The 72,089-nt window shown below is 33.9% G+C and overlaps 1 protein-coding gene and 1 pseudogene across 1 annotated transcript; one reads left to right on the forward strand and one right to left on the reverse strand.

Annotated features, from left to right (window-relative positions):
- The first annotated feature begins 26,123 nt into the window (after positions 1 to 26,123).
- Positions 26,124 to 26,753, forward strand: LOC145288181 (uncharacterized). The gene has a single exon (XM_080136234.1). The coding sequence runs from the start codon at positions 26,124 to 26,126 to the stop codon at positions 26,751 to 26,753; it is 630 nt and encodes a 209-aa protein (XP_079992360.1).
- Positions 26,754 to 30,256: 3,503 nt separating this feature from the next.
- LOC145288476 (U2 spliceosomal RNA) lies at positions 30,257 to 30,395 on the reverse strand (annotated as a pseudogene).
- Positions 30,396 to 72,089: the final 41,694 nt, after the last annotated feature.

The following is a 72,089-nucleotide window of genomic DNA, read 5'->3' on the forward strand; positions in this document are numbered from 1 at the left end:
TTTTTCAATGTTTACCCAATTTTTCACCTTTTAAAAAATATTTCAACCCACTAAAGACCCATAAAAGAAGGGTCCGTAAAAATGCCAATCATTTGAGGTATTTAGTACCGCTCTCCAACTTTTAGTTTCGGGGGAGATAGAATTTGTAAAATATGGAGACAGACAAACATATAGTTTTTTATATATTAGATTAAAACATGTCTATTAAAGAAGAAGAGAAAGATTATAACGAAAAAGAGAGTCGGTAAACAAAAAGAAATATATGAAACAAAGTAACATATAGAAAGCTAAAATGAGAGAAAAATAAAAGTAATTAAATGCGGAAAAACAACAAAGAATGTAAAAAAGCTTATAACAAAAATAATGAAATGAAAGAAAGAACTAAAACAAAATATAAGAATTATTATGATTACAATGTGTTCGATAAAATATTTGTTGTTCTTGCAGAACTTGTCAAAGATGATCTTTCAAAGCGACGTATATTATGGACGTGTATTTTTCTACGTAATAGATACCGAAAAAAAACAGTTTTTTTTTTTTAGTTTTGTCGGAACTAAAAATAAATAATGTAAATATTTCTACATTGATTGCTTATCACTTGAAATATCAGCAATCGCAACAACAGGGTATTATTATTTAAATATATTTTAAACTGTTGTACGCTATGTAGATATTTGCGTCGGCGATGCTTCTAAAATGCACTTGTGATTTTAGGTTGTATAAAAGTGTTAACTTTGGTCGAAATCGGAATTCCTTCTTTAATCGAATGTTTCTAATTATTAATTTTCGATATATCAAACGTATTCCGATAAAAACAACTATGTAAGAACACTCCCAGACACATAAAAAACCTTTGTGTGATGTTTTTTTTTTTTTTAATCGGTCCAGCCATTTCCGAGTCCGTATAGAGAACGAATTACATCCACAGACACACTCACAAAGTTTCTTTCATATAATTTATAATTATATAAAAGGAACTTTGTCAGTGTGTGTGAGAGAGAGAGAGTTCCCTGCGAACTCAGAAACGGCTCGGTTGATTTTTTTTAAATTTTACACGAAAGTACTTAATATATTTTGTAGTGTTCTTACATATGTTTTGTATTTTAATCTTTTCGATAAGAATCGAGAATCTTTAAACGAATCAATCCGATTAATAAAAGAAAACAATATTTTTGACCGAATTTAACACTTTTATAGAAGGTAACATCACAAGTGCATTTTTGAAGTTGGTATCACGGCATAAGCAGAAAGGTCCAGCCTATAACATCGACTGTGGATTCTTTTATAAAGTAGGGCCGTTCGAAATGAATGTTTCTTTTTAGAGCACAACTGAACCATTATACGTGTCTTTTGTATGTTTAACATTAATGACAGTTGCTATGTAGAAATAATTTCAGAAAATCAACAATTGATTCTTCGATAAGACAGGGGTGCCTTTGAAATGAATGTTTCTGTTTAGAGCTCGATAGAACCATGACACTTAACTTATGCATTTTAAATTTTAATGAAAACAATTATTTACAGATAATTCTATAAAATTCAATACATTGCAATGTACACTGCAATGTATTGAAGACTAAATCACTGGGGGGAGGGACTCTAACTACTACAGTAGATTTGATTAAACAATTTGTGATTTCATCGATTTCGATGACAATATAATTATGGAAGTATAGAAAATGTTTGATCCTCATTCAATCTCGGACAATGACAGGTCTCTCTGATAATATATATATATATATATATATATATATATATATATATATATATATATATATATATATAATTAACGGTTTTTTTTTATTTAAATTTAATTCAGAAAAATATAATTAAAAAAAAATGTATTATTTGAACAAAGAATACAATATTCAAAGTAATTTCCTCAATTCATAAAAAAAAATGTATTATTTGAACAAAGAATACAATATTCAAAGTAATTTCCTCAATTCATAGATTTTCGATGTAGGTTCATCTCCTCAGAGGAAAGTCATTAGCAAAATATTAAATCTGGTTTGATATAATTTTACTATTCAGCACATACATAGAAACTATAGTAAAGATTAAATCTTTTTAAGGACTGAAACAAACAAAATATTTTGGTATCCGAATGGAATAGTAATCCTTGAAAAGAAGGAAATGATATCATTGGGTTCCAGATTGGTTGATGAATTCCCCTTTGAAATAAATTCTAATTCTGTTCGATATAACATCCAGCGTAGCAGGTAATAATCCTTTGGAAATAGAGAGTTTTATATTTATTCAATCCCATTTTCTGTTGTGCAAGATCCGTAACAAGGTCTTTTTTTTATAGAGTTTAATACAATCGTAAAAAATGAATATTCTATTTAGCTAAATATCCGTGATAAATCAATATAATTAGAGTTTAAAACAGGTAAAATCTGACATTTAAGAGTGGCCATAAAATAAAGATAAAAATAAAAAATAAACATAGAAAAACTAAAAATAAACGGTAAAAAAACACTTGAGGATATTTGTTCTAGTTTCTAATTAAATGAACAGAAAAACTGAAGAGAAAAAATAAAATCTTATAAATATTCTTAGTAAATATTTACATAACAACGAAGAGGCAAAGAAAGAAAAAATCCAAAACGAAAGGTATTTTTAACACAGCGTGCATGTAAGAGTGCCATAGAGTCGTGTGCGACAGACGGCTTGCAGCGAAAGATTTATCTGTCAAAGTTGAGAGGAGGAAAGAGGTTTATATGAGAGAGGGATGATAAGAAGCATAGGTGGATGTTGGGGATTGTCTTTAAATATTCTTGCGACTCTTTGAATCATAGACTTAAATTAGAATCATTCAAATTAATGGCTAGATTAAAGCCAATAAAATAAAAATATTTTTTAGTAGAGAAAAATATGAGGTGGTTTATAGGAGTTAATATTATTAGCAATACAACTATAGAATTAGATAATCTATGAAGTACTATAAATATTTGATAAAATCTTAAATGAATAAATTACAGCTGAAGTAATAAAGTAGGTTGAATAATGTCATATGTATAGTCTATAAATTATGAAGCTAAAATATAAAAACTCTTCAAAATCTATTAAAATTAATTAGACTGCCTGAAACAATCATACTAAAAGATGATTAGTACCACTATCAGTATAAATATAAATAAGAGATAATTTAGGATAGAAGTATTTAAAACGAATATTTATCTTTTTTATGCTACTGCTATTTGTCTTATTAAATTATAGCCAGTTAATATAAGTATTTAATTGAGAGACCTTAAATGAATTAAATGGGATCGCAGTTCTGCAGACGAAAGGAGATGGCGGAAGGATACATAAGAAGAGTTGCGGTTGAGTAAACCAAGTTTTTATTACCGTGTGGATTGTGTATAGTAGTTCAGAAGCGTATTGATAAAGTTATGATCGAATATGCAAATTATGAGTTAGAATGGTACAATGAGGAGGGGGGTCTAAAAAGTGCAACATGTAGAAGACTATAAGTTTAAGTAACATTAAATGGTATTTTCTAAAAGTACAACTAAAGAGCCAAGATTTGATATGTAATATGTAAACTCGTAATTGGGGTGGGTATTAAAGGTGAACGATTTATAAAGAAAAAAAATCGATAAAGCTGATTGAAAAGTCCTTAATGTTCATACTAGATTATATAAAAGAGAATATGGTAAGATTGAATATGTTGAGTAAATAATAATATGTTGTGAGTATTTTTTTTGCCTAATGATAAATTATCTATGTTATTTAAATGAGCTAAATTTAAATTTTCTCTTTTGTTTACATTTTGAGACCAATTCGTTTTAAGTATTCATTGTCTGTTTAGGGCAAGTAATTATTTTAACTGCTTCAGAGATGCGAGAATTACAAAGAAAGACCCTGGTGTGTATGATTTTGCTTCTTTTTGTATATCCCATTTGATTGAATACGGAATCTTCTAAAATGTTTAGATTTTAACTAAGGTAGTTAACGAAGTGCCTTTTTTATCTTGTGTATTTTTGTTTTTGAAGGAATGTAAGTGGTTTGAGATTCTCAGTTTTATTAAATTAGAAGTTGTGCCTATGTATATGTGTCTTTATATCGGATTTCAATTTTGTTTGGTTATTGAAGTTACTATTTTAATTATTATTGGGATTGCTATTTAAAAATCGTTGTTTTGAATTGAATAACATTTTAAATAATTGTGAAACAACCATTATAGACATTATTTTGCATATTGTTGTTATTTAAGATATTCGTATGGTTTACTAACTTATTTAGAGGACAGCTCTTCATTTTTGCAGTTACATTTATTTATACGCACCGTATTTAGATGAGCGTCCTACGCTTTTTTATTTTCATGTTGTTGTAAGATATTCGGCATAGTTGAGTATGATATTTTTATAGAGTTTAGTTGTTATAGACATTGTCTTATATAAAAAATATTACCTCCAAAAAGTATTTTGTAAGACTGGATACTACATTGTCTATAATCTGTGACTTAATTCATCTCATTATTCTGATATATATATATATATAGAGAGAGAGAGAGAGAGAGAGAAAGAAAGAGAGAGAGAAAGAGAGAGAAAACGAGAGAGAGATTAACATATATATATATATGTTAATCTCTCTCTCGTTTATATATATATATATATATATATATATTATTGGTAGTATTATTTAAACAAAACCAAAATGTGTCAACCAAAGAGTGCTCAATGTTTATACAGAGTAATACAAATATGTTGGATGTGATTACTAATGGCTACACATATGCAGACATGTTTCAGTGACCACCCTGCCAGGGAAAATCACCCCATCAGGTCAAGAATATCGACAGAATGAAAAGCTGGAGGTAACTAAATTTAAAAATCGTGACAAACAGGAAACAGCTATCTCTTGTAAACCTTTTCAAATTCATACACTAAAGAAATTATAAAAACAATATTACTAAAATAATAGTAAGTTGTTAATTTAAATAAATAAACTCATATATTTCTATACTGAGTAAAAGAGGACGCTTGATTGAAAGTTATTCAATACCTAGTTTAATTTTTAATTATTTATCGCGTATTAAATCTACCCATTTTAAACATGATCACATAGATATTTTATTTGCTACTTATTTTAATCGTTAATCTATCATGATTTTTTTGTTTAAACATGGGTAGGTTAATGAGATAGAAATAGATATATACTTTTAGCCAGATTGATTTAAATATAAACTATACATAGTATTTTTACTTCGAGTTGCCTTATTTTTTTCCTTTTTAGGTTGATATATATATATATATATATATATATATATATATATATATATATAGATAGATAGATAGATAGATAATTTTTAACATTTTATTGAAATTCTTAACTAATTAGTTCAATCATTAATTAATCATTTCATTTCATTTAAAACGTTAATCACTTGTTTTAAATGTAATTAGCCTTATGGGTTTAAACGAGTTTTATCTTTGTAGTCGAGTAATATAAATAAAATAATGCATAGTTCTGATATAAAACGTAACTTTCAAACTATGTAATTCATAATTAATCACTAAAGGTAAGCTAAGTGTTGAACGCCACCATAAGTATCATAAAAAAGAAAAAAAAAACGTATACATATTCTAAACCGAGTAAAATGAGTATGGTTAACTAAAAGTCACTTTTAATTTTTTTAAATATTTTTAATTTTTTAATTTTTAATCGTTTTTTTTTTTATAAATAACCATCTCATAGATATTTTATTTACTACTTATTCAATCGTTAATCTATCATCTCATAATTTTATTTAGTTTTAAACGTTTAATCACCTGTTTTAAATGTAATGATATGTTTTAAACGTATATTATCTATTTTAAAAATAACTAGTATAATGAATAAAGATTGGATTAATAATCTCAACTGATGAATGTATATAATGTACAGAATAGAAATGAATATGGTGAAAAAAAAAGAATAACTATAAAATTATATTGGGAGATCCCACATCAATTTGTATAATGTAATAACCTATCTTATCTGTTTACCCCTGTCTTAACCTTTGAAATGATATTATCCCATTTATTGGTTTTAATTATAAAAAGAGGTAATATTTTTAACGGATACTCTCGTGGATATTCTTGGCCTTATGAGGTGATTTTCCCTGGCAGGGTGGTCACTGAAACATGTTTGCATATGTGTAGCCATTAGTTATCACATCCAACATATTTATATATATATTTATATATATATATATATATATATATATATATATATATATATATATATATATATATATATATATAACGGCATATGTAAATGTAAATGTTATTATATTATATATATTATTTATATATCGGTGGAGTTTTTATTTTTCTTTCTTACATGTGGATTAACCATGCAGCCGTGACATTTAATTTTGCATGGAATCTAAAATTAAAAATGCAAATGTCATTTTCAGTTATACTTTAACTATTGATCTCCATATCATTTTTTAAACGATTATTTATTAACCTTTAACCCATGTTATTCTTATTTACTACATAATTAATGAATAGACGTTAATCTAATGTTTAAATACTTCACCTCTTTTTTCTACTTATGTCTAATGGAGAACCTATCTTCAACTTTTATTTTAAATTTTTTGTGAAGAGGTAAAATTTATTGTAGATACTGATTATCATAAGTACTAACTCAATTGATACAAACTACGCATGAAGATTGCAAACATATATGGTATAGAACCTATGCGTGAGCCCACCCTTTTTGAGTACTGATGGATCCATACATCATGTCCAGTTATCCATCTAGAAGAAGGAAAACTTTGATGTTGAATATGAGCTACTGAACCTCATGTCATCGAACAAACAGGGGAGGATAGGTTCCTTTGTCATGGTCGACAACCTTCCCAGGGTTGGTGAATCAAACAAATTACCTGTATGTAAACCCAAACTGCTTAAGGGGTAGGTAGGCTTTACCTATCGCCCGGCTTTCATACTTTTTCTTAGCGTATTAGTCAGACGCAGAGATGCGATCACAAGGACTAAGCATAGATATCCCTGTTTCAATACTAGGGAAATAACCTTCTTTCTGTAGCATTCCTTTCCTCCTCAACTATGTATCTTGGGGCTGGTTGATTGCCATATATATGTTCACGCGATTAAACTGGACCAATCTTATTTGACAAGTTTGGGAGTACCAGTTCGACAGTTTGTCTGGCTGCTGTATGCCGACTGACAATATAGGATCCCTTTGGTTGCGCTTAAAACGGATTCTCTATCATTAGTTGTATAATGTCGGGATAGTTATAGTATCATGTAGTAGATGAAAAAGGACCTATCTCCGGTGAGCTTTTATGAGGTCATAATCATGTGGATAAAGAATCAACTAATGGTTTTCATGTGCTGCGTATTTGGTATCATGCAAATCCACTATGTCTAAGACCCCTCACCATAAAACTGAAACTATTAAATGAAATGACCGTCCCAGCACAAAAATTACAATAAGACAAGGCCAACACTCAAACAAAATCAACTCGACTACCCTCTTAAGGTTCATATTCACAAATATCTATGGACTTAGAACTAACTTAGACGACGTAGAATCATTTCACGTGGAAAACTCATCTACATTACTTTATCTCCTCTAACCGGACACTAACGCCAAAGTACATGTATTTGGTGACGTTAATCTCCACCATGGTGGTTTCACTAGTTACGCAGATGCAGCTGGTAGGACTACACATAGCTTTTCAATATTTCATTCGCTGGCACGGACTGTCAAGTTCGCGACCCCTCTCCCAAATCGTCAGAATCAGTAAGCCTCACTTCTAGACCTATTTCTAACCACAATTAGTAACTAGCGATTTTTGGGAAATTCGAACAGTGTAGTAAATAATGGTCAATCAACAGTTCCCCTTCTATTTAAGAAGAATGAATTATTTGTACAACAAACGAAAGGGGTAACTTACTTGCTCGGCTGTTTAATATCAACTCCAATTTAGACCCCCCAAAAATATATTGCGGAGGATCTATACTTAAAAATCACTCCTTCTCATGTTCGTGATGTCATAAAAATCCTAGAATCGTCGAAGGTGTCCTGATCTCATCCCTGATATATACTTTTTAAAACTGCTCCTCTGATTTTGCCCCTGTTCTCTCTAAACTCTGCGACAAATGCTTTATCGAATCTTACTTGTCTCACTGCTGGATGATTGCTTTTGTGGTACCAGTATCCAGGAATATTTGTGAAATAACTTATCCATCTAATTATTGCACCATTAGTCTCCTTTTCTCCTTTCGTGAGAATCTTTGAGTCTTTAATCAATCATACACTAGTCTACCACTTCATATATATTAAACTTCTTTATGACTGAGAGTATGAATTTATACAAGCTCGTTCTTCTGCTGTTATCTTAATTGTAATCTTTGAACATATATATCACGCACTGGATAAAGCATGGGAGGCTACGGCAGTAGCTTAGATACATCTAAAGCCTTTGAAAGGATGGAGCAAAAGAGTCTTCTCATGAACATAAAATCAGTATTACTAGACGAATAGTTAATATAATCAAATCTTTCTTAGATCAAGGTTTATGATATCTGTACGTAAAAGCAACAGGATATAAATGTATGTGTGTCACAGGGGTCGATTATTCCTGGAATTAAGAAATGATCTTCATGGGAAAATTGTTTTCGAGATGGGTGTATTTGCTGATGGCACCTCGCCTTATAACAGATAGGATAAGGAAAACTAATAAACACATGACTGAAACCTAAGAGAGAAAAGTTCCAGCCTATAGCATAATGATGGCGTAAAAGTAGCATTTAATTTTGTCAAAACTTTTCCTTCAACAATTCCAAGGAATTTCCTTAATCACTAGTTTCCAGAGCGACTAATACGCTATCCTCAATTTGTATTTCAACCTTCTCGGCTTAATATTCACAGACAACATAGGTTCGGTCTAATATATTAAGGACATTGTCAGAGTTGCTGCGAAATAGATGGTTTCCCTCTACCGTGACAGAAAGTTGTTCACACCAGAAAGTATCTCATATCTTTATAAGGACACCATTCGCCTATGCCTGGCCTTGTGAACAAACAAACAAACAAACAAACACAAAAACAGATAATAATACGAATTTATTATATATATATATATATATATATATATATATATATATATATATATATTCTGATTAGTAATGCATACGTACAGTGCGTCGTGTAACACGGTTTTTGCTGATGTGAAAGGCAGGTTGTGCGTTCTGTATGTTGTTCTCAAAGATGTGTCAGTTCGACCTCTTGGTGTTATAACGCTCAATTTTTATACTGAGCGGATTTCCTGTTCTCAGCAGATCAAGTCTTTCATGTCTACGACCTGTCAGATAATTCTATCTTGAGACTGGAATCCACTTCTGTATTCCAATATACATCGCGGGAAACTTATCTTGTTATGCTAACATAAATACGCGATTTTGTCGAAAAAAATCTATTTGTCGATAACTTCCGGAAGGCAAAACAACGCGGCTGGCATATTATGAACTTTTACTGGGTGTTGCGGTTCCGATTCGATGCAACAGTCGATTTACACCGATAAAGAGAATAAATGTAGGGCATGCAGATTCTCGAAGATCTCCCTACATATTTTAATCGGATCGTACATAGTCATAAACCTAAAATAACTGGGCACTAATCTTCAATACATCATTGTTCGATGTGAAAGATTTGCAAGAACAGTTTTTACTAATTATAGCAGCGATAAATAATTGGTGCTATAATTGAGAGTAAGTGGTGAGCCCATCTTAAGAAAGTTATTTGGTCCTTAGTTGCTTAATATAGTCGACGATCTAAACTAAAACCTGGAGCAGCGATAATGGCATTAGAAATGATGAAGTATCCGTGGTGGGAATAAGAGTACCTTTACTATAGTTAGTTACTATAGATAAGGCTCCGCAAAACTCCTTTTATAATAATGGTCAGAGAATCTTAATTAGGCTTTAGTTTTAAAGAGTACATAACGTGATAACAATCACAGTCGCCTCATTGTGAGCAGAGAGTATTGATGTGCCACTGATCTACACGTCGGTACAACATTACTCAACGAACGTCTTCTGACAAGTGACGAGATTTGGTAGCGTTTCCCTCTTATTTTCAAAATCTTTTTATCAAGGAGTCCGTACAATAGCTCAATTCGATGCTTTTTAGTCGACGTTTTTCCTCTACTGGTTACTGAAGTCATTAAGTGCGTATGATGTCTAAAAGCGGGAGAAGTTTGACGTTTTCAACCAGATCGGGCGGTATAAGGCTTCATTGATCTACGGTTTTGTCTACGAACTGTACTTGAGGCTTTCGCCCGTTTTTACACCATCGCTGTGTTGTTTAATTCCTGGTTTAGGAACGGATCCATTCCCCAGTATTTTGTTAGGGATATCACAAAATTTCTCTGCGTGAACAAAAATTCTGAGGATGGTATAGACAATTATAGCAGTTCAGATCTTAATTAATCGCCTGTAAGTTATATTACATCGTTTAATAAGCGCTAAATAAACATATCTTGTTAAGTGCCAAACGATCCAATATATTTTACACGTGGAACACCTTTAATAGAAAAAGTAGATGTTGAAACCGCGCTGATAAGTTCATATCAATCTGAAGCATTCAGAAGGTTTATTATTGTTACTTGGAAATTGTCTTGTTTTCGTTCGGATTTGGTTCTCAGTTTCGCTTTTAGATTTGGCATTTGTATGCAAACTCTAATACACTCGTGGAGTTGAATTGCTTGAGATGGAAGCTTTTCAATTCGTCTTTATGTATTAGTAAGGCATGTTCAGTTTCACCAATGCTTTATGGGTTTGATTTGGGACCTTTTCACTGGAAGATATAAGTTCTTCACAGAATTACTTGCCGGGTACTTGCATCACGATTAAATCTATGCTGACAAGATGACACTGTTAGAATCAGAGTCGTCGGCGTTAAAATAAGACGGTATGAACAGGTGTCAACGACTAAAATTATCTGCGCCAAGTATCTCGAATTGCGCATTTGTTGCTGGAAGATATAACCCCATTCAGTGGCCCTTGGCCTCGATATAGGGACCTTGCAAAATGTTCGTCCACCTGTTTTGTCCTGATATCCAGTTGAAGAAGTAAATATCACCAATATTGTGTGTAAAGTTTCAGTGCATCTTTCGTGTTAAAAGAAATTACACTTCAGAGACTTGTTCGCACATTTATTCTCTCATTCTTTACCGTCTCTCAATTTTTCCACTTCCGACTTTAATTGTACTAGTAGGAATGGCGTTTTAGGTTTTCATAACGGGAAAAGTATCTGATGGTTTGTCGCAAGATCTTTGTCAACATACATCCGAACGCGATGTGAGAGTGCTAAGCGTTGACATTTGTCAACATATGCTTCGCCTTATATATCTCGACTGAATGTGTACACATTGTGAGAGAAACGAATAATTCTGGAAAAACGACACAAAAATACCTTTCTATCGTTCCACAAGCTGGCAGACACCGAAGCCAAAACGCTAAACCCTGCAAAAATTGAAGGAAAACACCGGGAGCGAAATAAGGGAATAAAATCGCAATTCAGAGAGTGTGCAATCTCTCATGAATAATGTTTTGGACAGAGTACAAATATGCAAAACTGAAATTAAGCAATATTTAAAAGATATTTTTAATAAAAAACAATATTGGAATTTTGTACTGTTTTTTTTTATTTACCAATATCTTAGTAAGATAGTGTAAAAATTAAAAAAAGATATCAACAATTAAAATATATATTTAAGATCATAACACTTAAAGTTTGGACAGCCTATATATATATTTTTTCTTTCATAAGTTTTGTTTTCGGTTTCAATTCAAGCTGATGCATCCAAGCCATATGAATATATACTTTTTTTGTAAGCACAACTGTATAATATATAAGAATTGATAGAGAACTGACTCTATCATATTTAAACGTATTTTCTGACCGGGCTGCACCAGACGTCCCTACTAGATTAGATAAATACTTTTGCAGTTTTAACAAAAGAGCTACAATAATATCAAGGCGTTTCCATTTACGCTGAATATCCACAGAATGCCAACATCAATAGATTACATGTGAAAAAGTTTGTAGTGCAATTTTCACGTGTCCTGCTTGTGATACATTAATAATATATTCCTATAAAACAGCGTTTGATAAAATAGTATACATATAAAATGTGTTTTACAAAAGCGGTATACACATAAATTATTTTGGAAAAAATGGTATTCCATAAAAAACATGTTTGGAAAAATGATATCATCTAAGGACAGTTACATATAGCAAATTTTTAGCAGGATGTAACATTTCTGCCTGTTATTATTTACAGAACGAATACACTATTGATATAATTGATTCATATCATAGCTATAGTTTTTCCCCGTTCCATTTATCTGGCGTTGCACTCTGCATTGATCGCTATTTGTATTTACCTGGTATGAGATTTATCTCGAATATGACACTTTGTGTATATTGTTATTGTTTTGTATATTGCGGATATTTAAAATCATAAGATTTTTCTGATCGTTTTAATCTTTCAATTTCTTTTTAACTGTATGTCTTTTATATTTTGGATATAAGTGTACTTGTTAAAGATTATCAATCTTTATTGTCCAATATTAACTGAATATTTTTACTGTTTATAAATATAGTAAATATCAGTTAATGTTTTAGTAAACTGTATCTTTAACTTTTAGTATTAATTGTTTAATAGTGCTACATATATTTATGTACCCCGTACATATTTAAATACTGTGTACTTAGTATGGGCAAAATAGTGTCTACACAGGTCGCTAATCTAATTTTATATACATATTGTAAGATATCACAATGTATCAATATAAACTAGCAACGTAACATTTTGTCAACTTTTCTATTCGTTGGTAATCAAAATCAAAATCATCATGACTTTCTGCAGAGTTAACCAAGAATGAGCTATTGAAAAACTAGCCTAATTCGACTATTAGATGTTTTAGAAATATGACAAATCCATTGAATAAACGTATGTCATGTTGATATATATAAAAGGCACAGTGCGGTTCTTCTGAAAAGAGACACTCGGCTTTCAAGTGAATAAGGACGAAGCTGTTTCCGCGAAAATATATAGAATCTGAATGCCTGCATCTTTTCCGTCGAACATACAGCAACTGAAGAGCATGTATAGTAAGCAGGACAAAAAATACATAGTCAGAATTATTTCCTCTGTTCCAGCAATCTCTATAGATATCATAAGTAAAACATAAAAATAAGAATTTGAATGCACAAGAAAAGACAACAGCGTAAACGATGTTCGGTCGGATTGAAACGAACTTCAGCCATTTTTATTTGATCTTTAACTGAAGACTACTATAAATGATAACACTTCGTAAACAAGCAAACACATGTAATAAATTCTTTATATGAAATTGTGTAGTATTTTTCTTGGGTATATAACGATATGAAAACTGTGATAAATACGAAAATATTCATGATAACGCATATTTTATTTATCCATTCTCTTAAGAGAAGATTATATTTGATCGTATACATAAATATATGAAGGTTTATATTCGATTAGAGCGAGCCTATATAATCTTTCGTTAATATTTGCCAATTACAAAAATGTAATGGTCATTAACTAATATGGCTCAACGACATTTTATATCTTTAAATATCAGACAAATGGCGTTTTAACTCGATTAGTTTTATAGCATATGATTGGAAATGAATTCACGAGGGTTAAACTCGAGATTTTATTGCAAGTGTCTCTGTCTAAAAAGTAGCGGGATTAGTTTCTTAAACATTTATTTTCAATTCACCGAGTCCAATGCCTTTTCTCATCTGCTATACTTCTATGCATTGATGTCTCTCAGCTCCGTAGTTACACCCTCTTGTTAAGTGCCGTGTTTTTGTTGTCATATTGCTCGCACTGTATTATTTCCGGTCGCCCAAAGATATAGCAGAGGTTTAACGGAGAACGCAATGAGTGCGTATTCCATTACATGGATTTGTAGCAAACACTTACTATTGTTGTTCTTGTTTCACTACTTAATAAAGTAGTGTTCTACATTTTCTTCATGTTATCGTATTTTTATATGTGTGTGTGTGTGTGTGTGTGTGTGTGTGTGTGTGTGTGTGTGTGCAAATTGATCCCATCGATAATCCTTTTTAGTTTGTAAAAAGAAAAATTCAGACGGGGCAATACCAAAATGAATAAGAAGGGTATCAAAGTACGATGTTAATTGACCGTTTCTTCAGTTCCACAGATTGAAAAAAAACAGATGTAAACAAACGCATGGCAAATATACAATGGCTGCATAAATTTAAGATAACACGTATATACACTCAAGATATCATGGTAAAGTATAACACAGATATATTTTTGTCAAAGTGTCTTGATACTTGTTTTATCACAATGCATACTTATGGTACCCTTTCTCTTAATCCGACTCCTGACAACGCCAGTTTCAGATTGCATTTTCAGCCCACTTGCTCCAGATCATTCCTTCTAATTTGATTTTTTTTTTCTTTTTGCAAAGGTTGCTCCAATCCTTTTCTAAAGCAGCTTCTTTTCTGCAGATCTTGTTCGAATTTGTACATGTAGCGGCGGTTACAGCTCCTAATAAAGACTACATTCACAACCTCTGTGCCTGATCATTCTCGTTCCTGCAGCGCCTACTCTACCAAATACATTCTAGTCCTTCTTACTTCCAGATATGTCATCAACCTTCTTCCTCTAATTATTCTTTATTATTTTGTCTTATATTTATGGTAGAATAAATATAACCACTATTTTATAATTGTTCATCTGTGTTCATCTGTGTTGTCATTGTTCTTGCCTTTTTTGCCCGTGTCTACTTTAATCGTTGTAAAACTGATCGCCCCGGTGACTGGAGAAACAGCGTTTACCATGTGTCGACTAAAACTCCCCAAGTGATTAGTCCCTGCGACAGAAGAATAGATATACCACAGAAAATTTATACTTGTATATTTAAGACATATTTTAAGTAGTCTAAACGTGTTAAATTTCAAGCTTCTCATTAAAACATAATGTTCAGTGATAGTTTAAACATGTACATTTACTGGAACATCTAAATATTTTCCATATTGTTTTTGGCGAGCGCTCGCTTTTTTTTATGCGGTAATACATTTTAAAGTAATAAATCGCTTTATATCCAGAACTAAAGCCTTTAGGTTGAAAGTAGCCTGTTCTTCTATAATGAATACAGTGAACAAGCATGAATCTTATTATTTTATTATCTAATATGGCGCCCTAAAAATACTTTACTATGAGGGAGAAAATATCCAAATATTTTCGAGGATGTTCGAGGGAAGTGCCTAATTATTTATTCATCTATCACTCTTCTATTCACTATATAATAGTCAGCAAACCGGGTTGCTGGCAAGCCCGGACTACTTAAAGTCAGTTGGTGGTCTGGAACTTTAATTAATTTCGGGGGAAAAATCTCTCCTGTTCAAAAAGAAAACAAGAGTATTATCCAAGGTGGTGAAAGAGACCAGGACCGCAGCAAAAGTAGAGGAGAGATGAATGAATACCTAGACACTTCTCTCGAACATACTCGCTATTTTATTGTGTGTGTGTGTTTTTTTCTTTTGCTTTCCTTTGCTGATCTGGTCTTTCCACATTGCTCTCGGCTCTTCAAACTTCCACATATTAATTTTTTAAAGTTTTAATTGCAAAGATTATTAATTTTATATGTTTCAATGGCAATGTTTGTTAATTTAATTTGTTTCAATTGCAATGTTTATTAATTTTATAACTTTTAATTGCAAAGTTTATTAATTTAAAAAAGCCCCTATATCTTATTTATATTATAAATGTTTTACTACTCTCGTGAATATATTTATCTATCTGCTACTATATAAAAGGAACTTATGTGTGTCTGTGAGCTCCCACCCTATGGACTCGAAAACGGCTCGGCTGATTTTTAGTAAATTATATACGAAAGTATTTTATGTGCCTGGCACTGTTTATAGATATGTTTTGTATCTAAATGTATTGGATAAGTATCAATAATCGATAATCGATAATCAGACTAACCTGATGAAAGAAAAAACAGGCGACTTTAATACTTTACACAACCTAATATCTAAAGTGTATTTTTTAAGTTTTATTACCACACAACTAAAAAAAAAGTAAGGCCCGGCAAATACAATCACCAGTAGATTTATCGATATCACAGGGGTGCGTTCGAAATGAATGTTTCTGGTTAATACACAATTGTACCATGATACTTGACTTTTTAATTTAAAGCTTAAATTCAAGCAATTATCACTGCACAACCAGGAAAACCAGACATACAAAATCAATAGTATGTGATTTGATGTGACAGAGGCGCGTTCAAAATAAACGTTTCTGTTTAGAGCACAGTTGAAGCATAATACCTGACTTTTTAACTTTAATACGAGCCATTATATATAAAATAGTTTTATAAAATCATCAGTAGGTTCTCTACAGTGCAATGTAGACTACAATATATTGTGCGTTAAGTCACTTCGAGGAGGCATGTGATTGGTTTCCAACAAGAGCAGTCAATCAATCGATTTGATTTAAAAACAGGTGATTTCATCGATTTCCATGACAATAAAAATAAGTAAGTGAGAAACATTCGATCTCCCTGCTGCTAAAATACAAAACAAATCAATATGTACGGCCAAGGATGGAATACTGTTGCCATATCTGGGCAGGAGCTGCCAAAAACAGCCTATCATGCCTTGACAGAGTACAAAATAGACTTCGTGGTTTAGTGGGGGATGCCCTTTTCTCTACCCTGCAACCCCTCTCCCACAGAAGAGACGTTGCGAGCCTATCCTTGTTTTATCGTTATTTTCATGGCAGATGCTCGTCTGAACTCCAATCCCTGGTCCCCCCTCGCCAATCTTTCACGAAAAACACCCGTCTAGCTGAATCCACTGTGAAAAATTTCCCCCACTCTATATCTGTGCCTAAATCAAAACGCGGATTTCATGAGCAAAGCTTCTTTCTTAGAACTGCACGCCTGTGGAACTCTGTTCCGTCTGCCTGCTTCCCTCCGGACTACAACTTGGATGTCTTCAAGTCTAATGTTAACAAATTCCTAATGAACCGCCCCCCCTAATTAAACACTTCATAAAATCTCCTCACTAACGTGATGTACTTACAATAACCCTTATCCCTGAGTGGGTTCCGGGCCTTGATAAGTGGTGATCACTGTGTAAAAAAAAAATAAATAAAAATAAAAATATAGTATTATTTGTATTTCCTTCACATGTGCAGATTTAGCTTAGTGTCATTCTAATTTTTATACATCGACACTAAGAAAGATTATTTACATTTAAAAACTAGGTAATTTCTTTTTCTTTTTTCCTTAAAAATAATTTGTCATGCCTCAAATTGGATTAACTTATTAAGAAAGATTTAGAAACATTTAATTGAACTTTTCATGATAACTTGAGGAATTTTAATTATGTTGGCCAGTTTTCAAATCTCTTATTCGATTGGAATGTTATTGTCCAGACACGTGTCAAAATTAAGATCTCTTAATTGTTTTATTTATAGAGTAATATATTTTTGATTAACTTGCCGGATCAGATTAAGAAAATTTATGCCGTAAAAATTAAGTATTTCGATTAATTGAAACTTACGAAAGTAAGAAATAGATTAAGGAAGCATTTACTAGAAATATCAGATTAAATGTTTAAACTTAATTTAATGCAAATACTAATGCTGTATAAATATTGTAAATGCCAGTACATGGGCACGGTATTATAGGTTAAAATGGTAAATTCTCGTAGAAGCATTTGAATGAATTCTGTAAATATGCAAACAAAGATATCAAGTATATATTGATTTCTAAAAAGAAAGTCCAAACAATAACAGCACAATAACTATATTATAAAACACACACGTTAATGAGCGTCAGCCGAACGCGTTATGACATTTTATGATTTTTTGCTTTCATCTTATGCGCCACTAAATGTTAGATACATAGGTTTTGTTATTTTACTAATTTTTATTAAGAAATCCGTGTTCATTGCGTTAAATCCCACGTAGCAAAGTTAACTGAAATACTGTAAAACAAATGCGAACAGGATTAAATAATAAATTTTTCTTCGATAAAATAAAATTGAAAAAGATCAGGGAGTTACACAGCCGACCGTACTTATATTTTACAAAGATAATAAATGCTGCTTAAAAAATTACAACGTACAAGTATTTGGGTTTGTGAAATGTTTATAGATTAATAATTTGTATTATTTAGATTATTCGAGCTGCTGTTAGCATCTTGAATGTTATTGTTACAACGTTTTCTTCTATGTAACCGCGGACATTTTTATGTGCCTTGGCGAACCCAGAATCTATATCGAGTTTTGAAAGAGACCCTTTATTTAATCCTCATGGATAGTTTGCGTTTGTTTCATCAGCCATATTTGATCTAAAATCTGAATTATTACAAGGTTTCTTATATCATACTAAATATTACATTATAATATACTAGCGGGGATACCCGGCGTTGCCGGGTAGTTTCGAGGTGTGTGTGTGAGGGGTTAAAGTAAAGATTAAGCGTAGTAATAACCCTGTTTAAATTTAAAAAAAAAAACGATGGTAAACTTCTCTATTTCTCAGCGAAAAAAAGCGAACAAACGTAAAACTTCTTTAAAAAAGAAATCTGAAAAACGTGTTAAAAAAAGTGAAAAAAAATGACATGAATAACCTTTCGATTCTGTTAAGTCCATTCCAGGTTTTTAAGCAACTACAAAGTAAAGGACACCGAGACCGGTTTTCTTTCGTAACTGTCCCTTGTGAACGATCTAGCAACGGTGTAAAATGGTGGCGGGGAGGGAGAAATTTATTAGAGAGGACATATTTTACTACATCCCTTGATTTTAACCGATTTGGGCAGTGAACTCTCAGCAGAAAAAATATAGGAATCTACGATTATCGAGGAAGTGGAGAGGTAATAGGCCTTTAACACACCTCAGATATTGTGCTGCAGTTTGTGCATATTACATTTGCATGAAATATCTTGATTTTTAATCCTATTAAGGTTAAAATCAGAGGGGGAAATGAGTTGATTTTATTTATATAGGGATTATCTCTTGTAGAATCAAAAATCGAATTCTTTAGTATTTTTACTTAATTGTAAAAACTGCTATTACGTGACATATATTAGAAAATGACCAGCATTCTTTCTGCTTATACAATTAGCGAATAAAACCTAAAAACCACTGTGTAGCTTAATTGTCATAAACATATGCCTATACTACACTAAGATCTATTCAAGTGTTGATGTAAATACTGAAAATCTATACCAAATATATATTACATCATCTTATAATAGTGTATTTGTACATACAGGAAATAATGATTATGAATATATTACAACTAAAATATAAATAAACCTCATTGCTAGCATATCAGTTCCAGAAATTCGGCATCAAAATTTCTGTATGCGATCGTTTCTGAGAAAATAGTTATTGATTTATAGTCTGGTCATCGGCACAAATTCAAAGTCCATTGAGATACTAAGCAAAATCATAATTCTATATATACTTTGTTGCTAATTTATTTTTTTTATACAAAAATAATAGACAAATACATATATTCCATATTAATATTTTCATGATGGACGTTGTGAATGAAAACGCCGTCTTAGTATTATTTCTACTTTCAAATGGTATTAGCGATATTTTTTTTACGAGAATCTTGGACACTGTTTTGTGAAACAGTTTGGGGTGTCATTGCTTCTTTGAAAATAAAAAAAGAAACTCGTTATAAACTATTCAAATTTTGAAATTCTTACTGTAAAATGTCTAATGAGATTTGTAAATCCCGATATTGCGACAGCAATTCCAGAAAAATATCTAGATGACTCTCTGATAATTTATATAATAACACGCTAAGTCACTTTCATGCTCGGACATACGTTAAAACTCTTCTCCAATTTAAAATAAGATCGCCAGATCGCAAGAACATCGGGAATGTAAAAAGGTATTTTGTTGCTATTTTACTGTAACACTGAAACAAAAATACACTTCATCATTTTCGGTCAACGATCAACGTGCAAAACCTGTCCTGTTCAAAGATAGCACTTTCATATAGCTAGTGTCTGCGTTGCGCTAAACGTGAAACGATGAAATGGAAACAAACTGGAAGGGTTATGTTAAATGCTATGCTCAGTTCACGTTGGCATTACAGGAGCGTGTACGCCACAGAAATTGTAATAATATTAAGAATAAGAATAAATATATAAATCTCTCTCTCCTTCTGTCTCCCTCTCTCTCTCTCTCTCTCTAGATATCTATCTATCTATCGATCTACCTATATATATATATATATATATATATATATATATATATATATATATATATATATATATATATATATAGTAGATAAGCTACACAGAATATTCCGCGTTTCATCCACGCTAGGATTCATCAGGTTTGTGCCTCAATTGCATTTCCCTACGCTATAACTCTGTCAATTTTTAGTCTACAGACTCGAAATTTGATATACAGGGTACTGAAACTTAGGGAAATCAATGTGATCGGTTTTTGGCCAGAAATTTGTCGATTAAGGGGTAAAAGTGCAATGATTTGACCTTTGAGAACCCTACCAAACTCCTCCGAGAATTTTGGGTCTACGCACTTGAAATTTTAGATATAGGTTCCTTGGACATGGATCTAACTTAATAACTTGATTTGATCCCAAAAAAATAAATTTTAAGGGGTAGTAATAGAGGTCAAAGTTTTTAATAAAATTGACCTCTGAGGTCTCTTCCAAATTACTCAGACAATTTCTGGTCCAAATATTGGAAATTTTACATCAAGGGTATTCAGAGATAGGGCAAGCTTTTTCATCAGTTTGGGTCGGAAATTTTTAGTTACCAATATATAAATGTATGTATGTCTGTTTGCATGTCTGCCTTAAACTTTTAATAGAGGCGACGGATTTTATCAAGATCAGTATCGTTTTAAAGTTCCACCTTTCATATGACAAATATCGAAAGATTGGCTAAAAACATTAATATCTTCCTCTTCAACTAGGCACTTTTCTACAGAGGGGGGTCACTTTTTTCGCCGATATTTTTTAAAGTTATCTTCTCTAGATTGTCTAGCCTTAATTTTAAAAAAATGTCGCTTCCGGTTTGGCGGTGGTCGTAACAGCATAAACGTTAGGTTTTACCCCGTTCTTTTCCTCCGTTCGAGGCTGACTTCCTACTACCACTTTTTGTTGCTCAACACACACCTCTCAACACCTGGGAAACGCCGGGCTGAAATGCTAGTATATATATAAAAGTGAACATATCTGTGTATGTGTCTGTGTGTATCTGTGTACATTTTCTACGCAATAACTCTGTCAATTTTCAGTCTACAGACTCGGACTTTTGTATACAGGGTACTGAGATTTGGAAACATCTTTGTAATACGTTTTCGGCCAGAAATGTGGCTGTTAAGGGGTCAAAGTTCAACGATTTGACCTTTTGAACTCTACCAAACTCCTCCGACAATTTTGGGTATAAACAATTGAAGTTTTAGATATACGTTCCTTGGACATGGATCTAACTCAATAACTTGATTTGAGCCAAAACAATAGATATTAAGGTGTAATAATTGGGGTCAAAGTTTTTAAAAATTGACGCTGCGGTCTCTACCAAATTACTCTGATCTAAACTGTTGAAATTTTGCATAAATACTATTCAGAAATAGGGCAAGCTTTTTAATCGGTTTGGGCAAAAAATTTGAGCTACAAATATATAAGTCTATGTATGTCTGCCTAAAACTTTCGACAGAAGCGACAGATTTTCACAAGATAAGTGTCGTTTTGAAGCTCGATCCTTCGGACAACAAATACCGAAAAATTAGCTAAAAACATTAATTTCTTCACCCTCAACTGGGCCCTTTTCTACACGGATGGATCGCTTTTTGCCGATATTTTCGAAAGTCATCCTCTTTTTTTGATTGTCTAGCCTTAATTAAAACCTACGTCACTTCTGGTTTGGCGGTGGTCATAACAGCAAAGATGTCATGTTTTTCCCGTCCTTTTCCTTATTCGCGGTATGGATTCGAGCCTACCTTCCCACTACCACTTTTTTTTTTTTTTTGCTTAAGACACACCTCCAAACACCCGGGTGGCGCCGGGCAATCATGCTAGTTTAAATATAAATATGTATTTATATTTAAAACTAAAAGCAACATGCAAAGTACAAAAACATAAAGATAAGAATTTATATGGAGATGATCTAGTTTTTATCATATTACGACAAGTTTATATAGCATTCAATCATTTCAAAACATGAAATGGAGTTTATCTTACTGGATATTTATGGATTGAACATTTACTAGTTAACAGCAAAGCACAAAAGGTCAATAAACAAAAAATTTATGTAAGAGGATTAATACGTATAAAAAATGGATCCGTCGAGTATCATCCACGGGACTGAGTTCCCGATTAGGATTGGAGATATAAAAGATTTTTGTTGAGAATCAAAGGTATAATATTTGAGGGATGAACAAAAGTGTCATTGACAGGTGCAGGCATCTACTGGTCAGACTGAGTTCGTGTTCACTGCTTAAAGCCAATCTTTTTCGTAATTCTCCAATAGAATTCTGATTCGTAACATGCAGGGATCGCATTTCACATCATTTTCCATTGCAACATACATACTTGCCCGAATAAATAAGATGGGCATTTGCATTTTTTTTTTCATTTTCTTTCTTTTTTCTTTTTTTTTTTCCTTTTTTGATTTTATCTTTTTTCTCGGCGACTGACACTTTCTTTAGCCTTCTCCTGGACTGTCCACCTATTCTTGATAGAAAGTGATCACTCAGGAAAGAAATCATTCAGTGGATTCTGGCAAGAGCTATATTTCTACATTTTCGTCGAGACCTTATCTGCTTGTTAATCACATGATCAGTTACATAGATGTTTTAAGCAAATGATGAAAATATCTGCGATAGGTGACAAGCACTTTTAAGCAAGACCACGACATATATAGTTTTGGGGTGAAGACATAGTAAGACAGATGTATCACACATAATGGCGCACGTTCTTTACGACTTCACATGAAGTTTTTCTTTTTCTGTTTTCACAGACTGTCTGGACAAAAAAGATCAAATATGAGAAAATGCTATCTAATCGTTCGGCATACAGTTAATAAAATATACACTTTCTTGCATTCTAATTCGTTTACACAGCATAGTTAACATGACAGACCACATCTAAACAGATATATTGTGAAACATTTCCCAGCGTACTTAAATAATTAAGCGCAAGTATAAGCAAAAGTGAAAATAATATCGCAGGTTTGCGTTTTAATGAAATGAAAATGTGTTTAACTCGTCTGGTATATACAAAAGATAAATACTGCAGATGTGAAATTTTCACACGTCCAACGTGTATGTAATAATTTATGGCGACACCTTCATGGACAGCAATTAATTTAAGGAACAGCGTGTTGGATCATATCGAGAATGTAAAGTGTTTTTAAATAATATTCACTAATTTGTGATTGCATGGGAAAATTTGTGACTTTTTACTTGAGATATTGTATAGTACTTGGATTTATAGATATATCTATAAAAAAGTTGTCCGCTATCCTGCTCCTTACCTAGTAGGGGGGACGAGTGTCACTGGTCCCCACTCATCCTTAAATCTCTTACATGTTGACTCCAAGCGTCATGTTCCGGTAAATCGCTTCAGCTGGCGGGCTAAACCATGTGAGGGAGTGGTGTCGAACATTGCACCACTGGGCGTACGAACTTCATCTGAGGTCACCGGCCAGAGGAAATGGGCTTCGTGATGAGCTCATTATCCAATATGTTCTACCGTGCCTCCAGGGAAGGTTTTTGGATCCAGAAGCTAGGACAAGGACAGTCTGACGTAAAACCTACGACATGTGGACCTCGCTGTGGCTGCCCCAGCTTGCTGGGCCATGACAGATGAGACACTGGTGTAAAGGGTGGGACCAGTACCGTGCATACTGCACTTCACCATAAAAATCCACTGCACAGGCCTGAAGGACACGTCCACGTCCACTTGCCACCTTTACCAAGTCCTGTAGCGATAGGAATAGGGCGAAAACGGCAGGTGAAAGACTTTCACTGGACGCCGTAGTTCCAAATTCTGCATGCAGGCGGTTCAGGATATTGGTCGCCTGATGCTGACCCTGGAGACGACAACATCACTCAGCCGCGCCCTGAATGATCAAATAGCCTTATCTAGAGAATGGGGAAATCACTGCTTGCTCCACAAGGAGAGGGGCCTAGAAATGTGGCCTAACAAAAGCGCGTCCGTCACCAACAGTTGGCTTGTCGCGGTCAATGGGCATTTCTCAATGCCGTCGAAATAGTACAAAGAAAGGAAGGTATGCACACACCTGAAAGGGTGCAAAAGCACTGAAGCTGGCATGGTCTGAGAAACTAGCAACGGAGGGGCATTTCTCGGGCGTCTGCCTCCTGGTCAGAACCTTCATCGCTTCCACACTGGAAAGCCTTCCAACTGGTCATTCTGACCGCATCATGTCAATGTGCCTACCTCTGAGGAATAAGGAATTGGCTACGCTTCAAGCTAAACCTGCAGAAAAAGACATATTTTACTCATCACTCCGCTATGTACTGCGGCGCACCCCTGCAGCCGATAAGGTGATAATCCTTGGCGAATTTAACGCTAGTGTGGGCCGGGATGCAGTTGGCTGGAGAGGGGTGATTGGTAGACATGGCATTGGTAACTTTAACGAAAAGGAGGTTCTGCTGCTGGAGTTTTGCATGGAGCTGCAACTCATCATCACAAAAACCATCTTCCAGCAAAAAAAACAGACTAAAGACAACCTAGAGGCATCCTCGGTCCAGACATTGACACCTCATAGATTACATTCTAGTACGTCAAAGAGACTGAAGAGATGTCTTACACACCCGAGTGATGCCCAGAGCAGAATGCCATACTGACCACCGCCTTGCGAAATCCGGCTGCACTTCAAACCCAAACCAAGGAAGGTAGGGCCACCCAGGAAAACATACAAGCTTAGCAAACTACAATCAGCTGAAGTGAGATCTGTCTTCCACGCAGGCTTGCAGTTCAAGCTCAAAAACGTCAGCGGCCCAGAGGAAGTTCCCTCACCTGAACGACTCTGGGATCAACTGAAAACAGCCATCTGGAAAACATTTGAGGAGGTCCTGGGGTTTTCCACTAAAAAGAACCGGGATTGGTTTGATGAAAACAATGAAGAAATACAAGAATTGTTGGAGAGGAAGAGATCAGCTCATCGGGGCTGCTTAGCTCGCCCGTCCTGTCCGCTTAGGGGATCAGCCTTCCGTCACATCTGCTGCAGCTTCCAGCGCAAGCTTAGAATTTTAAAGACCGAGTGGTGGTCCAACCTCGCAGTAAGAACACAGCAGTATGCAGACGCTGCTAACTACATAGGCTTTTATGAACCCCTCAAGATATTGTATGGCCCCACGCACCGTGCCCAGAATCCACTGTGTAGTGCGGACAGCCAGACGCTCCTCACAGATGGAGCATCTATCCTGAACCTTGGTCTGAGCATTTACAAACTCTCTTCAGAACTGACCGGGTCATTCAGGACTCAGCAATCCTTCGCATCCCTTAACTGCCAGCCAAAGTGGAACTGGACGAACCTCCCTCTATGAAAGAACTCAATGTGGTCATAAAACAGTTGAAGAGTGGTAAGGCTGCAGAAATCGACGGGATCCCAGCAGAGATCTGGAAATATGGAGGCCCAGCACTGCATAGCAGACTCCACGAGCTCAGTGTCTGTTATTGGGAGCAATGAGAACTCCCACAGGACCTCCGTGATTCTGTCATTGTTACCTTGTTAAAAATCAAGGTCGAAATGACAGTTTGCTCTAACTACCGGCGGATCACACTGCTCTCAATCGCAGGAAAAATCCTTGTCCGTTTGCTCTTAAACAGACTGAGAGCTTCCGTCGCAGAAGACCACCTCCCAGAAATGCAATGCGGTTTTAGAGAAAACGGGAGTACCACGGATATGGTCTTCGTCCTCGGACAACTGTAAGAGAAGTGTCGTGAACAAAACAGGAGACTCTACATAATATTTGTGGACTTGACCAAGGCATTTGATACAGTCAGCCGGAAGGGGTTTTGACTGATTTTGGAGCGCCTTGGCTGCCCTCCAAAGCTCCTCAACATGATAGTTCATTTGCATGAGAACCAAAGCGGTCAGCTCAGAGTAAATAACAACCTCTCAGAACCCTTTCTCATTGCCAGTGGCGTAAAACAGGGATGCGTTCTGGCACCGACTCTGTTCAGCATCTTCTTCAGCATGATGCTCAAGCAGGCGACCGAAGATCTTGACGATGATGATACTGTCTACATTCGCTGTCGCCTCAACGGTAGTCTGTTCAACCTCAAAAAGCTGCAAGCCCACACAAAGACCTTCGAGCAACTGCTCCGACACCTCCCCTTTGCCGACGACGCTGCCCTTGTTGCCCACACCGAAACAGCATTGCCGGGCCTCACATCCTGCTTCGCAGAGGCTGCCCAGCTCTTCGGACTCGAGGTCAACTGGAAAAAGACGGAAGTTCTCCACCAACCAACTTCCCAGGTAGATTACCGCCTTCCCCATATTACCATTGGTGAGACTAAGCTGAAAACCGTTCATCAGTTTACCTACCTGGGGTCTACCATCACATCAGATGCAAAACTCGACAGAGAAATTGACAGCAGACTGGCTAAAGGAAACAGCGCTTTTAGCAGATTGTACAACAGAGTCTGGAAAACAGACACTTCAAAATTGCACAAAAATCAGTGTATGTAGAGCCGTCGTTCTCTCCACACTCCTGTACGGCTCTGAGTCCTGAACAATTTACTGCCACCAATTACGACTCCTCGAGCGTTTTCATCAGCGCTGTCTCCGTATCATTCTCAATGTCCACTGGAGTTGCTATGTCATCAATGTTGAGGTCATCGAGCGGGCGGAAATCACCCGCATCGAGGCCATGCTGCTCAGGTCACAGCTACGCTGGGTCGGGCACATCTCCAGAATGGAGGATCATCACCTGCCCAAGATAGTCCTATATGGCTAACTCTCTAATGGCCGTCGTGACAGACGGGCACCGAAGAAAAGATATAAATATTCTCTGAAGAAGTCCTTTGGTGACCGCCACATTGACTACCTCCTGTGGTCTACTCTCGCTGCTGACCGTGTTACCTGGCGACGTACTATCCAAGAGGCTGTCGCCTCCTTTGAGATCTCCCGCACAGAGTATCTGAGGGAGAAGCGCTGCAGGAGAAAGATTCGGGAAGCCTCAGCAGCCATACCTGACGTGACTTTTGACTGCAGCTGCTGTGACCAAACCTGCTTGTCCTGCATCGGGTGCGTCAGCCACAAGCGTGCTTGTAGTCGACGTGGAAAACCCCCTTCATAGAATCTGCGTTTGCGAAGTACTGCCAAGATGAAAAAAGAGCGTAACGAAAAATTAGGAAAAAATCTGGTTTGCTACTACTGACTCGCCAGTTATCAAGGTTTGAAGCCATTCGAATAAAATAATGAGATTGTTACTATCATGATTGACAATATTAGTAGAAGCTTAAAAGACAATTTGATAAGTATTTGTTAATGTTTGACTCGAGTATAACTCTGTTGTAGATTACAAGAAGTCTTTTCTACATTACTTATTTAACACATCATACTTCCTTACAGTTTCACACCTTCGTCAAATAGTTAAAAAAAGAAAATTATTCAGTACTGCCAATATTATTTTAAAGAGAACAGATTGCCAGAAAACACCATCTTGCATTTGAGCCATATATCCCATATTAATAGTTAGTGTAAGGGTTTAAGTTACTAATACTGCTACCCGTTTTAAAAAATACTTATTTAAGTAGATGATTTTCTTTAAAAATTACTTAACCCTACCAGACTGTGTTACCGATAAGCCGGCAATTCACAAAAATGCTATATATCGAGTTACCGGTAAACCTGTATTTCTCCGACCACATATTTTTGTGTTGTTAGGGAGCTAAAAATAGCTACCCAATCGCGGCACCTCATCCGACTACATCTGTGCTGCGTGCATATAGAAACACATAGGATACAACAGACAGCACTCTGGAGTATCTTACAAAAACAACGCCCAAAAGAAGGTGAAGACAAGGTTCTGGTGCACGTATTGTAGAAAGTACATGTACAACAAGGAGGCACAACCTGTTATGCGAACTGGCACACGAAGTTCGAATACTGGCGGTAGATGAAAGGCAAAAAATTACTAACAAATTAACTTTTCTCCAATATGAGCAGATTGGTGAAACCCAAGTATCCACAACGGACAAAGTAATGTATCATATATATATATATATATATATATATATATATATATATATATATATATATATATATATATGTGTGTGTGTGTGTGTGTGTGTGTCTGTGTGTGTGTATATATATATATATATATATATATATATATATATATATATGAATTCAAAAGTGGAAATGTTTGTCTGTGTGTATGTGTGCGTATGTGTACATTTCCCTACCCAACTACAACAATTTTCAGTCTAGAACTCGGGATTTGATGTAAGGGTCATTGAGATTTGGGAAAATATCTTTTAATCAGTTTTCGGCCAGAAATTTGTCTGTCAAGGGGTCATGGTTTAACAATTATACCTCTGAAAACTCTACCACATTCCTCCGCCAATTTTGGATCTAAACACTTGAAATTTTGGATGTAAGTTACTCGGACATTGATTAAACTTTTTAATATGATTTAAGTTCAAAACAATAAATGTTAAGAGGTCAAAATTGGTGTCAAATTTAAAAAAAAATGACCTCTTCGGTCTCTCCTAAATTACTCAGCCATTTGGGGGGGGGTCTAAACATTTGAAATTCTACATAAAGGGTATTCAGAGACGAGGCAAGCTTTTTAATCTGTTTGGATCGAAAATCTGAGCTGTCAAACATCAAAAGATTTTACCTTTGCGGTGTCTAGCAAACTACTCAGCTAATTTTGTGTCCAAACATTTGAAATTTATACATGATAGGTATTCAGACATGCGGCAAGCATTTTAATCAGTTTGGGGGCGAACATTTGGCTGCCAAAAGGTCAAAGTTGAAGGAGTTGACCTTTGCAGATTCTACCAAATTCCTCCGCCAATTTTGGGTCTAAAGACTTGAAATTTTAAATATAGGTAACTTGGGCATAGGTAAAACTTTGCATTTGTATTTGAGACAAAAATAATAAATGTTAAGGGGTCAAAATTAGGGTCCAAGTTCAAAATAATTGACCCCTGCGGTCTCTACGAAATTACTCAGACAATATTTGGTCTAAAAATTTAAAATCTTACATAAATTGTATTCTTATTCCTTTGTCAACTAATTTCATCTTACTATTTGTATAAAAGAAGGAAAACAACATAAAAATTGTATTCTTAATAGTACATTGTTACCTAGGGAGTTAACAATAATAGCGATTATATTCTGAAAGAAATACATTAGTTAATTCAGCCAAATGAAGTACATGGTCTCGTATGTAAGGGTATATTTTAATCATGAAAAGTTAAGAGAAAGGCGATTGAAGCGATCTCTCTTTTGAGCAGCACTGAAAGAATCCGTAGCTGAATTGATGTAATCGCAAACGCTTTGTGAGATTTCTTTTAATTGGATTTCAGAATTTGATTTGCCTGTGTAATCATGTCGACGCGTTTGTGTTGACACGTCGATAATTAATTGTAAGGTGTGATACAACCTCATCTGTCAAGATTACGCTAGACTCGTACGAGATGAAATTCACAGGGATATCCTTAGGGAATTATTTATAAGGAAAAAATCAAATAGTTTTCTTTATATTATGAATGCGTTTTGCATTGAAGCATTAATTAACTAGCATGGATAAGGCAATACGTATTGCGTACCTTTCTTAAAATAAAAGATGTCTTTTGTCCGTAAGATTAAAAATATCACATGTGAAATAGAGAGCAAATGCGGCTCATTAAGGTATTTATTAGCAACGGTTTTTATTCGATCAATCACGCACCATCTTATAAACAAAGCAGATAGCCATTAGTCGCGTGCTCTTGTGTAATGAATGAATGTAGGATTGACATGAAATTCTTAAAGATAAACTAAAACGACCAAAAAATTGGCTGAAATGACGTAAATAAATTATAAGTAAATTACTTAGAATGACTTTAATGAACTTAAGGATGAATTGAATGACCTTAAGAATGGCTTGAATGCTTAAAAAATAACTGGAATCCTTCAAAAACAACTTAAATGATCTGGAGAATGACTTGAATGGATTTGAGACTGACTGGTTGTAAAGTAGGTGATCATTTTACATTAAATTAATACATAAAAGTGATCCCCCACTTTATATCACAAAGTTACAAACAGAAGTACATCATGTATTAAGAAAAGATACTACACTTTGATCTTGGCCAATAGGCCAAGAAAAGCGGTATTTATTTGCTCCCCCACAGAGCAAATCAGGCACAAGGCCGATTTTTAATGTGAGGAGTGAAGGGGAAATGGGGACCAACTCCCCGGGGAGTAGGGGAGCTGAATAGTGACAATTGGTATGAAGGATTGCCCCTACATTGAACAAGGTCTTATATGTGGGGTCGTCCTCACATATGGTCTTTGCTTACAGTATCTGTCGGAACAGATACTATACTGTGATCTTGGCCAAAAAGCAAAGAAATGCTTAAAAAGTTAAGAACAGCATCTATTAGCAACAGACCTTTGATCTTAACCAAAAAGGTCAAGCAAAAAAGTGTTACGGACACATCGACCGACCGACCGACCGACCGACTGACCGACTGACCGAGGGAGTGACATATAGAGTTGTGGCACGCGACGAAAAATAATATGTTGTGCCCTGTATTGCATATGTCGAAAATATGCTGGCACTGTATTAATTTATAACGTACTTAGTGGTTGTGAGAGGTTGAAACTAGTCAGAGTTTGGAGTAGGCGATTTAAAAGTTATGGTTAAGAGTGCTTTTATATAGCAGAGAAAACTATCGATTTCAATTAGAACAAAAAGTTAAAATTAAAATTTAAGTTTAGGCTGATTATTAATCCCGTTTTATTTGTTTGGGTTAAGTCATACTAAAGGTGATAGCATTTATGTAGTATGGGAGTTGAGTCAAGGACATCAACACAACACATACCGATAATCTTAACTTTGTCGAATATTTCTATTATGAGTAAACATCATTAAAAACTTGATATGGGATATAACATACATGTATATGCCAAGTGCTAAAATTTCAGTGGATGAAATGAGGGAAATAGATAAATATTGTGAGTATGTAGAGTAATTTTTGGAAGTAATGGGTATAGTCATATGGAATTTTTTTTTCCGGAGAAGTGCTGAAAAAGTTGGTGTAGTAATGAAATTAGCTAATTTTGTGGAGATTTAAGTAAAAGGTGCATTTTTGTGGGATCTTAGTATGTAGTAGTATAAAAGGTGTACTTCAGGGGGGGTGAGCTCCGTTATAGAGGCGTTCATTTAATTTGAATAAAATAAAATACGCATCTAATGTTCTTAAAAGCCAAATCATAACGGAATATTACGAAAATAAACAAATATTTTACATGTTTAAATTTATAATTTATATATTTCGGAGTCAAACTCCATCTTCCAGAAGGATAGTGATGCGGCGGGAATATACGCGAAAAAGAATTGTCCATGCTGTCGAAAAGCCTGCAAAAAAATTAACGAAAATGTTGACAACGGTAACGAATAACACGATTCGATATAGAAAAACACGCTTCAAAATAATATATTACATGGCTATATATATCAATGAATGAATTCAGAAACTATATATAAAAGTAATATAATGTGAGAAAACGATATTGTTCTTGCACCAACCTAATCTATCTATTTATCTATCTATATTATATATATATATATATATATATATATATATATATATATATATATATATATATAGCGTAGCAGCGTTCGTGTGTGTGGGTGTTTATCTGTGTGTACAATTCCCTATGATACAAAGACATATGAAGTGTATAAATTGTGTGTACACTTCTCCTGGTCAAGAAATAGTACTGCCCATGATAGGATACGTCTGTCAAAGGGGACATTTATTTCTATGCGTTATTTCTAGATATAGCATCGTTCACACCACATCTACATCGACTGAGTTACGATCACGGTCACATTAAATCAAATCATTGTAAATATTTTTTTACATGGAGGTCACCACTTATCAAGGCCCAGAAGCCACTCGGGGATAAGGATTATTGCGTGTACAGTAATCAATGAGATAGTATCGTAGTAATCATTAGTATTGGAGATTTGATAGAGTGTCTTACTAAAGGGGGCCTTTTTTCAGGAATTTGTTTATGTTGGACTTGAAGACATCCAAGTTGTAGTCAGGTGGGAAATAGGCAAACGGAAGAGAGTTCCACAGTCGTGCACTGCTAAGAAAGAAGCTCTGCTCATGGGCACTACATTTGGATTTAAGCACAGATAAAGAGTGGGGAAAATTAATTACAGAAGTTTCAGCTAGACGGGTGTTTTTCGTGAAAGATTGGCGAGGCGGGACCAGTGACTGGAGCTCAGACGAGCATTTGCCATGGAAATAACGATAAAACAAAGACATGCTCGCCACATCACTTCTGTGGGATAGAGGTTGCAGAGAAAAGAAAAGGGCATCCCCCCACTAAGCCACGAAGTCTATTTTGTACTCTGTCAAGGCAGGATAGGCTGCTTTTAGCAGCTCTTGCCCAGATGTGGCAGCAGTACTCCATCCTTGGAAGTACTTGGCTTTTATACAAATAGAGAATTGCAGCAGTAATGAGATATCTTCTGAAGAGGTAGAAAGATCCCACCATGTTCCCAGCGTCCTTGGTAACAGACCTGATGTATGTGTTCCATTTCAGATTAGGAGTAAAGGTCAAACCTAGAAGCTTGTCAAAACATGGAGCCTCCCAAAGACGAGAGCAATCCATTTCAATGGATGCTAGATGGGGATCAGACCGTTAATGATGTAAAGATAGACACTTGGTTTTGGATGCATTAAAAGTAACCAGCCACCTCTTCCCCTACTGTACCACGCACTCAAGATCAGAGGGGAGAGAATCAGAGAGAACGTTGTCGTTTACTGGCTTTGATGTGTTGCCATAGATAGTCGTGTCATCAGCATTGATGTCAACGAATGATTTAAGTATGTGTGTTGGGAGATCATTGATGTAGATCAGGAAGAGAGTTGGGCTCAGGATGGACCGCTGAGGAACTCCAGCATTAATACTGAGGGCCTCTGATTTCTGCTCATCAATCACTACTTTTATGAACCTATCGGAGAGAAATGATTTAATAATTGAGAAAACATTTCCAGTGATACCGTAGCTAGAAATCTTGTGAAGTAGGCCCTTATGCCATACCTTATTGAAGGTCTTCCATGTGTCAAGAGCAATTGCCATGGAAAGGAAGCCTTTGTCAAGAGATTGACTAATCCTATGAGATATAACCGTTAGCACATCTGTTGTAGATCTTGCGGAGAGGAAACCATAGTGCATGTCACTAAGAAGGTTGTTTCCGCTGAGGTGGTTGACTAACTTCTTTATTTGATATGAATTCCAAACACTTACTCATTACACACATGATACTTATTGGTCTGTACTGAGAGGGAGATGGCTTTTTGGCTGAATTCTTAAATACTGGGCATACTGATGAGGTTTTCCATGGTGTTGGAAAGCACTTCTCCTGAAGACAACCCTTAAACAGTTTTGTAAGTATGGGGGCAAGTTCTGGTTGGCGCTGTTTCAGCACTATAACTGGAATTCCGTCAGGGCCAGTTGCTTTACTGAAATTAAGGTTCTTGATTAGCTTGACAACCTCGTGCACAAATATTTGTATGTTGCATAGCGTGTTGTTTGTTATAGGAGGAATACGGGGAGTTGATGGCCTTCGTCCAGGTCCATTGATGATGGTTGGGATAGAATGCACGCTTCTGTTCAGTATTCTGTTTTATATTTGCCAAAACTGGTAGGAACCCAGCCACTACTTTTGATTTAACGGACTGAGCATATAGCTCTCTTGCATTTTTTATTACTCTTTTACAGTGGTTGCTGGCAGTCCTGAAGGCAGCTTTAGTCTCAGTACATCTATTACGTTGGTAGCTCTGGAAGAAGTGATTTCTGTGCGTGATTCTGGGGAGAACCATGGCTGGCTGTTAGGTTTTTGTTAGAATTTTTTGGATGGTATGATGCTATGCCAACAATTAACCATATGGTCAGGTTTGATAATATAGAGGACACATCCTTTTTAAACATGGAATGCAGAGGTAGATCAGATATGAATGTACGGAAGCTATCCCAGTCAACCATAGAGTATTGATATACAGTGCGGTGTAGAGGTACGTCTGAAGACATTACATTTCATTTTTATCTTAACTGATACAACGGAGTGGTCAGAGGATTCCAGAGGAGATAGAACGGAACATGAGCATAACACAGAGGAAGTTGCGAGAAAAAGATCTAGAAGGCTTGAATACTGACTGGTAGTTTCGGGCACACGGGTGGGTTCGTGAACAATCTGAGTGAGGTCAAAGGCAATGGCAAAATAATAACAGAACCTCCCCTCGTCATCGGTCTTATTTGAGTGGGTCAGTCATTCCACATTATGGACATTGAAGTCACCGCAAATGTGAATGTTAGCCGTTGGGCGAGCAGACAGTATGTGGTCAATTTTCTCAGATATACTCTTAAAGATCATAATCCCACTGTTGTGGGGGCGATAGAGGGCAAATATAGATGCAGTGGTGTAAGCTAGTGCAACCCGGAATCATATATAAGGTAAATTAGGGTCTTCTCTGGAGATATCTCTACCATATGGAAAGCCATCTTTAATGTAGGCACATACTCCATGCCCATGGCGATCTTGGGGGGGGTCAGATTTAGATGTTAAGTTAGAGTATCCTTTAATTATGAACTCATCTAAGGAAGTGGTCGGCCCTATGCCAGTTTTACTTAGAAAGGTCCGGTTTGGTCTCGTGTAATTGTGTTTTAACCTCTGGAAGGTTGAAACGTAGACCACTGTTGTTGGAGAAGGAGACATGGTAGTAGAGGTCTACGTTGGAGGATCGGGTTCTAGGTTTATTCGTGTTTTTTGTCTAGAGATTTGTCATGTTGAGATTTGGGGATTTGTGGAACAGGTCGATAGACTTGGTTGGAGCAGGACAGAGAGGGAAAGTAAAAGAGAAAAAGGCAGGATTTTTTGTAGTACATGATAACGAAAACCCGTAACAATTACCCACTAGTATGGCATCTAGAGGCCCTACTAGAAATTACTGCATGTTCCAGAATCCATTCACCAAATGGAAATACAGCAGCCCCAGTATTTTGCATCTGCTGATATGATAGTCTCCTTAGTGGTTAATCCCAGGTTCAGATCCCTGACTATCAGGCGGATAACGTCAGCCCATATGAAACGTTTACCTCCAGAACACTTACTAGTGACATGGCCACAAGAATAGACATAGAAACAGAAAATTTCCGACATCTCAGGGTACTGGTAACGAAGTACTACCGACCTGGAAAGCAGCTTTTTCTTCACTCTTTGTCAGAAAAATCACTCATTGGAAATGAGGACTGAAGGACAAAAAAGGAGAAGCGAGACTTACTGGAGCTGCCGATACACATCCACATGCATTATCTACTCTCCATTAGCTCGATAATATTCCTTATTCTACATAATAACCTCATAAATACTGTACTATTAAAAAAATAATATTTAAAATTTAATTATTTAGTTTATTTTCATTTCAATTTATATTTGATTTAACTTATTTGTACTTATTAATATCGTAAATCTGAAATCTTTTCATTTTCAAACCAGAAACCCAAAGGGAAATTACTGTGATAGTTAAATTCTTTGAACACGTTATTAAATAGTTTCTGTAATAGATTTGTTTTCATTTCGAAATATTTTACTCAGCTGAATTATTATTTTTATTTTTAATTCGGAGGTAATTTTTTTCTTTTATTCTTAATTTTTAAGTAACCTTTTGTATTTGTTATTTTGAGTTATCCGTTTCTTTCACTGTATTTAGTAGTTGTACGCCGATATAATTCATCGTTCTGTTTATAATTGTTTATTTTTGAAAAAAAAACTTACAGCCATTGAATTATAAGTGGTGTGTCATATTTATAGGTAAATGTGCACTGAGCAGATACCATAATACTTAAAGTTAAATTCAAATTTTAATATATCGTTTAATCGGTAAATGTTTACTTTAACTAAAACAGAACACAGCCCAACAAAATTTGGTTGTTTCTAGGTTTTCGGTGTCGCTGACAACGAATTTGATATTCAAACTCATCGCAAATTTACTGTTTGCATGGTATTAACCCCTAAACCATCGCATTATTTTGCGCCACATCACCGTATTCGTGAGTAGTTCTTATTGAAATGTACGTGCGCATAGTCACGTGATCTTTCACAAGGCGCATGGATACATGGCGGATATTTTAAATGACAGGAAATAGTTTTCATAAAATAAAAACTAGTGTTCATCTCATTGAAATACTTTAAATAAAATTTAAAAAATAGATTTCACCTTATTTATATTAAAAATAATGTCAGTAAGTTTTCACGAGAAGTTTATAAAACCTTTTTCGTTCCTTTTTTTAGGGGGGGGTATTCAATTATAGGATTTGTATGGATTTAACCGGTACTTCTACAGTTTAATTTATCGCTTTCCCTGAGTAACGCGCCGACATACACCAAGCGAAGGACTGTTTAAATTTTCACAAAAATTCTGTTTACATTGGGGAGGGGCAGAGGGGGACGGGATGTGTCGAGCGCGTTACATATGGAAAAACAGTAAATTAAACTGTAGAAGTTCTATAATTGAATAAACCCCTAAAGAAAAGAACGAAAAATAAAAATGTTTTTGTATACCGCTCGTGAAAACTTTTTTTAGATCAATTAAAAAGCATAAAACTACGTAACACCGAAAAATGGGCCACATGTCTTTGTTTTTGAAAACTTTCTTTTTATTTAAAATGTCTACTAAAAAAATCTTCCACAATGTGACAAGTAACTTTACTACGCGCATGCACGTGCGAACACATCATGTAAAAATAGCATAAACGGCGGTGAGATGGCACAAAATAGTGCGAGTGTTCAGGGGTTAAAATCATGGAAACGGAAAATTTGCGACGGGTTTAAATATCAGATTCGTTGTCAGCGACTCGGAAAACCTATAAAGAACCAAATTATATTGGTCGGTGTTCAGTTAAAGTAAACATTTACCTTTTAAAAGTAGTAAAATGCTCTTATGGTTGTCAACGGGTTAAAGTAGATTTATTTATAAGAAAATTGCATTAAAATAACTTAAACGTAATACGAAAATGAACGATGTAAAACAAAATGCAGAAAATATTAACAATTGTTTATTTGGATAATTTAAACGTGAAAAAGAATATTGGGGCGTTGAAAACGTACACAGTAAAACAATACGTTGTCTACAGGTTAAAGTTGATTTATTTGTAATAAAATTGCGACAGTATAGTTGTAATACAGAATAGTTGCAAAACATCCCCACCCTTTCCATGTTAAATAATAATTTCTAAATAATAGCGTTAATATTTTAGTGCGCAGATCAAATTCTGCAAAAATAGCGATTATTTTTATTTGTTAACGCTGTTATGGGTTTATGTTTATGTACGCATATGCAACCGGAAGTCGTAACCCAGATGTTGGGTTGCAACACACGTTACAAGGTCATTTGAGTTTTATAATTATATAGATTTAATATAAAATATATGTTTTTACCATATATGATATCACATACATCGCTATGGTATAATTATTACCATACCCCCTCAGCATTTACCTTTGAATTGTCGACTTGAATAGGTTTTTGGGGACACTGAGAACGAGTATCGCATTTATTTCTTGGGAAAATGAGTAGTTATAAATATTTGCAGACATTCAGTATCTAACGTAATCACTACAGTTCGGCAAGCAATATCTCCGCCCGTGCATTTACTAAAAAACACCCAAAAGAGCCAAACGAGCCAAACGAGCCAAAAAATGACCCCAGCCCTCCTTTTACTTTCTCATGATTGGACAAATAATTATTTTTATGATAAACAAAAAGAACATTTATTTCGTTTTTTGACACTAACCGATTATTTTCTTCTGACAACAAATCTGATAATGAACCCCGTCGCAAATTTACCGTTTGCATGGTATGAACTCTTGGACCCTGGGACTTTTTGAATAAATGTTAGTTTTAATAAAGTGAGGAATCACTTTTCTATGATAATTTAAGCTAAAATGAGCACTCACATGTTGACCCCCCCCCCAAAAAAAAACATACATTTTGTTTACATTGGGGCGGGGGGATATTGGCGACGGCCGGGGGATGTTGTGGCGTTGTTGTAATTGTACTAATTAGAAATATTAGTTATAGTTCGTTTATTTCAGTTAGTATACATTTCATTTATATTTAATTAATTTACAGCCATTGATCTCTTTCAACAGTTGCATTTAAAACCGGAATGATGCCACCCAAACGAAGTAGAAACGAAACTGAGGAAGAAAGAGTGGAAAGATTGGAAGCTAATAAACTAAGACTTGCTGCAATTCGCTCCAATGAAACCACTTCACATGGAGAAAGACGTCTGGAACTCAACAGAATACATCAAAGTGAAAAGAGAGCAAGACTGTCCGATTTGGAAAGAGCAACCAAACGTGAAGCTGACAGATATAGACATGCTGCAAGGCGGTTAAATTCATCACAAGAAGAAATTTAAGAAAGTCAAAGTGATGCCCGGGAAAATGAAGCAATACAAGGATCAAATGAATCACAAGTAGACGTAGATAGGGTCAGTGGAGAGAGGCTCAACGAGGACAGAATGAATCAGAAATCCAACGAAGGTTTCGCCTATACGAAGTGCAAAAGTGAAAGTCTACCTTATTTTCAGTGACTGACTCCTTATACTCCTTCTGTTCCCTCCAACCCGCTTTCACAATAATATAAGGAGAAATTAGGTACCTGTACAGTATTCTACTTAAGAAATAAGGCACTTGTTCATTATTCTGCCTATGTAAGAAATCAATGAAAAGTCATATTACTCGACAATTTGTACGTGATTTTCGGTTTTAAAAACTTTTATGGACGTCACAGATAAAATTTTATGTGTTTTTATACACTGTACAAGTGCGTTGTTCTTGGGGCGATTACTGTACAAGTACCTTATTTCTTATTTAAAAATAAAACTACTTGATTATTTGACATAATTTTCACTTGTTTTTACTTTTCCGTACGTCATGGTTAAGAGTTTGTTTGTTTCATACTATACTGTAGAAGCACCTTATTTATTATTTAAAAGTCATACTACTCGATGATTTCACGTGATTTTCAGTTTTAATCACTTTTATATGCGTCACAGGTAATATTTACTTTGTTTTTCATGTGCGTACTATACTGTACAAGTACCTTAGTTTTTGAGTCGATTACTGTACAAGTACGTTATTTATTTAAAAATGAAACTCTTCCATTATTTTATGTAATGTTCTATTGTATTAACTTGTCTGTACGTTACGGCTAAAGGTTTGTTCTTTCATATTGATGCTATAGTGCAGAAGCACCTTATTTATTATTTGGAAAGTTATACTACTCGATAAATTGACGTGAGTTTCGGTTTTAATGTCTTTTCTGTACGTCACATGCAATATTTTCTTTTCGCTACAACTAAGAGTTTGCTTTTTTTCATATAAGTACGGATATCACATGTTTACTATTACTAAACAAAGAAAAAGAAATAATATTTGGGAGATTTGCATTGTGAGAACAAAACGAACACTATTCTCCCCAGCCCTGCTTAAATAAAAAACGAAGGAGATAATGCCTCAGATTACCTTGTGACCATAAAACAGATACTACTCCCCTTTTCCTGCTTTAAAAGGAATGTTTTGTAATCGCTGGAAACCGTCAGAGCACTTTTAAAAGAAACACAAGCGTGCTTCTTTCCCTCCTACCACCACCACCACCACCACCATCATCATCATATCATCATCATCATCATCATGTCATTTTTGGAAGGGAACTCTGCAGCTTTTCTAAATATATACAGAAATACACTGTTTTATTATAAATGTATTACATAACATCGATAATACAGGAAAAATCGAACGCCTTCCAACAGAAATTGACCTAGTTGACCCTCACAAAGCACCAGCAACTAATTGATGTGGTGGTTTTGGCGGTCTATAAACACATTCTGTACTGTAAATTATTTCAACTTACAATTAAAAAGATACATATAACACGTTATGCTTTCTGTTTGAACACCCAAAAGAATAAAAGAATTATTAATGAGAACGAACTTGTCCAAGAAAGGAACGGACGTCTGAGAAAGAGCAGAAAGAAATTAAATTAAATTGGAATGAACAGACTATTTCCTTAGATGAGTTCGTAATTAAAGGATACTCTAACTTAACTTCCAAATCTGACCCTCAAGATCGCCATAGGCATGAAATATGTGCCTATATTAAAGATGGCTTTTCATGTGGTGTGGCAAGAACTTTGCAGCTAATTCTAACCTTTGCGACCAAGGCCGCCAACCCCCAATATTTCTTCCTGTATCAGAAAACACGCTATGTGATATACAAATATCTGTTCGTGATGTTGCCAAGCTAATAAAAAACCTTGATTCCAGTAAAGCAATTGGCCCTGAAGGTATTCCAATAATAGTGCTCAAAAAGCTTCAACCTGAACTAGCGCCCATACTTACAAAATTGTTTAAACGTTGTCTTAAGGAGAATTGCTTCACATCACCCTGGAAAATCTCATCAGTATGCCCTGTAATTAAGAATTAAGGTGATCTCTCATCTTCCTCTCAGTACAGGCCAATAAGTCTCCTGTGCGTCATGAGTAAGTTGCTGAAATCTGTGTTAAATACAGGAGTAATCAATTATCTCAGCAAAAATAGCCTTGTTAGTGACACACAATATGGTTTCCGTTCTGCTAGATCTACAGCAGATGTGCTTACAGTTATATCTTATAGGATTAGCGAATCGCTCGACAGAGGCAACTTTCTAGGGCAATTGCCCTTGACATATCAAAGGCCTTTGATAGGGTATGGCATAAAGGTTTACTTCACAAGATCTCCAGCTATGGTATAGCTGGAAATGTTTTCTCAATTATTAAATCATTTCTCTCTGATAGGTTCATAAGAGTAGTAGTTGATGGGCAGAAATCGGAAGCTTACAGTATTAATGCTGGAGTCCCTCAGGGTTCCATCCTGGGCCCAACTCTCTTCCTGATTTACATTAATGATCTTCCAAATCACATCCTTACATCATTTGTAAACATTTATTCTGATGACAGCACATCTAATATCGTAAACGATGGTAGCACATCTAAGATCGTAAACGACCAAGTTCTCTCCGATTCTCTCTCCTCTGATCTTGAGAACGTGGTACAATGGAGAAAGGAGTGGTTGGTTACTTTAAATGCATCTAAAAGCAAACTTCTATCTTTACACCAGCAACATTCTGATCATTATCTGGCATCAATTTAAATGAATGGCTCTCGTCTTGGGGAGGCCTCATGTTTTGACAAGATTCTGGGATTGACCTTTACTCCTGATCTTAAATGGAACACGTACATTAAATCTGTTGCCAAGGCCGCTGGAAAAATGGTAGGATCCTTCTATCGATACAGTAGATATCTCACTGCGGACGCAATTCTCTATCTATATAAGATCTAGGTACGTCCAAGGAATAAGTACTGTTGCCACATTTGGGCAGGAGCTGCTAGAAAGGACTTGTCCTGTCTTGATAGAGTTCAAAATAGACTTCGTAGCCTCGTAGGAGAATTCCTTTTCTCTTCTTTGCAACCTCGTATCTCACAGAAGAGATGTTGCGAGTTTGTCTGCTTTATCATTATTTTCATGGCAAGTGCTTGACTGAGCTTCAATCTATCGTCCCCCCTCCTCGCCAAACTGTCACAAAAACACTCGTCTAGCTGAAAACACTATCAATAATTCCCCCTACACTTTATTTGTGCCTAAACCTAAACGTAGATTCCATGAAAAAAGCTTTTTTCTTAGAACTGCACGCCTGTGAAACTGTCTTCCGTTCTCCTGCTTTCCAGCTGACTACAATCTGATTGTCTTCAAGTCCAACGTAAAAAAATTCTTGATGAGCCGTTCCACTTAAGTTAACAAATTTACCTAATTTCTATTACTAACAATTACTATATTGTTCAATTGACTACTGTACACTCTTAACCCTTATCCTCGAGTGGTCTCTGGGCCTTGATAAGTGGTGATGCCTATGCAAAAAAAAACTCAGTTAGTCTCGTTACATAAAATAATAGTCCGTTTTTTGTTTAGTTTGGAATTGTTCGCATTATTATAGATGCTCTCCATCAAGTCTGAGTGAAATCAAAGTGGCGAATTTCTAAGGCTGCTTGTAATCGCCTAAAATTATCTTATGTCCTGAAGAAATCGAAGAGATCCGGTAGATATGATTCTGATTCGTTTTGGACTACCGTACCGGTTACTGTTTAATTGTTGGGGTTTGTTTAGAAATGAACGAATGAAATCTGTAACATCACTATATGTAAATATTACAACTCCTATAGGGTATAGTGCTATCTAATAAGACGATATGAAAAAACACAATTGATTGAATGTATGCGAAGCCCGCCATGTTGGTATTAGTTGAGGTTTCGTTTTTGTTTACGATCTTCTATTCTTACAAAAAAGTGCATTAGATCTTATTATGTATTGTGAACGTCCAGGTTCGGATTAAACTTTTCATTACATTAAACCATTAAGAATAAGGAGAGGGCGTTAAATGAATGTGTAAGATGATGTTTCAAGTAGTAAATATGAATATATTTAAAGTAAAAAATTAAACCAACTACATTTGGAATAGTTAATCGATCAGTAAAATTAGTAATAGTAAGCGGTCATATTGAATTACGGAAGAGGCGTGAATTGCTTCAGAATTAAGGCCTTTGCTCCTCTTAAAATGAAATTTCATATTTGAGAGTGTACGCCCAGTATGATAGAATAGAACTCATTAAACAGTAGCAAAATATATGTAACTCGATAAATGCTTTTCTTAAGGGTAGGATGAATAATATAAATAAAGGTTTGGTTATTTATCATTTTCATTGTCGCTTTCAAGCTGTTTATTTTGGGTGTAACAATCAGTTATAAAAGTTGAGAATTTCTCAACACGGTTTTAATAATATTAAGCATTCAAAATTGCGGAACTCCTAGATTCATTAGATTGCCATAGGAAAATATGTACTGGCGAATGAGTTCTGTACCAATGTTTATGGAGACAAGACAGAGCTAAATAGAATTATTATTAAAATGCGGAGACCATCTTTGTGTAGAGAAAATGGGTTTCCCCTCACACTCATCTTTTGGAGTGTTATTCTTTTGTGTTATTTAACGAATGTAATAAGTTCTTGACATGAATCCCGAACATTCAGTAACCGCTGACTAAATTTCCACCGTATTAACTGCCTCAGAGAATTGATTTATGCAACGCTTAAATGATTTGTAGAAGAAGTTTGCACCCTTCCTCGGCTAAAACCATCTCTAATATTTTCAATGATGAAGGGGAGTAACATCAACTTCTGACTTGTTTTCTAAAATACATGACAAATGTTCATTGATATTAAAATATGGGAATTGTATGGCCAGATTAGATGTTCTATTGCACGTTAATGTTCGTGTCATTTAGTTGCAATTTGTGTGAACGAGGGTATTATCATCGTGAAAGACTGCATTTCTGTCTGACCATAAGATGTACTTTTTGATCCAATACTTTCAAATAATTCTGGCTCTTGATTCTGCAGCGCAGTAAAGCTATATGGCCAGCAGATTTACAAGATATATATCTTTACTGTGCTTTTCGTCGCGGTAATCACTCTTTCTCTTTATTATTCTTGATAGTTTTAACCTGCAGTTCATCATGTTAATAATATTTAAAAAAATATCGTATAAATTAAATGTATAATAGGTTTTATTACGAGTTTATCTGAATATTTGGTCGTAAAATAAGTTGAAATTGTAAGAATGATTAATTATCGAAGTATAAAAATACATGCAGATAAAAATTCACACTTTTTGCATAATTTATTTAAAAATAAAAAGAGTTTTCGCCTCATATTTTAGATGTATCTTTGTTTAATTTCTCGTATTCCCATTAAAAATACCCCTAATTCTTCCTTTTGGAATTATACGATCATGTATTTAATAAAGTGAACCCTCAACCAAGAGTCGAAAAATATTTTATACATTGATGTGAAATCGAATTCGTAACAACTCCTTATTTTGTGAACAGATGGAGAATTTTGCAGCTATTTACATTTTTAACTTTATTCATAGAAATTAAAAACACTATCGTAATAAAATTAATCATAGTTTTATAATTATTTGGAGTGATTTCTAATTTCATCATCAAACGTAATAATCAAATTGTAATACACGCAATAATAAAAATAAAAATTAAAAATGAATATTTTATAAAGAATAAAAGAGATAACAAGAGAAAAAGTGCGTAGCAAAAATTAATTTAAAAAGACGACTGCCAACGCCTGGTACATATCTCTAAATAATATTTCCCGTAGTTTGTAGGTTTGTCTGTTCATCCGTTCCACTTTGTCGGAAATTGTTGAATCGATTTGGCTTAAATTTTATGTGAACCTATGTTATGATAAGGTGCAGCAAATTAAGTGTTATAGTATACCTTCTATGCAAAATTAAGTATTAATAAGATCTAATAATATTAATCACCATGATACCACATTTACACTCACTTTTTCTAGAAAACTGCATCACATATCTGGCTGAAGTTTATATACGTACTGGAGATGAGGTTTAGTAGAACTTAGTATTTAGTATCTTTAAGGATTAATAGAGATTTTTAGATATTATTTTTAATGCGAAAATGAGCATAACTTTAACCATATTTAACCATCTATTTGTCAGAAATCAATCATTCTAAGTTAACGAGCTATAACTTTTTCACTCGTTTTAACAGACAAAAATGTCTAATACTTTTATACGTATTTAACTAAGAAAATTATAAGAAAACTGCAACATAGTTTCTTAATGATCGCGATAATATAACCTCACATTTCACAAGAGTCACTAGTTTTTTTTAGTATTGGTGAATTTGTCACTGTAATAAAATACTATAAATAAATTATAAAAAAACTAAAAATATAAATTAGAAAATAATGAAATTTACTAAAATTAAGTCATTTATATGTTTTAAAATTATAGTAGAAAAACCTGAATAACTCGTGATTCTTCGAAATGTGAGAATAATTTGAATGCATTTAACTAACAGATATAAAATAATTTATGGATTTCCTTATCTATTGAAACATTCAATATTTTCGAAGGTAATATACATTATATTGTATTTTAATTAGCAGTAAACAACTTTACTATAATGAAAACTATAGTAATAGTTTATAATAATTTCGTTCATTTAATAATATTATTAATAAGAAATACCGTAAAAAGTTTGTTAAACTTCCAAAGTTCTATTTAAACCATACTTTTGTAAAACACCACCACAGGATTTTTTCAAAAGACAAACATAATTGGAAGTACAATACTTACGGAAAAGTTAGGTTGGTACAAATATGATTATATATGAATGCGTGCATGTGTGTGTATTAATCAATTCGGATTCCACTTATGTATCTCTATGATTTGACCAAAATGAACGCATGTCAGAGACTGTGGCCATTAGCAGCATGTCCTTGGCCGCCCATCAAACAATGTTCATGAAGAAAAAAGGCAGCTGTGGAGTGAGGGAATCCATCCTAGAATGTGATCTTTCTTTTTCTATCTCATTTCGCTATTTGACGTAATCTCATTATTGAGTCTGAAAAATGTAAGGTTGCAGCCAAGCCAGTGGGGTTTATTTCGTCTACAGTATTTTTGTAAAAAGCCTGTAACGAATGCATTATCCACCAATATACAAATGTATCAAAAATAAATAAATAAATCCATAAATAATAATAATAATAATAATAATGATAATAATAATGATAATAATAATAATAATAATAATAATGATAATAATAATAATAATAATAGTAAAACAGGTAAATAGGGGCTCTGAGGAGCTCGGCAAGCTGTTCCCTACCTAGTAGAGTGGAGGCCACCATTGGACTCCACTCCTCCTTAAATCTCTCACATATTGACTCCAAGTGTCATGTCCCCGTAAACCGCTTTAGCTGGCGGGTTAAACCATGTGGAGGAGTGAAAATACCTCGTGGTCATGAAGTACCAGGATGGCGCCCGGCGAGGTACAACCTTGTTTCATGAGTAGAAGCAGCTCTGTTCCGCCTGTGGAACTTTGTTCCGTCTGCCTGCTTCGCACCTGACTACAACTTGGATGTGTTCAAGTCCAACGTAAACAAATTCCTAATGAACCGCCCCCTTAAGTAAACACTTCATCAAATCTCCACACTAACGTACTGTACTTGCAATAACCCTTATCCCTAAGTGGCTTCCGGGCCTTGATAAGTGGTGACCACCGTGTAAAAAAAGTCTTGGCCGACGGTCTTTCTAGAGATGGTGTCTTGAAAATAAACCGATTGGTACCAACCTTAAAACACAACCTCATAATGAGTGAAATGAGGTTGTTTGCTCAGCAACCGAAAAGGCTAACATGCTTGCCAGTCAGTTTGCCTCAAACTCCACACTGGACCCTCTAAACCACCCCCTACCTCAATTTCCTATGCGGACAGACGCCACGCTAGACGATCTGAAAATAACCCCTGCTCAGGTGCATGCTATCATAAAAAACCTTGACACTTCAAAAGCATGTGGACCCGACCTCATCCCAGCTGTGCTATTAAAAAAGTGCTCAGCCGAAGTAGCTCCAGTTCTCTCCAAACTCTACAACAAATGCCTTAATGAATCTTGCTTTCCGGGCTGTTGAAAAACTGCTTCTGTGGTACCAGTATTCAAGAATTCTGGCGAAAGAACTGACCTATTAAATTATCGCCCTATTAGCCTCCTTCCACTTTTTGCCAAAATATTTGAGACCTTAATTAACCATGCTGTAGTCCAGCACCTTACAGATGCTAAACTTCTGACCGACCAATAATATGGATTTAGACAAGCCCGTTCCACGGCAGACATCCTCACTGTAATCTCTGAACGCATATACCATTCACTGGACAAAGCGGGGGGGGCAGAGCGGTAGCTCTAGATATATCTAAGGCTTTTGACAGGGTATGGCATGAGGGTCTCCTCAGGAAGATTAGATCATACGGTATCACTGGTAGAATACTTAACATATTTAAATCCTTCTTAGATAAGAGAAAAATCCAGGTTGTCCTCGACGGTCGTACATCTAAATAATATGATATAAATGCGGGAGTTCCCCAGGGATCTATCCTTGGACCTCTACTGTTCCTGATATTCATAAATGACCTCCCCGACAAAATTGCCTCTGAGATGGGTATATATGCTGATGACACCACACTCTATAGCAGGCACGATAGGAAAACAAATGAACATATATCTAAAGTAGTGGCAGAAACACTAGAGGATGACCTCCAATCAGTAGTGGAATGGGGACAAAATTGGATGGTCACGTTCAATGCTGCGAAGACTAAACTGGTCTCATTCAATAATTACAAGAAACCTTCTCTACCACCTATAGCAATGGCCAACGACTCTTTATCTGAGAGTACGTCTTTCAAGCTCCTTGGCCTAACGTCCACAGGAAATATGAGTTGGAACAATTACATCGAGGGCATTGCCAGGGCCACTGCGAGGAAGGTGGGCTCTCTCTACCGTGCTAGAAAACTTCTAACACCCGAAAGTATCCTGTACCTCTATAAGGCTACTATTCGCCCATGTATGGAGTATTGCTGTCATATTTGGGCTGGTGCATCGGCTACTAGTCTCTCACTCCTTGACAAGGTTCAAAAGAGAGTCGGAAATCTGATAGGCCCTAAACTGGCATCTAAGCTTCAGCCCCTGTCCCATCGTCGAAACGTTGTATCCCTCTGCCTGTTCTACAAGTATTTTAATGGTGAATGCTCTGATGAACTGCAAGCACTTGTGCCCCCACGACGTGAACACCCTCGACAGACCCGACAAGCTGCAAAATCATACCCCCACACTGTAGAGATCCCTAGATGTAAAAGATCTTTCTACTCCAGTAGTTTCTTCCCCAGAACTGCTAGACTTTGGAATTCCATTCCAGGTCACTGCTTCCCCAACTGTACTGACATGCATAAGTTCAAGTGCAACGTGAACCAACATCCTGCTGCCCAAATCCCTACATAGTACCCCAGTAGATGTTTCCCCTGATAGTAGCCCCCTACACCAAAGTGGCAATTTGCCTTGTTTGGGGTGAAAATGTAATAAAAAATAAATAAATAAATATAACGGCATCAACGGGGCTGGAACCCAGAAGGGTGAGCGTGACGTGCTCGGCAGGCAAGAAGTACCCGACCTGGCTCCTACAGTTCGTCATCATGCAATGGGGTTAACCAACCAACAGATGAAATGGGAGAAGGAGGTAAACAAGATTGTAACACAATACTGGATAAGAACTTACAAAAAGAAAGTTCAGACAAAGGATGAAACAGATATCGGATGCAATGGAAGTGTTTCCTATCATAGAGCAAATATTATCAGATCAAGCCAGGAAGATTCGGTTGAACAAATGGCTTAAGGACTTGGTTTTTGGGAAAATTCAAAGAATGTGTCAGGAGCGCAATGAAGTAGAAGTACAAGAAAGTGTTGTTAAAATACGACATGAGACGTTGATCCAAGATGAATCCGGCTGAGAGGAAGTGAGGTCCGCAGATGAGCAGCAAAAAGAAGGGCATACAGTTGAAAGTGATGACAACTGATTATTCCCGGGAGATGATGATGATGAATAGGTTGCTGATGATAACCGATGATGGAAAGTACGAGGAAGAGGACAGACAAATATTACAATGATTACTGAATGAAATCAGATAGAATCTAGAAAGAATTCTCCAAATCTGAGATATAGTGATAGAAAGAAATTAAAGCTGATAGAATAAACGTGAACAACGTAATACTTCTTATCAGAACTAAGTCAATAACGGAAACAAACACCATATTGAAGTCAATTGGGAGCGTTGTCTCAGGTTTGGTGTGTTACAAAGCAACGCAGAAGGAGGATAAGACACCGCATTGGAGAAGGAGAATTTTAGAAAAGTAGAAGCTGTTACGCAAAGATTTAGACCAGTTGAATAGAATGAAAAAGAATGAGTTGTGAAATGGCAGTACCATGACAAAGCTTAACGGAAATAGTACATTGATGAAAAAGGCATTTCCGCAGTACACGAAGAAGTTCAACAAAGATTAGTTGCAATTGGAGCTAAATTGAAATAATTGAAAATATATGACACCAGGACAAATCAGTACAGACAAAATCGATTATTTTAGTCGAACCAAATGAAGCTTTTTGATGAACTAGATGTAATGGAAAGAGTAACACTGGTGACGGATGCAGAAGAAAGCACGAAAGTTGGAGCAACATATGGAGCAATCCAGTAAAACACAAAGAGAATCCAGAGTTGCTGAATATTGTGGAAGGGAATTAGCAGGACTAGAAGTGAAAGAAGACATACGCATTGAGATACTACAAGCGGACACGAAAAATACCAATTGAAAAGGCCCAGGTCCTGATGGAGTACACGATTACTGGATAAAGAAGTTAACGAATCTGCGCAGTAGGATAGCAGTTCAACTTGATAAGTCTTTTCAAAATAATAGTGTGCCGCTTTGGATGGTCACAGGGAAAACTGTACTTTGTGTGAAAGACTTGGCAAAAGGAAATGTAGTAGATAACTTTAAACCTATCACGTGTTTACCGTTAGTGGGGAAATTGCTGACAGGGATCATAATTGACAAATTGTACAGTTATCTTGAAAAAGCAACGTTAGTGTCATGGGAAAAAAGGGTGCAGGTGGGGGAAGTCATGTAACTAAAGACCAACTATTGATTGACATGATGATTTTGAAAAATTGTAAGAAATGGTTCACGACACTAGCAGTTTCGTGGATTGATTATCGCAAAGCTTATAATATGGTTTCGCATAGTTGGATAGGAAAATGCATGGATATTTTTGGAGATCATTTGAATATCAAATCCTTATTAGTGAGTCCATGAAAAAGTAGAACACAGAACTGAATGCAGGTCAAACAGACTTGGAAACGTAATAATAATTGATCAAACATTAACACTGGTACCATGGAAAACAAAGATTTTCTGTGAAGTAAAGAAGAAAAGAAAAATAATTAACCATTTTCTTTTCACAGATTATTTAAAGTTATTCACAAAAGATAAAGAGCAAATTGGTAGTTTAGTAAACACAGTAAGAGATTTCTCTGAAGATATGATAATTTAGATTACCTAAATGTGAAGTGCTAATCATGAAAAGATGAAAAGGAGCTGAAAGTGGTGGCCTTTACATACCTGATGGTGAAAGGATGAGGAACATTGAGGAAAGTGGGTACAAGTATCTTGGTGTTTTGGAGCTGAATGAAATAATGCATGATCATATTAAGGAACAAGTGAAGAAAGAATATACTAGAAGGATAAGGAGCATTCCGAAATTAAAACTAAATGGAGAAAATATCATCTCAGCTATCAATTCGAGAGCAGTATCAATTGTCAGATATAGAGCAGGAATCATAAAGTGGACAAAAATGAACTGCAGAAACTGGACAGGAGAACGAGAAAACTGATGGCAATCTATGGGGCGCAACGCCCAAAAGCTGACGTAATATAAGTTGTCCTGGAAAAAAACTGGATGGCGGAAGAGACTTGATCGAAGTCGATGATTGTGTATATGCGGAAGTTGACAGTCTTGATAAGTACTTACCTGGAAGTAAACATTAGAGAACAAGAAGTATGGAAAGAGATGATATCCATAAAAGGCATCAGGAGGGATAACAGAACAAAGTGTGGCATGGGCGGTTCGACAAAGCTACAGTGAAACTGAAGAGCGACAACTTATGGGATTGGAAAAGAAAGGGTTATTTGAAGAAAGAGACTGAAAGTACAATAATAGTAGCTCAGTATCAAGATCTATGCACAGGGAATTCGAGAAAAAAGTATATGGTGAAGACATTGGTCCGAGTTACAGAGTATCTGGTGCTACAGAGGAAACAGTGTCCCACATTGTGTCTGAATGCCCGAAATAAGCACAAGGAATATAATGAAATAAGACACGACAATGTTGCAAAACTGATCCATTGAAAATCGTACAAAATGGGAATTAGAAAGATCTGACATATGGCACATACACGAGCCTGAAAAAGTGCTGAGGAATGCAAAATTCTATGGGATTACCCCATACAAACAGACAACACACTGGAGCATAAGAGGCTGGACATCATTGTAGTTGAGAAAAAAAAAGTGCCTTCTCATTGATCCGTCTTGCACCTTTGACACCCACATCGGAAAGAGGGAAGAGGAAAATGCACCAATTTTTCCGACTTGAAATATGAGATTGCTAGGATTTGGAAATTTAAAAGAGTTGAAGTAATCCCTGCTGTAATGGGGGTACTGGGATTGGCGACGAAAGACTTTGACAAATGGATACAAAAGTTAAATTCGGGAATAACAGTAGAAATGTTACAAGAATATTGTTTATTTGAAACAGCTAGAATCATTCGAAAAGTGCTGGACATAAAATAGAGAAAATAGAGTAGTTGTAATACATTAAGATCACTGGGTGAGGTTCGCTATTGCAGCTCAACTTCCGAGATAAAATATGAATCTTGTGAACAGAAATAATAATAATAATAATAATAATAATAATAATAATAATAACAACAACAACAACAACAATAATAATAATAATAATAATAATAATAATAATAATAATAATAATAATAATAAAGGAGAGGTCATGTCTATATAAAGCTTCTTACAATTTATTTCAATTCAACAAATATAACTGAAATTGGCAGAATATTAATAAATACGTATTTTTCTAAATTTCGCAAATATATTACCATTTGTACAAAATTAAGTTCAACTAAATTTGAAGTACATTACCAATACTTATATCTAAAAGGTTACTTTCCAAAATTAATAAAGATCAGCTAATTTGGTTCGAAGAAAATCCTCGCATAGAAATTTAGAAAAATATAGACAAACAACTTTATTAACCCGCAACCTCTTAAAATAATTTATCTTCACACGAAAACAGAGTTAGATAAAAGCCCGGTCTTTCTTTTGATAAAATTGCAACACCCAAAAAGGTTTACTCCGTTTTTTAGAATTTCTCCTCCAATGGCAGTACTGCGGAAGAACATATAAACAGCGAGGGGCTATCCTACGTAAAATATCTTTGTGTCGGAGTTCTCTTATTCAAACAATATATCAGAAAAGGCATTCACTGTCAGTAATTCATGTGATTCAAATACAGGTTTAAATGAAGTACTAGCCAATGGAGTCGAAGACTGTATTCATGATTGGGTTCAGAACTTTCGACTAGCAGTAAGTGTTACTGCGTGCACTGATGGTATCAAAAGTATGAAAAAGTAGTGCCTGTAAAGATACAATAATTCTCCTTTACAAAAATTAAAATTAAACTGGGAAATTTACAAAAGGCGATAAACTTGCGATATGAACATTCCAACGCACTTAGATTTCCTATCAGGTTATAAATGCATTTGGTATTTATATGTTTATTCTTACACTGATTCTAGCGAAAACATGACAAACTGCTATGTTTAAATGTAAGAAAAACCAAAAAGGTTCAGAATTATCTATCCATGTACATTTATTTATCTAATATCGATTAAGAAATACATTTGCAGATGATATGAATCTTTTTTTTTCCAAAACTCTTAAACTTTCGCAATGGTTTCAATTTTCTATGCAAAAATAATATGAAATTACAACACTATTCGATAATTCGATCGCGTTGAGATTTCAGAAAACAATATATTCCCAATACTTTTCACTAAACTTACAAAGCAATCTGAATCCATTGATCTCTAAAGATGTATCAGCTTTTAAAACTTGTAATAATAAAAAAGTTCGAAAGTCGGGAAAAATGTGTATTTCGTGTCATTTTGCACAAAACTTACATAGAGAAATTAGCCCTGTCATATGCCGGCCGAGAAAGAAACAATTTTTTCATTATTATTTTATTATATTTTTGCAATCTGATATATATATATACACGTTAATCGATAGTATTCAAAATGAATAAGAAACATGTCATTCGTGAGATCGCATATCTCTGTCTTACAATATAGGCGCAACTATGAATCGTACCGAAAGTGGCGTATCGTCGGCATATTCAGTCAGATACTTCAAAACGTCAGAAGCTTAGCGAATGAAATCCCAGCATCTGACAATTGGCAAACGCGATGAAACTATGGCTACAAATTCAATAATGTTTTAAAAATTGTCAGCGGTTCCCGGAAGGAATTATTGAATTTTGTCACACAAAAGACAAACGAATTGGCGAAACTAAAAGTGGCTGAACATGTGCACGTGCATGCAAGTTTAAAAAATAACTTAGAAAGCAAACATTCTTGGAAGTGCTCATGCATACAAACAACTTTACTCTAACATAACTCTAAGAGAATAAACAGCCTAACCCTAACCCTAAAAAGAACAACCTACCTAATATCCTAACAAAGAAACTCAAACCAACCCTAACTTTAATAGATAAAAACTTACTTGTACCCTCACTTGTATCAGAAAAATAACTTAATCCTAACAGAGCAATTGTTACATAATGCTTCTCACATAATGTTTAAGACTGCGTTGAACTTATTTTCTTCCACTTATCACAATCGGCTGTTCATTAGCAAGCTCAACACTTAACATTATATATACTAAAAAACGATGCGGCAAGAGGTTTAGGAGTATAGTATTATTAGTATATTTCTAAATAGTTGATATATTATGATTCAATGCATATTCCTGTGGATCGAACTCTTTTCGAATTGTTGGACTTTGAAATTCCTTGCCTGTCTTAAAAAGCAGAAATTTTAATCTAATGCAAATAGACATTTCTTTGTTCAACTCTCTACATAGATATTCCCTGTAGACATGGTCCGTACTAAATAACTTTTGCGTCCCGCAAGAGGTGTAATTTGTTTAATGTAATTAAGAGTAAAAGCGAATAGTTTGAGAATATTTGCTAAGTCACACATTTCTTATAGTTGTGTGATTTGAGGAACTGAAATCGATTAAAGTTAAAATAATCAAAACTTTGGTTTTTATTTTAATTTTTACAGTTTATTTTATTTATTTATTTTAATCTTCTAAAAATTAAACTGATCACGAAATGCCCGCGGATGTGTTGAAACCCTGACTGCGAGCCAAGTGGTGACCAGCTTTATTTTTTTGTTGCATGTGAGCATTCACGACTTAACACTTAGAAGTAGGTAGCTCAGTAACAGTAGGCTTTCGTCATCGAGTGAGCAAACACGTTTATTTCATTTTAACGTAGTTTTTCTGTCGTTTATTCTCCGATTTTTAAGTTCTATTTTCTTAATAAGTATTGCACACACATATTAGCATAGATATAGATATAGGTAAATACTTAATATAAAACGTAAGATAGCGTATGCGATGATTTTACCACATTAATCGTAACCTACGTGAAATAACAAAGTTTCATTAAATAAAGTGATTATGCAGCTTTCAATACAAACAACATTTTATTAATAAAATATCGATCTTTATCTAAGCCTACAACCTACTCGATGATCAGGTTTAATAAGAGTGTCGGTTGCATATAAACAATACATTCAGAAATTTGGAAACGATAGATGTGATGTTAAACCAATTTTCCGAGCCTCCTGGAATTTCTTTGGACTGCTCAGGTGACCTCTGGATTTGCGTACTTGTCCACTAACATCCCCGGGACTCCTACCGCCGCCACCGTAGAGAACGAAGAATAAGATCCCGGACTGTTTTTTTTTTTGTGTGTGTGTGTGTGTGTGCGCGCGCGCGCGTGTGTGTGTAATGAGATCTACCGAACACTTGTACATATGAAGGACATACATTTCGTAAATTAACTATGAAGGGAACGCAAAAGTACACAAAGACAGTAAAAAGAGACAATAAAAGAGAAAACCGAAATAGAATTCTTTCTTTGATTTCTCGAAGAAGAGAAGAGAACTTTGCTTAAACCGAGATCTTGGAATTGGAATACGCTGTATCAACACACGATAGGTGAATTACAGATTTTCTTTTTTTTTTTTTTTTTAGTTTTTTTTTCTTATCGACAAACGCCTTGAGAGGGAGATATGTGATCTCTGACCCCATCAAAGTCAAATTAGTCGTGATCGTCTTCCTACCTGGAGTTCTCTACCAGATTCTTTGGCATCGCAGGCTATTTTATCGGGTTGGTATGCCGGCGCCCGCTGAAAATTAATTAGCTACTCATGCAAGCCAAAAGAAAACAAACACCGAAGTTTCTAGTCTACTAAAGTTAATTCACAAAATTTAAAAGTGCCTTACATATTCACAAGTGTTCAGTTCGATCTCGTTACATAAAAAGCACCAGAAAAAAAACTCTCCGGAATCTATTCTTCGTTCTTTACGGTGGCGATTGTTATAATTCTTTTTCTGTCCTTTGCAAATGATTCAAATTTTAGTATTTTATTATGGATGATAACGACTACCAGTTGTCAAAATTTCAGCTTTTCACACTTGTTATTTGTAACAAATAATAGGTTTTTAAATTTTGTCCCTTACTTTTTGACGCTAATGTATATACATATATATATATATATATATATATATATATATATATATATATATATATATAGCTCACAAGTCGCATTGTATATAAACAGAACCCAATTCAAATCAGGCATATTCCCTCAGCCGTTAAACTTTTACATATTATAGCGGCAAATGAAGCGTAATGTCTAAGTTTGAAATCGCAAATGACATGTTTATATCAATCTACTGCAGGAAATGTGTTCAAAGGATCATTACATTGTGCAAAATGTGTATGAACGGCTTATTGTTCAAATTAGGAAATAGAAGTTAAACGACTGGTTTTGGTCGCCAACGGAAAGGTAAGAAAATAAACGAAAGGAAATAAGTAGGAAATCGCTGGATTTCTAATTTTCTTTTTAATAAATCTACCAACTTGATCTGAAACGTTTCATTAAAATATTCGAAAAAACAATGAGTCAATATGTTTTAGGTCTAAATGAAAGTCATTTTAAAGATTAAAAAAACAACACAAAATCACCGAATCAGATTTATTCGAAGTTAACACTGCTCTCATTATTTTCTATGGTTTCGTCCGACTGCCAAAAAACGTTTTAATACATTTTTCTTTAATACATAAGCATTAAACTGGTAACCATCCTGCGTTAAGATTGCGTCAACCAAAAACATTGTAACAGATATAACCTCTAATTTGCGTCTGTCAGTCCGCATGCTACATAAGGAAAGGCGTCGTTTAAATTAAAAAAAATGAGTAACATTAAAAGGTCAGAGGTGATACAAAACGAAAGTCGACAAAATTTCGAAACTTTAGGCGATTTTTCTTTCTCTTTACTTACGTAGCTGCAAGTAGAATTGTGTGAATGGCGCCATCTCTAACGCGATACGCATAACGCAACTGGGTTTAGTGAGACAATTTATTTGTTTGTCTTTATGTATCGACTCTTATGCACAAAACACATCTATCTGATTTTTCTGTGAATTTATCTCTTTTTAATGAAGTTTGTTTTATAAATTGGTGTTCAAGTCGTTAGATAAGAAAATAAAACAGCGTTTTATGCGAATGTTATGGTTTATATGCGCATGTCAAGCGAATCTGTGATAAGCAATCTATGTGCAATGATTGTCGCTACTCGTAGCAAGTAAGAATAGTGTGAAATAGACGTAGCTCAATGTTATGACTGACATTTTGTTGCATAAACGTCCAGTTACGGGGGGGAGACAAAATGGAGACTCCCGCCTGATTATATGCTAACATATCTCGCAATATAACATTAAACCTCGTTACTCATATGCAAATTAGATGGTGATGGCTTAGATAAAAAAAAACTTATTTTTTAGAAAAAATGGGTAATTTGATGTCGTAAGTTTGGACTACAGAGTGTGTTCGTGCAGAACTGAGATGTGATGACAACAGGATTATTTAATAAAAGCACACAATAGTTACCAGTCATGTTTTGAAAGGACAGATTAGTTGAGAATGGATTTTTATGATTAACTATAATTATAAATAATCTTTTTAATGTAATGAGATCCGTTTAGTTTTAACTAAATATAACTGACGTTTAGTTTCTTTTCTCCTGGTTACTTTAAATCCTGTTTAAATTATTTTAATTTGCTGTTGTCTCCAGGTTAAAGTTTTAAATATTTATTCTTTCCGTCAAGTTTTTCAATATAATCGTCAACAGCAAAAAAAATCTCAGTTATTGGAAGCGAGTAACTACTACCGAATAATGTTACAATTATGGAACGTTCTGAGTAAAACATATTTTACTATACGCATCTTCGTGATAAATTACTGCTAAAAGTATGTTTTGGTGAGTAAAAAATTAAACCAAACTTTTATAATATGAAGATGTTTACTTCAGCTACATATTATTAAAGTAAACATTGTGATTGATTAAAATAAAATACGAAACAAGCAACAATGCAATATCCAATGTAAAAAATAGACGGTCGGTGCAAAAATAATGTAGTTTTTGACAAGAAGTTGAACAGAAAAATCAACATTATAAAAAACGATATTATTACTGCAACAATGCAATATCCAATGTCAAAAATAGAAGGTCGGTGCAAGAATAATGTGGTTTCTGACAAGAAGTGAAACATCAAAACTCAATATTATAGAAAACGATATTATTATTGCAACAATGCAATATTCAATGTCAAAAATAGAAGGTCGGTGGAAAAATAATGCAACTTTTGACAAGTCCTTGAACATCAAAAAACAATATTTATAAAACGATTATATTACTGCAACAATGCATTAATGGATATCCAAAATAGTAGGTTGCTGCAAAAATAATGCCGTTTTTGAGAAGAAGTTGGACATCAAAAAGCAACATTATAAAAAAACGATATTATTATTGCAACAATGTAATATCAAATGTCAACAATAGAAGGTCGGCGCAAAAAATATCGTTTTTGACAAGAAGTTGAACATCCCAAATCAACACTATAAAAAACGATGTTATTATTGCAACAATGCAATAATCCAATATAAAAAATAGAAGGTCGGTGCAAAAATAATGTATTTTTTTACAAAAGTTGAACATCAAAAATCAACATTATAAAAAACGATATTATTATTGCAACCATGCAATATCAAATGTCAAAAATAGATGTTCGTCGAAAAAATAATATCGGTTTTGACAAGAAGTTGAACATCCAAATTTATTAAAAAAAAAAAACGATATTGTATTTGCTACAATGCAATATCAAATGTCAAACATATAAAGCCGGTGCAAAAATAATGACGTTTTTGACAAGAAGCTGAACATTTAAAATCAAATTGTAAAAAACGATATCATTATTGCAAAAAGGCAATAGCACAAGTCAAAAATAGAAGGTCGGTGGAAAAATAATGCCGTTTTTGACAAGCAGTTTAACATCAACACTCAACATTATAAAAACGATATTATTATTGCAACAATATCCAAAATAGTAGGTTGGTGCAAAAATAATGTCGTTTTTGACAATAAGTTGAATATCAAAAATCAACATTATAAAACCACGATATTATTATTGCAACAATGAAATATCCAATGTACAAAATGGTTGGCCGGTGAAAAAATAATGTCGTTTTTGGGCAGGTGTAAACATCAAAAATCAACATTTTAAAAAAACGATATTATTATAGCAACAATGCAATATCAAATGTCAAAAATAGAAGTTCGGCGGAAAAAAAATCGTTTTTTTAAGAAGTTGAACGTCAAAAATAAACATTATAAATAGATATAATTATTGCAGCAATGAAACAACAAATGTCTAAATTATAAAAACCGATATTATTATTGCGACAGTTGCAATATCCAATGCCAAAAATAGAAGGTCGGTCAAAAATAATTTCGTTTTTGACATGAAGGTGGATATCAAAAATCCACATTATAACAAACGATATTATTATTGCAACAATGCATAAATGAATATCTAAATAAGTAGCTTGGAGTAAAAAATAATGTCGTTTTTTATAAGTTCTTTAACATCAAAAATCAATATTATAAAAAACGATATTATTATTGCAACAATGCAATATCCAATTTAACAAATAGAAGGTCGGTGTCAAAATAATGTCGTTTCTAACAAGAAGTTGAACACCAAACATCAACATTATAGAAAATGATATTATTATTGCAACAATACAATATCCAATGTAAAAAAAAACAAGGTCGCTGCAAAAATAATATCGTTTTTGAAAAGATTTGAACATCACAAATCAAAATTATAAAATACGATATTATTGTTGCAACAATGCATTAATGGATATCAAAAAGAGTAGGTTGGTGCAAACATAATGTCGTTTCAGACAAGAAGTGTAACATCAAAAATGAGCATTATAGAAAACGATGTTATTATTGCAACAATGCAATATCCAATGTCAAAAAAGAAAGTCGGTACAAAAATAATGTCGTGTTGGACAAGATGTTGAACATCAAAAATCAATAAAAGACGATATTATTACTGCAACAATGCAATATCCAATGTCAAAAATATATGGTCGGTGCAAAAATAATGTTTTTTGACAAGAAGTTGAACATCAAAAATCAACATTACAAAAAAAAATATTATCATTATTGCAACAAACAAAAAAGTAGGTCGGTGCGAAAATAATGTCGTTTTCGACAAGAAGTCGAACATCACCAATCAACATTATAAAAAGGATATTATTATTGCGACAATACAATATCCGGTGTAAAAAATAAAATATCGGTGCAAAAATAATGTCGTTTTTGACAAGACGTTGAGTATCGTAAATCAATATTATAAAAACGATATTATTGTTGCAACAATTCAATATCCAATGTAAAGAATAGTTGATCGGTGCAAAAATAATGTCGTTTTTACAAGATTTGAACATCATAAATCACAATCATAGAAAACGATATTATTATTGCGACAATGCAATCTTCAGTGTCAAAAATAGAAGGTCGGTGGAAAATAATGTCGCTTTCGACAGAAAGTTGAAGATCAAAAATAAACATTATAAAAAACGATATTATTATTGCAACAGTGCTTTAATGGATATCAAAAATAGTAGGTTTGGGTCAAACATGATGTCGGTTTGGACAAGAAGTTGACCATCAAAATCAACATTATAGAAAACGACCTTCTATTTTTGACAATGCAATATCCAATGTCAAAAAAAAAGTCGGAGCAAAAATAATGTCGTTTGTGACAAGATGTTGAACATAGAAGTCAATATAATAAAAAACGATATTATTACTGCAACAATGTAAAAAATATATGGTCGATGCAAAAATAATGTCGTTTTTTACAAGATTTAGAACATCAAAATCCACATTAATAAAAACGATATTATTATTATTGCAAGAATGCAATAGCAAATGTCAAGAATAGAAGGTCGATTTTTACAAGAAGTTGAACATAAAAAATCAGCATGAAAAAAAACGATATTATTATTGCAACAATGCAATATCCAATGTGAAAATAGAAGGTCGTCACAAGAATAATGTCGTTTTTGACAAGAACTTGAACATCAAAAATCAACATTGTAAAAAACGATATTATTATTGCAACAATGCAATATCCAATTTAAAGAAATAGAAGTTCGATGCAAATATAATGTTGTTTTGACATGGAATTGAACATCAAAAATCAACATTATAAAAAAATTATATTATTGTTGCAACAATGCATTAATGGATACTAAAAATAGTAGGTAGGTGCAAAAATAATGTCGTTTTTGACAAGACGTTGAACATCAAAAATCAACATTATAAAAAACAATATTATATTTGAAACAAAGCAATATCCAATGTAAAAATATAGATGATCGGTGCAAAAATAATATCGTTTTTGACAAGATGTTCAACATAAAAAAAATCAACATTTTAATAAACGATATTATTATTATTGGAACAATGCAATATCAAATGTATTAAATAGTTGTGCGAAAATCAACATTAATCAAATAGACGGTCGGTGCAAAAAACGACAAAAAACATTAAATAAAAAATGCATTTAATAAAATAAAAAAATACAAGTTCATTGCAAAAATCAACATTATAAAGTAATATATTATTATTGCAATATCAAAAATAGAAGGTAGGTGCGAAAATAATGTCGGTTTTTACAAGATTTTGAACATCAAAAATCAACATTATAAAAACAATATTATTATTGCAACAATGCATTAATGGATATCCAAACCAGAAGGTTGGTTAAAAAATAATGTCGTTTTATACATGAATTGAACATCAAATTAATATTATAAAAAAAGAGTATAATTGCAACATTGCAATATCCAATGTCTAAAATAGAAGGACGGTGCAATAATAATGTCGTTTTTGGCAAGATGTTGAACATCAAAAATTACCATTATAAAAAACGATATTATTATTCCAACAATGCAAATCCAATGTAAAAAATAGAAGTTTGGTGGCAAAATAATATCGTTTTTTACTAGATGTTGCACGTCAAAAATCAATATTATAAAAAACGATATTATTATTGCAACAATGCAATATCCAATGTCAAAAATAAAAGGTCGGTGCAAAAGTAATGTCGTTTTGGACATGAAGTTGAGCATCAAACATTATAAAAACGATATTATTATTGCAACAATGCATTAATGGGTATTCAAAATAGAGGCTTGGTGAAAAAGTAATACCGTTTTTGACAAGAAGAACATCAAAAATCAACATTAAAAAACGATATTATTATTGCAACAACGCAATATCCAATATAAAAAATAGTAGGTAGGTGTAAAAATAATCATTAATAAAATATAAGGTCGGTGCAAAAAACGACATTAGAAAAAATATTTTATAAAAAAAACATTTAATAAAAAATACATTTCATAAAAAATAATAAAATAGACGGCCAGTGTAAAAATTAATATTATAAAAAACGACATTATTATTGCAATAATGCCATATCCAATGTTAAAAATAGAAGGTCGGTGCGAAAATAATGTCGGTTTTTACAAGATGTTGAACATCAAAAATCAACTTTATAAAAACAATATTATTATCGCAACAATGCATTAATGTTTATCTAAACCAGGAGTTTGGTAAAAAAATAATGTCGTTTTGGACATGAATTCATCATCAAAAATCAACATTATAAAAAAACGATATTTCTATTGCAACAATGCAATATCCAATGTCTTAAATAGAATGTCGATGCAAAAATAATGTCGGTGCAAAAATAATGTCGTTTTTGACAAGAAGTTGAACATCAAAAATCAACATTGTAAAAATGATATTATTATTGCAAAAATCCAATATCCAATGTAAAAATAGTTGGTCGGTGCAAAAGTAATGTAGTTTTTGACAAGAACTTTAACATCAAAAATCAACATTATAAAAACGATATTGGTCTTGCAACAATGCATTAATGGTTATCCAAAATAGAAGGTTGATGAAAAAATAATGTCGTTTTGGAAATACAGTTGAACATCAGAAATCAACATTATAAAAAACGACATTATTATTGCAACAATACAATATACAATGTCAAAAAAGAAGATTGGTGCAAAAATAATGTAGTTTTTGACAAGATGTTAACATAAAACATAAACATTGTAAAAAACGATATTATTATTGCAACAATGCATTAATAGATACGCAAAATAGTAGGTTGGTGCCAAAGTAATGTCGTTTTGACATAAAGTTTAACATAAAAAACAACATTATAAAAATGATATTATTATTGCAACAATGCAATATCTAATGTTAAAAATAGAATGTCGGTGCAAAAATAATGTCGTTTTTAACAAGAACTTGAACATCAGAAATCACCATTATAAAAAACGATATTATTATTGAAGCAATGCCATATCCAATGTAAAAAAAATTGAAGCTCGGTGCAAAAATAATATAATTTTTGACAAGATGTTGATTATAAAAAATCAACATTATAAAAAATGATATTAATGTTGCAACAATGCAATAGCCAATATCTAAAATGGAAGGTCGGTGCAAAAATAATGTCGTGTTTGACCAGATGTTACACATCAAAAATCAACATTATAAAAAACGATATTATTATTGAAACAATGCAATAGCAAATGTCCGAAACAGAAGATCGATGGAAAAATAATGCCGTTTTGACAAGAAGTTGAACATCAAAAATCAACATTATAAAAACGATATTATTGTTTCAACAGTGCATTAATGGTTATCTAAAATAAAAAGGTTGGTGATAAATAATGTCGTTTTGGACATGAAGTTAGACATCAGAGATCAACATTATAAAAAACGATATTATTATTGCAACAATACAATATCCAATGTAAAAATGCCAAAACGAACATTAATAAAAGTAAAGGTCGGTTCTAAAAACGACAGTATAAAAAAACATGTAATAAAAAAAACCTTTAATAAAAAATATATTTAATAAAAAAATAATAAAATAGAAGTTCAGTGCAAAAATCAACATTATGAAGAATGGTATTATTAGTGCAACAATGCAATATCAAATGTCAAAAATAGAAGGTCAGTGCGAAAATAATGTCGTTTTTGACAAGATGTTGAACATCAAAGATCAACATTATAAAAAACGATATTATAATTGCAACAATGCAATATTCAATGTAAAAAATAGAAGGTCGGAGCAAAAATAATGTCGTTTTTGACAAGAACTTGAACATCAAAATAAACATTAAAAATAAACGATATTATTATTGCAACAATGCAATATCTAATGTCAAAAATGTATGGTCGGTGCAAAAATAATGTCGTTTTTGACAAGAAGTAGAACACCAGAAACGGACGATATTATAATTGCAACAATGCAATATCAAATGTCAAACATAGAAGGTTTCGGCAAAAATAATGTCGTTATTGACAGGAAGTTGAACATCAAAAATCAACATTATTAAAAAACGAGATTATTATTGCAACAATGCAATATCCAATGTAAAAAATATATGGTCGGTGCAAAAATAATATCGTTTTTGATAAGTAATTGAACATCAAAACCAACATCATTATTAAAAACGCTATTATTATTTCAACAAGGCAATGCCCAATGTAAAAAATAGACGGTCGGTGCCAAATAATGTCGTTGTACATCAAAAAATTTACATTATAAACAACGATACTATTATTGATACAATGCAATGTGGACTGTAAAAAATAGTTGGTCGTTCCAAAAATAATGTCGTTTTTGACAAGAAGTTGAACATCAAAATAAACATAAAAAATAAACGATATTTTTATTGCAACAATGTAATATCCAATGTCAAAAATATATGGTCGGTGCAAAAATAATGTCGTTTTTGACAAGAAGTTGAACATTAAAAACGGACATTATAAAAACCGATTTAATATTATTGCAACAATGCAATATCCAATTTCATAAATAAAAGTTCAGTGCAAATATAATATCGTTTTTGACATAGAATTGAACATCAAAAATCAACATTATAAAAGAAACGATATTATTGTTGCAACAATGCATTAATGGATATAATACATTAATGCATATAGTAGGTTGGTGCAAAAATAATGTCGTTTTTGCAAGATGTTGAACATCAAAAATCAACATTATAAAAAACGGTATTATTATTGCAACAATGCGATGTCCAATGTCAAAAATAAAGGTCGCTGAAAAATTGATGTCGTTTTTGATAGGAACTTGAACACCAAAACGAACATTATGAATACAATATTATTATTGCAACAATGCAATATCCAATGTTTAATTTAGAAGGTCGGTGCTAAAATAATGTCAGTTTTGACAAGAAGTTGAACATCAAAAGTAAACAATATAAAAAAAATCATATTATTATTGCGACAAAAAAAATAGTTGGTCGGTGCCAAATAATGTCATTTTTGACAAGAAGCTGAACGTCAAAAATCAATACTATAAAAAACCATATTATTATTGCAAGAATGCAATATCCAATGTCAAAATAGAAGGTCGGTGCAAAAATGATGTCGTTTTGACAAGGTGTTTAACATCAAAAATTAATATTATAAAAAAAACATATTATTAGTACAACAATGCAATATCAAATGTCAAAAATAGAAGGTCGGTGCGAAAATAATGTCGTTTTTGACATCTAAAATCAACATTATAAAAAACGATATTATAATTGCAACAATGCAATATTCAATATCAAAAATAAAGGGTCGGAGCAAGTATAATATCGTTTTTGACATGGAATTAAACATCAAAAATCAACATTATACAGAAACGATATTATTGTTGCAACAAGGCATTAATGGATATATTACATTCATGGATATATTGTTACATGATAAGGGGTGTCCCCTGTTCATGTAAGTATAAAAATAGAGAGATTAGTTAAAATGAAAATAAGAGAAAGCAGAAATCGAACCCTGGACATAAGTTTTAAAGAACAATAGGTTTAAATGGAATGTCCAGTAAATTGTTAATTCGGATGAAATAAATAATAAATAAACTATTCAATTGTTAAAAGAATGTGGATAATAAAATATGAGTTAAATAAATTAGATATGTAGGTTAAATTCCTTTGTCGAAACAACACAAGGAAAATAGGTTATTGGGAAATCAATGTCGAAAACGTGCAAAGTCGCGCATGTTGAGACACGTGAATTTTGCTCACGTGGCCGGGATGCATGGAGTTCTCAATATAGCAGGTGGGAGTTAGTTGGTCGAGGGAGAGTCAGAGAGAGTCAGAGACAGTCAGAGACAGTCAGGAGAGACAGTCAGGGGAGACAGACAGGCGGACGTCTGAAGCGAGACGTCACTTCAGAAACTAAGATGTGAAACTTTGAGTTCTTAATGAGGAAATCCCGACCGGTCGTATTAAATAAATTCACCATGTGTTTTGGATAAAGCTCATCTTTGTGTTTGTGATTTCTACAAAAAGGTAAATTGTATTGTTATAATATGTCTGTGTTATAAAATGTCATTACAACAACATCTCTCTCTCTCTAAGATACAACATCATATGTAATAAGACAAGAACTCTCACTAAGACTCATATCATTACTAATAAGAACTCTCACAAGAAAAAGCATCACTTATAATAGTCTCTCTCTAAGACTCTTTAATGAAACAACTATATAACAACGCTCAATTTTGTGTTCGTGAACCTTTTGCATCAGCGATGCAGAAACCGAACCTGAGGTCGATACCACGAAAAAAAAAGAAAAAAAAGAAACACAACGTTTTAAAGGGGTCCAACATAATTTAAAAAAATAAATAAATAATACCACGGAAAAAGAAAAAAATCACACGATCACAGAATTCGAAAAAGAAAACGAAACACAACGTTTTAAAAGGGTCCAACATAATTAAAAAAAATAAATGAATAAATAATACCACGGAAAAAGAAAAAAATTACACGATCACAGAAATGCGAAGAAAAAAAATGAAAAAAAAAAAAATTTGAACATACACGCACACAGAGAACAAAAGATACAAGAAATATTAAAAAAAAAAAAAAAAAAAAAGATATTTGTAGTAATGGAAAAAAAATAGTAAACAAGTCACCATGCGTAATTCATTGATAAATGAATTGGTCTGTTAAAAAAAAAACACACACACACATACACGCGAAGGCAGAGACTGTGTCACCCTAATGTTATTGTTTTGAAATTTGTATAAGTGTCATTAGAAAATCTGTGTCAATATGAAATCGTTTGGACGAATTGTTGAATTTAATCTGTCAATCAAAACAGGAATTTCAAAGGTCGCATGTACTCTCTATGAAACGGCGTGTAAATTGTTTTGAAATGCATTTTGTGTTCATAGTGAACTTTTCGGCTTTTGCGTGTTCATTTATTTTGTTTTTGAAAAAAAAAAAGGGACAATTGTTTTGGACAGACTGTTGAATTGTTGTTTGTTACAGATGATTTTTTTTTGTTGTTAAAAAAAAAAAGTTATAACTGTTGCAAAATGTTTAAATGTATTAAGGTATTTTTTTTTTGAAAATGTTTTTATGATGGTGAAATTGTCTTATGTAATGTTATGATTTTCACAGCAAGAATTCAAAGTTATCCGTAAATATACATTAGATTAAAATGATCTAGTAGAAAATAAGTTAAGACGTATGGTTGGCTTACAGATTCAGTTAGAATTTTAGAAGGGGGACAAGAATTAAAATTACGTAAACGGGCATTTGGAGAGATTTTAGATGTGATACGCCGTAAGAAAGATGTTTTGTTTTAGCATTTGGTTTTGTTGTTTTTTTTAGAGATCCTAAAATTTTTTCTCCAAGAAAAGTGACTTGGTAGGGATTGATAAGCGCAAGAAGTGCCCCTATACGAAAAATTTGGGAACCTGGTTAATTAAGTGCTTAAAATAAGCTAGTTGCACGTAACGACTCCAAGCAAAGTAGTAAGTCTTGGCTTAGTTAATAAACAGGCGTTGGAAAGAATACGAAAATTCTTAAGGGGACCAGTAAACCGATGAGAGGTAGTCCCGAGGCAATCACATATAGCTTAATGAAGTAAGAGGCAGGCAAAAATATGCCGTAGATTACGTAAGAAAGATATAACCTTGTATTTTTTTTAGAGACGCATGAATGTGGGATATATCTGCTGGATCTTGGAGGCTCTGGTGAGAGGAAAGAAAAATCACAAAAAAAAAACGGGCAATTAGATAGAATTTAGGCGCAATTAAGTTGTTGGTCGCAGGAAACGTGTTAGTTAGTTAGGGGTGATATTTCTAAATCCTCGTCGAAGTTTCAAGAATCCAAGCAAGGAAATCCGAGTGAATCCGTATGAGAGAAAAAAAGGTATATCTTAAACTTCTGAAGCCAACCACAAAGATTTAAGTATATGAGCTTTGGTATGTCCCGTATGAGATAGTTATAGAATAAAAAACAAAGCCATACTTGATAAGACTAACCATGCGGAAAGAGAGATCAGAGCACTTTTGAGACGAAGGAAGTCGTCCATTTCGAGAAAGGTGAAAACCTCTAGTCTGCGGCATATGGGTGGCTGGAAAATAGCTGATGTGAATTATAGGAATACCCTACACCCAAAAAGTAAATGCCACAAAGATCAGAAAGGTTCTGATCTTATAAAAAAAATAAATAATTGTGAAATCGGCCGTGAAGGGCTGACTGAAAGAGATTTTTTTTTTTTTTTTTTTTGTGTTTTTTTAGCCTGATCTTTCTAGCCGTGTGGTTGTGTAGATGTAAAAATAAAAAATGTACTAAAATTAGAAATGCATACATTTTTTTTTGTGAAATATGGAAGGGAGGGATGTTACATGATAAGGGGTGTCCCCTGTTCATGTAAGTATAAAAATAGAGAGATTAGTTAAAATGAAAATAAGAGAAAGCAGAAATCGAACCCTGGACATAAGTTTTAAAGAACAATAGGTTTAAATGGAATGTCCAGTAAATTGTTAATTCGGATGAAATAAATAATAAATAAACTATTCAATTGTTAAAAGAATGTGGATAATAAAATATGAGTTAAATAAATTAGATATGTAGGTTAAATTCCTTTGTCGAAACAACACAAGGAAAATAGGTTATTGGGAAATCAATGTCGAAAACGTGCAAAGTCGCGCATGTTGAGACACGTGAATTTTGCTCACGTGGCCGGGATGCATGGAGTTCTCAATATAGCAGGTGGGAGTTAGTTGGTCGAGGGAGAGTCAGAGACAGTCAGAGACAGTCAGAGAGACAGTCAGGAGAGACAGTCAGGGGAGACAGACAGGCGGACGTCTGAAGCGAGACGTCACTTCAGAAACTAAGATGTGAAACTTTGAGTTCTTAATGAGGAAATCCCGACCGGTCGTATTAAATAAATTCACCATGTGTTTTGGATAAAGCTCATCTTTGTGTTTGTGATTTCTACAAAAAGGTAAATTGTATTGTTATAATATGTCTGTGTTATAAAATGTCATTACAACAACATCTCTCTCTCTCTAAGATACAACATCATATGTAATAAGACAAGAACTCTCACTAAGACTCATATCATTACTAATAAGAACTCTCACAAGAAAAAGCATCACTTATAATAGTCTCTCTCTAAGACTCTTTAATGAAACAACTATATAAAAATATAGTAGGTTGGTGAAAAAGTAATGTCGTTTTTGACAAGACGTTGAACATCAAAAATCAACATTATAAAAAACGATAATATTATTGCAACAATGCGATATCCAATGTCAAAAAGAGAAGGTCGTGGAAAAAATGATGTCATTTTTGACAAGAAGTTGAACTCCAAAACGAACATTATAAAAACGATATTATTATTGCAACAATGCAATATCCAATATTAAAAATAGTTGGTCGGTTCCAAATAATGTCGTTTTTGACAAGAAGCTGAACGTAAAAAATCAATATTATAAAAAAACATATTATTATTGCAACAATGCAATATCCAATGTTAAAAATGGAAGGTCGGTGCAAAAATAATGTCGTTTTTGACAAGGTGTTGAACATCCGATATCAATCTTATTACAAACCATAGTATTAGTGCAGCAATGAAATATCTAATGTCAAAAATATATGGTCGGTGCAAAAATAATGTCGTTTTTTACAAGAAGTTTAACATCAAAAATCAACTTATTAAAAAAGCGATATTATTATTGCAACAATGCAATATCCAATGTCAAAAATATAAGGTCGGTGCAAAAATAATGTCGTTTTTGACAATTATAAAAAACGATATTATAATTGCAACAATGCAATACCGAATGTCAAAAATAGTTGGTCGGTGCAAAAATAATGTCGTTTTTGACAAGATTTTAACATAAAAAATCAACATTATAAAAAAACGATATTATTATTGCAACAATGCAATATCTAATGCCAAAAATAGGTTGGTGCAAAAATAGCATCGTTTTTGACATGAAATTGAACATCAAAAATCAAATTTATAAAAACGATATATTATTGCAACATATCAAAAATAGTAAATCAGTGCAAAAATAATGTCGTTTTGACAAGAAGCTGAACATCAAAATCAACATTATAAAAAAACGATAATCTTATTGCAACCAATTACCAATGTCAGATGTAGTAGGTTTGTGCAAAATAGTGTCGTTTTTTACAAGAAGTTGAACATCAAAAATCAACATCGTAAAAAAAAAAGATATTATTATTGCAACAATGCAATATCGGATGTCAAAAATAACCGCTGCCTTTTTATTTTAGCAGGTGTCTAGGACAGGTACCCAACCTTACTTCCAAACCGGAAGACAATTCGCTGACGAAAGAAAATTATTAATTGCGCATTCACATCGAAAATGCGTCCCTGATTATTTTAACCAAGCGTATAATTTGGCGTCATTGTTTGAAATTCTAGAATATTTACAAAATCTAATATATAACTTATTATTTTCTCATAACCAAAGAACTAAGAAGATATCCACTCGCTAATGTTTGTCAATGTCCGTTACACTATAGTATATATAACATCTATCCGTCCGTATTTGCAATTTAAATAGCATTACATAATGAACTACGATAATTTAAAGTCGATCTGTTTATCTACGATGATAAAAATGCCCGAAATGCAGTAAACAATACATGGTTAAGAGTGAAATAGAAAACTCGATCATTCCTTATCTCCTGTCTCCTCACATCGTGTAAACTAAAGAATGTCTGATACCAATCAATGCTTGTTTTAAGCTAATCTGCAGATTCACAAATCCTACGAGAATCATTTCTAATTCGTATCCGAGAAATTAGTTTTCTCAGCATGTCAACGATTAAAGTTTGCGTAATGCATTGCCATCAAAAAGCATCCATCCAGTTTTAAACTAAATCAGATAATTTAGTTTTCTAGCATATTCTCTAAGACTTGTATATAAATTAGTTTTTTTCCTGGCAATCTAATCTACGAAAGATACTAAACCGTTAATGTAATATTTGTCACTGTCCTTCTCACTGCAAGATCCGGCCAACCAATATTGACTATGCAAAAACATTTTTTGCAATCATAAAGAAGATCATGTCATTAGTGAAACACAATAAAATAAGCATTCATTTTCTTTGTATCTCTCTCCTAGGGGTTTTAGTAGAGGTAAGTTACTGTCTTTAATCTCCTGATCATATCGCAGACTCTAATGAGAAGCATTTTTACTTACGCCGGAAATGAAGGACTGTGATTCAACTCAGGTAATAATCGAACACCAATAACATAAATCAATTTTCCTGTCGAATAAACAACAAACGATTTCCAATCACATCGACGCAACTTTCACATTAAATAGTTAGTGAATAAATATACTAAATCAATGAATAAAAGCTTCCTACGAGGAGAAATTCCAATGTAATCAATCTTGGCAAACTATGCGGCAAAAGACGATTCACACTTTATAAAATGGTATGTTATTTGTTTTAGCGTTCAAACAAACTCGTGCCTTATATTTTTTATTATTTGTTTTTGCTTGACTTTAGTCAAAGTTCTGAAAAATCAAGTCCCGCCGGTGAGATTGAAAATCGAATTTTGTTTGGGATAACAAGACATTTGCAAAGCTCTACATCTTACAGAACGACTCTGTCCTAATTTTCGAAGACTAAAGATACTTTTTAGATGTGGCCAGGCATTTCAATGAGAGCTTTAATTATGTCAAACGGTCTTTAATACGTAACTTTGTACGATCACGTGTACATATTTAAAGTGTGTTACAACGGCAGAGTCATTAAACATTGGTTTTACATTTCGATTCTTGATTAGACAACGGCTCAAAATAGCAGTTTCTTTAACTCGCTTACAGATGCAAGAATATTTTCTTAAGATTTTTACGCGTATTATAAAATCACAAACCTAGTTCTAATTCCTTATTTTGTTTAAGAAAAAAAAACCATAAATGTGCACATCACAGTCGTCATAACTTTAAAAACGAACGTCCTCGACACACATGACGATAAACATCCACGTATCTAAACGATAAACGCACATGTCTACAACTTCGGTACTTGTACAGTTTTATCAAGACATCAAAAAATTAAAATATCGAAAAAAGGTTATA

Source organism: Euprymna scolopes, chromosome 11 (genome assembly GCF_053919585.1).
Source record: "Euprymna scolopes isolate OS-2025 chromosome 11, ASM5391958v1, whole genome shotgun sequence".
In the NCBI taxonomy this organism is placed as follows: Eukaryota; Metazoa; Mollusca; class Cephalopoda; order Sepiida; family Sepiolidae; genus Euprymna; species Euprymna scolopes.

Coding starts and splice junctions, on each gene's coding strand:
- LOC145288181 (XM_080136234.1), top strand. CDS start 26,124: ATGATAGTTCATTTGCATGAGAACCAAAGCGGTCAGCTCAGAGTAAAT.